The sequence below is a fragment of the Brachypodium distachyon genome, chromosome 3 (genome assembly GCF_000005505.3).
Source record: "Brachypodium distachyon strain Bd21 chromosome 3, Brachypodium_distachyon_v3.0, whole genome shotgun sequence".
Classification (NCBI taxonomy): Eukaryota; Viridiplantae; Streptophyta; class Magnoliopsida; order Poales; family Poaceae; genus Brachypodium; species Brachypodium distachyon.
In genome coordinates, this window is record NC_016133.3 from 41,998,560 (window position 1) to 42,059,507 (window position 60,948).

General features: G+C 47.7%; 10 protein-coding genes, 1 long non-coding RNA gene and 2 other non-coding genes across 17 annotated transcripts in view; 6 read left to right on the plus strand and 7 right to left on the minus strand.

Moving 5' to 3' along the window:
* Positions 1-1,698, minus strand: part of LOC100822045 (beta-glucosidase 28) — a 3,037-nt gene extending 1,339 nt beyond the window's left edge. The window contains exons 1-7 of the mRNA XM_003574702.4: positions 1,455-1,698; positions 1,249-1,306; positions 859-917; positions 648-723; positions 492-569; positions 305-392; positions 1-195 (exon numbers count right to left, since the gene is read on the minus strand). The exon at positions 1-195 is cut by the window's left edge and continues 430 nt beyond it. Coding sequence (XP_003574750.1) covers positions 1-195; positions 305-392; positions 492-569; positions 648-723; positions 859-917; positions 1,249-1,306; positions 1,455-1,613 — 713 coding nt within the window. The 5' untranslated portion in view covers positions 1,614-1,698. The remainder of the gene's footprint in view (positions 196-304; positions 393-491; positions 570-647; positions 724-858; positions 918-1,248; positions 1,307-1,454) is intronic.
* Positions 1,699-3,686: 1,988 nt separating this feature from the next.
* On the minus strand, positions 3,687-6,979 carry LOC100836659 (beta-glucosidase 28). Its single transcript, XM_003572320.4, has 10 exons — positions 6,553-6,979; positions 6,365-6,425; positions 5,798-5,856; positions 5,617-5,692; positions 5,453-5,530; positions 5,285-5,372; positions 4,555-5,176; positions 4,334-4,436; positions 4,137-4,245; positions 3,687-4,050 (listed from the first exon to the last, which is right to left on the minus strand). Exons 1-10 carry the CDS (start codon positions 6,718-6,720, stop codon positions 3,885-3,887), a joined length of 1,530 nt encoding a protein of 509 aa, XP_003572368.2. The 5' UTR covers positions 6,721-6,979; the 3' UTR covers positions 3,687-3,884.
* Positions 6,980-8,173: 1,194 nt separating this feature from the next.
* Positions 8,174-11,029, plus strand: LOC100822353 (G patch domain-containing protein 11). Of its 2 annotated transcripts, none has more exons than XM_024460654.1 (4): positions 8,174-8,933; positions 9,749-9,814; positions 10,088-10,184; positions 10,382-11,029. In XM_024460654.1, the coding sequence occupies exons 1-3, from the start codon at positions 8,295-8,297 to the stop codon at positions 10,145-10,147; spliced, it is 765 nt and encodes a 254-aa protein (XP_024316422.1). In that variant the 5' UTR covers positions 8,174-8,294; the 3' UTR covers positions 10,148-10,184; positions 10,382-11,029. The 2 variants fall into 2 exon arrangements, with proteins under 2 accessions (XP_024316422.1, XP_010235297.1); XM_010236995.3 differs by having other exon boundaries at positions 8,177-8,933; positions 10,298-11,029.
* A 350-nt stretch (positions 11,030-11,379) lies between these two features.
* On the minus strand, positions 11,380-15,259 carry LOC100836973 (squamosa promoter-binding-like protein 14). Of its 2 annotated transcripts, none has more exons than XM_010236994.3 (3): positions 14,331-15,259; positions 12,411-12,544; positions 11,380-12,300 (listed from the first exon to the last, which is right to left on the minus strand). In XM_010236994.3, exons 1-3 carry the CDS (start codon positions 14,708-14,710, stop codon positions 11,642-11,644), a joined length of 1,173 nt encoding a protein of 390 aa, XP_010235296.1. In that variant the 5' UTR covers positions 14,711-15,259; the 3' UTR covers positions 11,380-11,641. The 2 variants fall into 2 exon arrangements, with proteins under 2 accessions (XP_010235296.1, XP_014757049.1); XM_014901563.2 differs by having other exon boundaries at positions 11,380-12,303; positions 14,331-15,258.
* A 16,066-nt stretch (positions 15,260-31,325) lies between these two features.
* On the minus strand, positions 31,326-31,709 carry LOC104583731. Its single transcript, XM_014900554.1, has one exon. The coding sequence runs from the start codon at positions 31,707-31,709 to the stop codon at positions 31,326-31,328; it is 384 nt and encodes a 127-aa protein (XP_014756040.1).
* Positions 31,710-32,738: 1,029 nt separating this feature from the next.
* Positions 32,739-32,889, plus strand: LOC112272143. The gene has a single exon (XR_002965838.1). It is a non-coding gene; the product is annotated as a U4 spliceosomal RNA (small nuclear RNA).
* Positions 32,774-33,554, plus strand: LOC112271488. The gene is made up of 2 exons (XR_002964559.1): positions 32,774-32,916; positions 32,998-33,554. It is a non-coding gene; the product is annotated as an uncharacterized LOC112271488 (long non-coding RNA).
* Positions 33,555-33,961: 407 nt separating this feature from the next.
* Positions 33,962-38,468, plus strand: LOC100837279 (potassium transporter 26-like). Its single transcript, XM_024461452.1, has 8 exons — positions 33,962-34,168; positions 34,322-34,556; positions 35,572-35,844; positions 35,965-36,015; positions 36,133-36,393; positions 36,648-36,700; positions 36,792-37,161; positions 37,485-38,468. Exons 1-8 carry the CDS (start codon positions 33,962-33,964, stop codon positions 38,297-38,299), a joined length of 2,265 nt encoding a protein of 754 aa, XP_024317220.1. The 3' UTR covers positions 38,300-38,468.
* A 443-nt stretch (positions 38,469-38,911) lies between these two features.
* LOC100822976 (3-oxoacyl-[acyl-carrier-protein] reductase) lies at positions 38,912-40,302 on the minus strand. The gene is made up of 3 exons (XM_003574705.4): positions 39,919-40,302; positions 39,392-39,621; positions 38,912-39,314 (listed from the first exon to the last, which is right to left on the minus strand). Exons 1-3 carry the CDS (start codon positions 40,253-40,255, stop codon positions 39,036-39,038), a joined length of 846 nt encoding a protein of 281 aa, XP_003574753.1. The 5' UTR covers positions 40,256-40,302; the 3' UTR covers positions 38,912-39,035.
* A 2,733-nt stretch (positions 40,303-43,035) lies between these two features.
* On the plus strand, positions 43,036-43,108 carry TRNAF-GAA. The gene has a single exon. It is a non-coding gene; the product is annotated as a tRNA-Phe (tRNA).
* Positions 43,109-43,949: 841 nt separating this feature from the next.
* LOC100823285 (nuclear receptor corepressor 2) lies at positions 43,950-47,847 on the minus strand. The gene is made up of 3 exons (XM_003574706.4): positions 46,973-47,847; positions 46,337-46,802; positions 43,950-45,369 (listed from the first exon to the last, which is right to left on the minus strand). The coding sequence occupies exons 1-3, from the start codon at positions 47,338-47,340 to the stop codon at positions 44,332-44,334; spliced, it is 1,872 nt and encodes a 623-aa protein (XP_003574754.1). The 5' UTR covers positions 47,341-47,847; the 3' UTR covers positions 43,950-44,331.
* Positions 47,848-52,512: 4,665 nt separating this feature from the next.
* Positions 52,513-54,004, minus strand: LOC100823595. The gene has a single exon (XM_003574707.4). It carries the CDS (start codon positions 53,825-53,827, stop codon positions 52,742-52,744), a length of 1,086 nt encoding a protein of 361 aa, XP_003574755.1. The 5' UTR covers positions 53,828-54,004; the 3' UTR covers positions 52,513-52,741.
* A 168-nt stretch (positions 54,005-54,172) lies between these two features.
* LOC104583732 (putative pentatricopeptide repeat-containing protein At3g05240) lies at positions 54,173-60,006 on the plus strand. Of its 3 annotated transcripts, XM_014900352.2 has the most exons (5): positions 54,173-57,123; positions 57,697-57,861; positions 58,142-58,222; positions 58,337-58,446; positions 59,488-60,006. In XM_014900352.2, the coding sequence occupies exon 1, from the start codon at positions 55,256-55,258 to the stop codon at positions 56,786-56,788; it is 1,533 nt and encodes a 510-aa protein (XP_014755838.2). In that variant the 5' UTR covers positions 54,173-55,255; the 3' UTR covers positions 56,789-57,123; positions 57,697-57,861; positions 58,142-58,222; positions 58,337-58,446; positions 59,488-60,006. The 3 variants fall into 3 exon arrangements, with proteins under 3 accessions (XP_014755838.2, XP_010235299.3, XP_014755839.2); XM_010236997.3 differs by having other exon boundaries at positions 54,173-57,861; XM_014900353.2 differs by lacking the exon at positions 57,697-57,861.
* The last annotated feature ends 942 nt before the right edge of the window (positions 60,007-60,948 follow it).

Here is a 60,948-nt window from a genome sequence, read left to right on the forward strand (position 1 = left end):
GCGATGTAAGGCTCTGTAGCTGAGTTTCCGGCGCCGCAGGTCTTGGAGACGTATGGGGAGCAGCGGCCCGGGGCGGCGATGCCCGTGGCGTAGCCGCCCGAGCAGAAGATCATTGGCTCGTTGAAGGTGTTCCAGAGCTTGATTCGGTCCCCGAATAGCCCGAACACCAGGTCCGCGTACTCCACGTAGTCCTTGCTGCACATGCCAACCGATTAACGTGTTGCTACATGAGCTCTCTGTTCTGTTCTGATCTCCATTTTTTGCCGGGAACCGTGGAATTAAGGAAGAGCATTGGTGGCCTTACATGATCTTGTCGCTGAGGAAGCTCCCGTACTTGTCCTCCAGGGCCTGCGGGGTGTCGAAGTGGAAGATGGTCACGAACGGGACCAGCCCTGCAGCCAGGCAAGGATCAACATTTGTCAGAGACAGTAATTTCTAATTTTCCTCGCCTGACAAGTGCCATTAACTGGACTGAAAGCTTATCACAGCACCTCTGGAGAGAACTTCCTTGATGAGGCTGTTGTAGAAATCGACACCTTTCTGGTTTATACCTCCGGCAATGGTTCCAGCTGCAGCAAGCACCTCCCGGTCAGACAAAGAACTCAAACAGCGTAGTCTCCATGCGCTGCTGACACAAAAACACTTACTTGGAAGGATCCTGCTCCAGGCGATGGAGAACCGGAAGGTGTCCATGTTCATGTCGGTGATCAGCTGCAGATCTTCCTGCGCTCACACCACAAATCCACCGTGAGATCAATCAGTCCAAATTAGTAGCATATGATTGATTAACGGGCACACTGAATAATTAATTTGTTGTGACACCATGATGATTCAATCGACCAGGCAAAAGAGCCGCACCTTGTAGCGATGGTAGAAGTCGTTCGCTATATCTGTGGTGCCGTTGTCCGCGGTTTTACCTGCAGCCAGAATGTTTTTTTGATCCACCGTCAGTGAATTTCTTCATCGGTGGCCATTTCCCCCATCCAGGACAAGAAAAAGTTTTTTTTTTAAGAAAGAAAGAGATCTGACTGTTGTTCTTTGGGTGACGTCAACGGTGGACAAGATTTCATCCTGGCTGTTAAGATGTCACTGTTTCTAAGTTCTAGCTATTGCTACTTATGAGGCTTACCAACCTCTTTCCATGTACAGTATTTTAGCATCTAGAGATTGGTTCCTGACACAGAGATCCCTTTTTGTTTCTCAAACCATGGAGACAGAGAGCGAATTACTTAAAGAGACAGAGCTTACCTGGGGTGTGGCTGAAGGTGTCCCAAGTGGTCTTGCCCCGTTCGAAGGCTCCCTCATACTGCAATGCAGGTCAGAAATGCAGGATGCTAGTCAGATTCAAGTCTGAACTCGGTAATAGAATTATAGAAACCAGCATATACCAAATGGGTGTAGCTATCTATTTGCAGATAATGGAGCAATGCCATGCATGGTAGTACTAGTAGTACCTGGATGGCCGAGGAGCCGGTGCCGAAGATGAAGTCCTTGGGGAAGCTGTACCTGCTGAAGGTGGCGCCATGGATGCCGCCGCTGCAGGCTAGCAGCAGAGCGGCGAGCAGGAGGGCGGGGAGAAGAAGAACCCTGTCCATCCCAGCACTGACACTCATTCCCAGGTCGAGCCTGGATTGGATGGTTCTTCTCTCGAACCCCGGCTTGCTGTGACTCTGCTTTGCTCAGTGCTCACCCCTGCAGGTATTTTATACAGGCGAGCTAGGAGCAGAGGAGCAGCAGCTGACCAGATGCTGGGGCCTGGGAGTGATAGCTCCACGTTAGCGAATCCTGTCCTCTGAAAGACCATTATAATCACTAGTAAACTGGCCGGGATGACAGGGCTCTAAATAATCCCTTGTCTGCATGATTGGATGGTCGATGCAGAGTGAGAGACAAGATCCATACATATAACGAGAGAATGAATGGAGCAAAGTCAATTCGTCCGTCCCTGATTCAGGAATATCATACTGGAGCATGTGATACGCGCCCGCCGTTTCTTTATACGAGAAATGTACTTGATCGGCCGTTAGGAGGTTCAGGTTCCAGTACTTCCTTCCATACATTCCCGTTGCGTGTGCTGGGATTAGCGGCATGATCCAATGAACAATGATGCAACTGGAAATATGATACGTTCTGCAGTCTCTGCAACTGGAAATTGAAGAAAATGAAAATGAAATCCTTATTCGGAAACCAATGGGGACGTTCCCGTAGACATACGTAGAGATCTCAAGGTGGACCTAACACACTACGAGAGGGCCTATTCACCTATACCAACTACTTTGGTGTAGTTGATTAGTCCCTTTTTTATTTCTACTTACTTAGTGCAAACTTCCGGGCGGCAGAGCCACTCACGCTAAAGCAAGTCTTGAATCCGGGCGGCTATGCCACTCACGTTGAAACAAGACCGTTGTGATTCCGGGCGAATCCGCTCACGTTAAATCACAACTTATATGCACTAAGTACTTAGAAATAACAAGGCCTAACCGGGAGACTTATATGAACAAAGTAGTACTATATTGCTTTAGAAATATTAGTACAAGAGAAAACATACACACTTTACACTTGCTCACACCTTGTTCTCCACCTTCTTCACTTCCTTATTCTCTATTACTTAAGGTGTGAGGCAAGGGCCTCTATTTATAAGACTACATGGCCATTGAATCTTTGACATGTGTCAAGATTTTAGCCATTGATACAAAATATCTAAAACCTTCCACACACTTCTACACAAATATTTAGGTACTAGAAGGTTTCCTATTTATTTATTTTAAACTCCTATTCTAGAGTATTCAAAAACTTTTACATAATTCTTCATGCATATCTAAACACCAAAAAGTTTCTTTTTTTATTTATTTTATATTCTAGAGTATTCCATAGTAATGTTTTTTTTCTTGTAATATGAGAACTGTATTCTCCAACATATTTTGATGTGGACGTCTGGGAGGACCAGAAAGGTAGTAAGATCACGGCTGGGTTGTTCGCCGGTGACCATCAGTCGGGATTTCGAAACGGGTCTCATCGGTGTCTCATTATTCTCCAATTTCTGGGTCGATCGATCAGATCGTTAATTCCAACCTTTGACTGCATGGACCAGACCAGCGAGCATTGAACATCGGTGGTTTCCTCGTCATCCATCAAAGACAGTACGATGTGTTTTTAACCGATGCAGATGATGGGAGAGAGGTTTTGAAACTGAGCGTCAAGCTGCAGGCCACGTAGTCACGGATACTGTCGGGGATTTTTCTATGCGCCGCGTTATTCACAAGGGAACGCTAGCGCGCGTGCTTTTATTGCCAGCCCCAGGCTCATGTAGGAGTACTTTTTTTTTTGTTTCTGAAAGTGAGTGTCTGACTACAGTTATCATCCCGGCCACGTGCAATGTTGCCAAGATCTGGATTGTAGGCATGATGATTTCCGTGCCGGCAGGACGGGACGGTACAACAGGGGAAAATCGTACTGCATCAGGATGATCAATCAGGATCAGAATCGAAAATGAGTAAAGGGTTGATTTGGACATATATGCAGCTGGGGAACGATAAGACAGGGTCCACGGCGACATTCATGCATGGCAGCGACGTCGATCGAACAGCCTGGCTGTGGCCGGGCCTATACGCACGCACGCGCGTCCCGACGATGCCAGGGCCAGAGCAGGTGAATAATTCGGACAGGATATATTTTCCGTCCAAGAAGAAGAAAAAAAAGCTGTGAAAGCGACGACGACTGACATAATTAAGGCTCGTAATTACGTACACACATACATATTTGTCACACAAAACAAGCTAGACCCGCTCGATCGATCGAGCTTATTTCATTTGCTGCGACGACGACAGCTTATACGTACATGCATATATATGTATATACCGTACGTGGCTCGAGCAGAATTCTGGTCATTTCTTGAGGAAACCTTCGAGCCAGTAGCTGGACCTCTTGCGGTAGCGCTTGAGCGTGTCGCGGTCGACGTAGATGAGGCCGAAGCGGTCCTTGAACCCGTCCCCGAACTCGAAGCAGTCTTGGAACGTCCACGTGAAGTAGCCCTTCACGTTCACGCCCTCCCTGCATGCACCCAAAAGGAATTGGGGGTATTAAAATCGAACGAAGTAGATGCAGTAAATGTGCGCGTGCGCGTGCACGAGACGTACTGGATGGCCTTGTGCACGAACTTGAGGTGGTTGTAGTGGAACATGATCCGGGTCTCGTCCTTGAGCGCCTCCTCGATCGGGATCGTGCTGTTGTTCGCCTCGTCAGTCCCTGCCAAATAAAACCCCCAAATTTTGACATCCATGTGAATTGTGATGAAGTGAAAGAGCCTAAATGGAATCTGATGAGAGTTTATTACCGTTCTCGGTGATGTATATGGCGGGGTTGTTGTATCTCTTCTTGGCGTACAGCAGCAGCTCCCGCAGCCCCGGCGGGTAGTTGTAGAAGATCGGCGTGTACGCCTGACAACCAAACAAACATAACATTCACACACCGTATATATCCAGGTGCCATATCCACAACAGGAAACCTGAATCTCAACACACGAATTCGCCATCACAGGATAGAAGGAAGATGTACCGGTGGGCCGATGGGGACGCCGTCGCGGAAACCAGTCTGGTTAACCCGATTATCCGTCCCATAAGACGGCTTCTCAAGCTTATTAGGCGCCGGAGCAGCCTTGGCATAATTACTCGTGTAATAATTCAGCCCGATAAAATCAAAACTCCCCTTGAGCAACTCCTTCTGCTCCGTGGTGAACTCCGGCAGCCTCGCCCCGACCAGCCGCCGCATCGTGCCCGGGTACTCCCCGTACACGATGGGGTGCATGAACCACCCGAACATGAAGTCTAACGCGCGTTTCTGTGCGTGGAGATCGGCGTCTGAGCTCGGGTCGTAGGGCACGAACCAGTGGGAGACCTGGGTGATCCCGATCTGGCCCTGCTGGGATTGCTGGTACTTTGTTCGGTAGAGCTTCACGGCTTGAGCGTGGGCTAGGAGGAGAGTGTGTGCCGCCGTGTAAGGCTCTGTCCCGGAGTCTCCGGCGGCGCAGGAGGAGGCGTCGGAGCAGCGGCCTGGCGCCATGATGCCCGTGCCGTAGCCGTTCATGCAGAAGACGGTCGGCTCGTTGAACGTGTTCCAGAGCTTTACTCTGTCGCCGAATAGACTGAAGCACAGGTCCGCGTACTCCACGTAGTCCTTCCTGCATCCATGGACATATGTACGTGCTCCGTGTTATCGATCGATTTTACGGATTCATGATTCATCAGTGAGCATTTTTACGTGTGTTTCGATCGTATATGTTGTTTACACGAGGTTTTCGCTCAAGAAGCCTCCGTATTTGTCCTCCAGTGCCTGTGGGGTGTCGAAGTGGGAGATCGTCACGAACGGCGTCAGGCCTGCCACGGGGGTTGAACATATTTTTACCAGGGGAAAAACATGTCTTGATCTTGAATAATGGATACTAACATTTGTTTACCTCTGGCTACGACCTCGTCGATGAGGCTGTTGTAGAAAGCGACCCCTGTTTTGCTCACTCCTCCGCTGATGGTTCCATCTGCAGTAATTAAAAGCAGAGTGCACGTTTGGTTTTGCCATGCGTGTATATAAGTGTTTGAAATGTGTCCGGGCTCTTAAATTTACTTGGTAGGATCCTGCTCCACGCAAGGGAGAAACGGAAGGTGTCCATGTTCATCGCAGTTATGAAATTCAGATCCTCCTACCAATTGCAAATTTTTCACACGGCTCAATTAAACAGGTTAATAGGCAAGTTCATCATGCATAGTTTGGACCCAGTTAAAGGACGCCAGAACCGGAACTCCACCTTGTACCGATGATAGAAGTCATTTGCTACGTCCCCAGTGCCACCGTCTGCTGTTTTACCTGCGCGCAATTACCATTTTTATCGACGTGCTGTTCTCTCAAACAAACAAATTACGAAATGCAGATAAGGTTTGGAGACTTTATACTAAGCATTTACTGAGTACTGAGATTCAACAAAATGTCAGACTACAAGTCTACAACTCGACACATACGAGCAGTTGGATCTTGATCATAGATCATACGGTTAACAACAAAAGAACAAATATGAAATATCCCCAGACTAATTTGGTGGTTAAGTTCTGTCCACTGGGATCATCAGCCATGACAAAATCCATTCCGAAGTATCTTGGCGGGTGCATACATGCATGTAACATGTACAAAACTGAAAAGAAAAAAATAAATAAGCATGTCCGTTCAGAAGTCACCTTCAGGCGTCAGCCGATAATCCTCAGGCAGTAGTAGTCAAGTCAATTTGCTAGTTTAAGGCACCCCAAACAAAACATGCACGGGCCAACCGACCAGACCCCTCTTACAAAGAAAAATACAGTAGATCAGACAATGGATGGACCTGGAGTGTGGCTGAAGGTGTCCCAGATGTTCCGGCCTCGCTCATCGACCGCTCCTTCGTACTGCAAATGCAATGCAACTGAGCATTATGCACAAATGCAGCCCAGAAAAGATTTCAGGCAGGCAGGAAGGGACAGACAGCAATGAAATGAAATTAAGCAATACGTGTTATCTGTTTCAGCTGTAAACCTGGTATGCCGACGTGCCGGTGCCGAAGATGAACCCCTCGGGGAAGCTGGACCTGTTGAACGAGCTGCCGGCGCCGCGAGCGCCGCCGACGGCGAGAGCGGCGAGCAGGAGAGTGCAGAGAAGAGCCCTGCGACTGTGTTCCATCCTCGAAATCGAAGCAACACCCATTGCAATATTACTGCAAGCCGGATGATGGTGGCACCTGCTTTCAGTAAGTACTTATACTGCATGCATGGCCATTGTGTTAGTACATGGCACGATCCCATGCACCAGCAGCCAGCATCAGTCAGTGATCCGAGAGGATGGTATGGCTATGCTCTTGACAGTAACAGGGTAAAACTAATTATCAGCTGAGTGCAGCTTTCACGGATGCAGGTAAAAGCTGTTGTCGAGCGAGAAGCACCGTGATTAATCTGCCTGATTGAGAGGGGGACTGAAAGGGATCTTACTAATTAGCAGAGCGCGCGGGCGAAATGTGGGATATGATATTATTATACTCGAGCGCGACATCCACGCTAATGTGGCTTCTTCTGTACTGCTGCACTGCATTTTCTTCTTCTTGACGTGTATATCTTCAGATTTAAGCTAGAAACCAGTGTCTGCAGTGGGCGTTTTGCGTGGGCAGCAGAAGATTTGTGGGGATCAAGATCGATGCCGATCGAGATCAAGAAGATGAATGGATCACTCCATCGATCAAAGCGTCCGTCGACTTGTCCGGCCGGGGTCATATTCTTATCATCTTTGTATCATGCATGAATCATCACGGACACGGTCATCATCGACTTGGATGAGCACGCATACAGCATAATCTGCTGGAACGCGACGCGCCCGGATATGATATGCGAAATTGTGAAGTGAGGACTCGAGAATGTGCCACCTTGTCCCCTGGCTGGTTCCTCCACCAACCACAAATTTGATTTTGCTTAAAGTACTGCCTCCGACTAATATTACTTGTCTCAATTTTGCTCAAATATGGATGCATATATGTTTAAAAAGCATCTAGATACATGCAATATTTCGACAAGTAATATGAGTCGGAGGGAGTACTAAAATTTTGATTGGGTTTTGTGCAGATTTTGCGGAAATGCGCTATAATTTTACCGAGGCTTTTAGACCTTGTAACGCACGGGTTGTACTCGTTTCTTCTACTTTTCCACTTCTAAATCTCTTTTTGAGCGCAGAAATGGAAAAATAAAACAGTATTGATCTGTCATGATTTCCTAATTTTCACAGGGCACCAAAACATATGAACCTGAAAACATGATCATTTCCTTGATTTGTACTAAGAAATTTAAAAGAGAAGGTCCAGGAAGTAATCAGATGATTGCTTTAGGGGCGCACACACAAGTGGTGTCAATGTTTTGAATTTTGTAGGATCTACTAGTATTGCGTTGTGGGTCTGATTTTGCTTTTGTTTAGAGGATTTTTGCTCTAGTTTTTTGTTCTTTTGGAGTTGCAGGGGTACTCAACCTTAAAAAAGGCAATCAGCAATCAGCCTGGCCTAGCAACATAGCGAGCCCATTACGCAGGATGACGGCCCAGACCAAACATTCCGATTAGCCCAAACTCCAAAGGCCCAAACTCGTCTCTGAAAAAAAGTCGAAAGGCTTAACAGATAGACGCCAATTGATCCAGGTACCAAGCCCAATTCGGTGTCTCACACGTCACACCGACCCTCCCTGATCAATTGACACCACGCCGTTCTCCGGCCCGCCTCGCTTCGCTCCGACCACCGCAACACCATGGAACCGAAAGCCGCCGTCGAAGCCGACGCCGACGATGATTACATGGGGGACCTCTCCCACTTCCTCCCGCCGAGCCCATCCTCCCCATCCAGGAGCCTCGGGGTCCGGAAGCAGCCCCCCGCGCCGGCGGCTGCGCAGTCGAAGCGCGCCAAGGGGCTGCCGTGGAAGGAGCGGCGGCGGCAGGAGCGCCAGAGGATCCAGCAGGAGGAGGACGCGCGCACCTTGGCAGGGATGGCGGAGGCCATACCGGAGAGCAACGTCGGGTTCAAGCTTCTGAAGCAGATGGGGTACGACCCTGCAGCCGCCGGCGCTGATCCGGTCGGGATCGAGATCCGTCGCTCCCGGGCGGGCCTCGGGGCGGAGCCGCCTGTTTCGGTGGCGCCCCTGCCGCCGCCGCCGGCGAAGCCGAAGACGCAGGAGGAAGAGGAGAGGGAGAGGAAGCGGGAGGAGGACATGGTGGTGGAGCTGAGGGCGAGGAAGAGCACGCAGTGGAGAGGGCGGAGGGTGGTGTGGGACTACCGCAAGGCCGAGGCAGCGCTCGCGCAGCTGGAGAACCGGGAGGTGGAGCCACCGGCACCGGATGGGGAAGAGAAGGAGAACGGAGAAGAGGATGAGGAAGAGGTGATCACCGAAGAGGTAGTCATTTCTCTCTGCGTTTATGCTCTCACTTTTGCCACCATTGTTTGTTCTGCTATTCTGTTGGTTACTTTACGATTGCAAGTTCAGCATTACTGTTCTGACAGAATTGTTCAAAGACGTGCGAATTGCTGCCAGTTTTGCTTTATGAGATTTGTCATGCTGGAACCAAGTGAACTAGATCCCTGAATGTTCCCACCACATTAGGATTTTATGAGATTTGTCATGCTGCCAATGTGTTACTGGCAGATACAATTGATAAATTTGAAAGTGGGCTTTGACATAGAACACCATAGTCGTTTTAGGTCGTGTGGACTTGTCATAGCACATACTCCCTCCATTTCACAAAGGTTGGCGCATTTTGTTTTATTAAGACAAGTCTTTGACCAATGATAACTTTATTAATATGTGTTTTTACATACATGAAATTTATATCAATAGATTCGTCTTTAAAATTTCTTTCTAATAATCATGATTTTGTATCATATAGGTTACATATTAATTGTGTAATTCTTGGTCAAAACCTTGTCTTAATGAAACAAAATACATGAACCTTTGTGAAATGGACGGAGTAATACAGTGATATATCCAATATTAGGCCTGTTCATACATGTTGTCACAACTATCAATTGCCATGATCATTTTGTTGTGGCAAATGCAGCAGGGAGTGGCTCTGCTCTAAATTATGAGTTCCGAAGTGTTTACCATTATTTTCTTTTCCATGTGGGAACAATTATAGTTCCTTTTTATCCAAGATATCGTCTGTTCAGTGTTGCTGAAAGAACTGGATTGACATGTCGTTTTTATGTCTGCAGGGTTTACAAATCATATTGGATAAGCTACGGGATCAACACCTCTATTGCCTTTACTGTGGATGCAAGGTCAGTTTTGTTCTGCAGAAACCCAAGCCTGATTATATTACCATCTATTAATAGCATTGCTTCTTTGGAAAATCGAAGGAAAGCCAGTGTTTTACTATATCTCAGGTGTTGACGGTGCATTCCTCCACCCTTGTACTGCATCAATCAGAAATTGCAACTACTATATTTATTATATTTGTATTTTTATCATTATTATCCCTGCTTTTAGGAATAGTTTTTTTTTCTATAGCATTTTGCATGCTTTTAAAATTGGGCGTCTTCGCCCTTTTTCAGTATGAATCAAGAGAAGCACTTGCAAATGAATGCCCTGGGCCTAATGAAGAGGACCACTGATACACTCTGTCAATGATGACAAGGGTTCACGCTACAGGTAACATTCTATAAGCATTGCAATCATGTTCAGTAATGATCTGCATACCACATTTGAGTCCTGAACAAAACTAGATTATAAACTTACTAATTCGTTTTGTCCTTATCATGCAGATAGAATAAATGTGACATTTGGAATATGTTGATTAGTTGACTGCATATGGTTTTCTCTCACTAGTTGATAGCCATTTACTGTAGAAATTGAGCCCTTCAAGCTGGTGGAAGTCATATCTTCCAGATTTCTACGATGTGGATTATTTTTCCATATCAAATTTCTCAAGATGGAAATCCTTCTGTGTCAGTTTTGTATATGGTTTGAGCTGCTCCTCAAGCAGAGATTGAAAGAGCACAAGTTATGGCTTTAACATGTTCAAAGCCAGAAGACAATGAGTGTTCAGCGGTGGCGAAACAAGAGGAGTTCCGGTTTGCAAAAATGATAATCAGAGATTGCACTAAAAGTTCTCCATTTCTACTGTGTGGTCGAGGGCTGTATTCATCATTCATGAACTGAACTGTTGAAGTTTGGCATCTTGGGAAGGCTGCTGCTGTTATCTCTGGTTCTAGCACATAAATAATGCTACACCCAATGCCGGAATCTCTCCACAGTGCAATGCTACTTTCTTACAATGATGTCGATCTTGCATGCGAACTATCCATGATCACTGTTGGTTGATCGCAGCCTGACAGGCTAACATGTGGCCACAGCCCACAAGATTATGCATATGAGTTCAAATGTTATGCTATAATGGCTGATTCAGAGCTGATGCATGTGTCACCGAATTCCTTATTCTCCTTCCAAATGTGGGCTCCCTGACTCTGTTTGGGACCTGGAGGTCTCATCGCAAACATCAAAACTCCCGGTCTTTACGTTATAGCCAAATCAAGAGGACAAGAGGGTTTGAAACAGAATCCCAAAGGGAACACATTCTCCATGGCAGTATCTCTCACAAGAAAGCAAACGCTGACGTTCGGGGCAGGATATAGCCGGAGTTCTCACCACTGGTCTAATCTTTTGGACTGAAGAAGGTGTTGTATTGTAGTATTGGTTTCGGTATCTCACCAAGCCAACCCTTCAACAGGACATAACTGGTGCAGGGAGGATGCTGTAAAGCCACGCTGTGCGTGTGGTCTCACTTTTGCATGAACAAGAACTGATTCGTAAGTCATAGCAATGCTACAGTGGCAATACCAGGGAATAATATGCCGAGTAAAAGTCCTCGACAAGCATACTGAATTACTGATACTTGAAATTCATGGAGGTTTACATGGGCGCAAATAGTTAGGAGTTCATGGATGTTATGCATCACTGAGAAGATAAACCGCCAGCCACTTCAGAGTTTCCTTCAAATAGTACTGGACATGAGAAGGTAGCAAACAGTAGGCAATATCAGGCTCTTCTTCAGTTCCATGTCTCTTTGCGCGGACTACTACGGCAGAGGGTAGTAGTGGAAGTGATCCCTACTGAGACCAGTTCGTCGAGCTGCCAGGGTGGTCGAATGTGCTGCGGCCGGCGCCATAGCGTGGTCCAGGTGCTGCAGGCCTGTTACCCTGCAGAGCGAGCTCGAGCTCACCTGAGAAGTGGCCCTGCTGGCTAGAGCCTGCAGGGTGCACCTCATGGAGCGGGACGTCATGTGGCAGCTGAGGGTCAGGAGGTACGTTCCGCCCACCTTCATGGCCCCTGGAGCCACTCCAAGGGTTCGCCGGTGGCGGCAGGTAGTTACCCGCCATGACGGACGGGGCCACCGCCACAGGGTTGCCATCAAAACTCGCGGCAGCGGCAGACATGGCCGCGGACCGGTGGTCGTGGCTGGCACCGTGGGTGGTAGTATCCCATGGCTGAGTTGACAGAAGAGAGAGAGCACAGCTGGAGTCGGCAGCGACCCCTGCAAGACACCCGCCTGGAGGGAGCCCTGGGCTGGGGAAGCCATGGCTGCTGTATGCATGGCCGCCGTAACCCATGGCTGCACCTGACTGAGCACGAGGCTCTAAGTTCCCTTGCCACTGAACTTCGCTGGGCATCCGGTAACCTGGTCGGACAGCTGGCCACGCATCCCTCACACTGCTCGGAACACGTGGGTATGAGAAATCCAGCAGATAGCTCCTGAACCTGCCGGATTCTTCTGCACCAAGAATGTGAAGACTATAAATCACTAAATACAGTTTAATTGGTAGTGGTCAATGAACACAAAAGATTGCGATAAAACAGGAAAGGAGCGTTTGCTATCACCAAAGGATGCAGCAAGCCGGCCGTAGCGTGACGCAAGAGGGCCAGCGGGTGGCCTCCTGCGGCGCTCATTGTGGCCTGCGAGGCGTCTGCGGCAGCTGCGTTTTCCTTGATCAAATTCAGGCAACTGGTGGAACCTGCGATAATGCAAAACGGAGAATCAGTGGTGCGAGAGGCACACGGTGAGTGAATTTTAGACATAATAGAAGCTTATTACAGGATCTTCCAATCTTTTATTGTGTATGATCGTATAAATATGTTTTACATGAGTAGAAATGAAAAACAAGTAGGCAAAGTTCATGGAACAAAGTGCTCGTTGTTATAAAATGTTTTAGTAGAAGTTGAAGGAGCACATATTTCACAAAGATATAGTAAGCTTCTCAAGTACTACCTATTATATGTATATTGGTTTGCAACAAGCATAATTGGAAAACAACATGTCTGGTCAAAAGGCTATTGCAGGGCTTACAATGCCTCTCTTCTTAATATAGTACTCCATCCGTCCAACAATATGGGGCATATTAGAGTTCGGTTGATCAAGCCTTTAACCACAAATTACTTCATGAATATGTGACTAATGTGATCACAATCATAACCATAAACAAATATCCTAGAGTAGGAATATTACGAATATGAATTTATGTCATATAATTATATATTAATAGAATAATTTGTGGTCAAAACATTTGTCAAAGAAAAGCTGATACATCCCGTATTGTTGGACGGAGGTTGTACTACACATTCTATTAAATAACACTATCATACTGCCCTGCATAATTGCATCCATGCATGGAAAAACAAATCTCCAAAGAGAAAGGGACAAAGGAACCATGTGTAAAGAAGATTGTAATCATTCATACAGATGTGAGATGTCTGGCTTCTTAATATAATCAATAATGCACGTTCACCAAGGGGGTTATCCACCAAATGTGGAGGGAGATGTCCTTTTACCGTAGCTTTCTGATTATATATGCCACATTTCTGTGACACTGGAGAATTGGAGATTGGCGCAATTCAAACATAATTACTATTTTGACAGTTTCATGGATCTCTGTGGTTGGTGTAACCTTACAAGTAAAAGAAATGGCAAAAGATTCAAAATGACCCAAAAAGTAGATAACAACTGTCTGGCCAGAAACCTACAGCAATCTCACCCAGAGAATATATACAAGTTATTTTGCTCTACTTTCTTAAAAATCATTATCAATTTCAAATATCAAAAGTTTTGTAAGCACCCTTTCAATATTTCTTGAGAAAATCAACAAACTTTTATCAACTTCATAAAAGGCAAAGCAGCAGTACACACAGCACACATAAAACAGCTAGAAAGCCATCTCCGTGGTTCTTAATAGAACTGGTCAAAACAAGAAATAAATATCAAGTATGAAGCTACATGAAGCATATGTAGTGAGGCAACTGAGGGGAGGAGCTTGGACTGAAGATCATCAGGTGAGTACTGGCCCAGACTAGACAAAATTCAGACTAGTACCAACTTGTGATGAAGCAGATGCTAGTTCTTTCTTATTCAACCATGGGAAAATTAATTCATTATACAACAAATGAAATCTCTTTAAGACTACCACTAATCAACAACTGCTACTATTGACTATAGTATAGTGTGTATATATGCTAGCTAGAGGAATCTTATGCAAAGCAACAGGCAGGCAGAGTTGTCACATCACTGAAACATGAACCAATCAACCTACCAAACTCGAGAATTCTCATGACCGCCACTCAAATATAATACTCCAGTAGCATATCAAATCAAACTGAACCCAAGAACACATTTTAGCTTGACCAGAAAAAAACACACATGCATATGCAGAAAATGGCGAGAAATTGGTGACGGAGCAGAATGCAGCAAGAGAGAGGAGTAGGAGGAGCAATCAATGGGGTGGAGGCAATGACGGGTATGGGAGTGACCTGCTGCACTGCTGGCAGAAGCGCTGCTCGAGGCCGGCGACGACGACGCGGGGCGACTTGGCGTGCATGGAGCACACCTTGTGGCGGCAGTAGTAGCCCTTGGAGGCCGTGAGATCCACTTCGCACCCTTCCACCTGGCACCGCGGCGGCGCCGCCGAGCCCTTGCCCTTCTTCCCGCCGCCGCTTGCCGCCGGCTTCGAAGACGACGACGCCGCATTCGCACCGCCGCCGCCGCTGCTGCTCCCGCCACTGGAGGAGTCCTCGAAGTAGATCTTCTTGCCGAACTGGAGCCCGTGCCGGAGCTGGTCGTCCCCTCCGCCGCCGCCATCGCCACCTCCGGCAACGGCGCTCCCTCCGCCACCGCCGCTGCCAATCTCCATTGCCGGCCCTTCGTGAGCTACTACTAGCTAGCAAGCGATGTCTGCACAGGTGGTTTCTTGTTTCTTTCTTGGCCCCCTCTCTTCTCCTCTCTCTCCCTCGAGAGGGGAAAGAGAGAGCGGGAGGCGGCGACCGGGGAAACAAACACTCCTACACACGGGTAACCAAAAACCAGCCAGCCTTTAGCTTCGTCCTTGGAATAAACTCAAACCCCCCTTCTCTCCTGTGTCTTTGTCCTCAGCAGTACTGTGCTTGCGACAGCCTAGTGTGGGTCTCTCACTCACTCTTTCTCTCTTCCCCCAACTTGACATGCTATACTCTACACACTACAGTGGCTTAGCTAGCTACGGTTACCAGTAGCAGCAGCACCTTTTGCTTTGCTTTGCTAGCTAGCAGTAGCTGATCTTGATTGATGAGAAAGCCAAGGGGATGGAGATACGATACGATAGCAGAGGAGACTCCTCTTACCATGCTGGGTAATAAAACGGCTGCACGAGCACGAGCGCGCGTGGGAGTGCTATGTACGTAGCGCAGAACAGGAGAACCGGGGAAGTGCCCGTATGTACGAGTATATATGATGGGAAAGAAAAGGCTGCCGGTTCATGCCATCTTTGGGCTGCTCGCCTCCAGTTATCAAATCACGCAGAGCCGAGCCGAGACGGAAGAGCAGCAGCAGTGCCCTGCATCTGCGTCTGCAACAGAGCCATGAATGAACAGCACGGCTGCAGCAGCGCCAGGCCGCCGCAGTATTGGGGTTTTTGGCTTGGCGCCTCCACCACAGTGCATGTTTCCCTTGAGGGGCCAGCTGCTACAGCTGCTCTCATCCCTGCCATCTCTCCCTCCCTTTAACGCCGGCCTTGGGTGGCAGGGTTGGTAGTAGGGCATTGATGCCCCTGTTCATCTCCTTTTCGGGGTGGAGAGAGTTTAACCCACCTACTGGCCTGCTGGTGTGAGGAGTTACCTCAGGCTCAGCTCAGGGTGGTGGTAGCCTAGCTACTGCTGGGATGTTTTTCTTGCCTTTTTGTGGTAAAAAAAGGATCTCCCAGGGGGTTCTCGACTTTCCAGACAGCTTTTACCTTTGCATGAGCTACTTGAGCTCATCAGCTCGTAGCTTTCCATTCACTGTTTGCGGGGAAACTCAAAAGTGGTAGACCACTGTCTTTTTTGTGGATTCTTTTGTGAGGCTATCCCTGGGAAATAGGTAAACAAAAAATCCATCCAAGATTTTTTAGTAAATGAGGCCCATTCTTATACTGGTTATAGCCTATATTATTGTGATAGAAATGAAGATAAATTAATAAGGTTTAGGTAATGTAAAAGGATACGTGTTGTCATTTCCAAAATTCCAACTGCTTTATTCATTTGGAATTTGGAGACAAAAAAATGTCAAAACAAGTGACCTCATCAAAAAAAAACAAAGATGGCGTCCGTCTAGAAAAAATATTTTCCTCGGTTTTCCTGGGATATGAGACAACTCTCCAAAAAGTTCATCAAAACAGCCTTGGGAAAGAGGATGAATGCCTCGTGCACATAATATAGCTAGCTATGGTTTCTGCCACATCAAGATTTATACATTTTACATTTTATGTATGCGTATTTGTGTATGGGCTAATCAATTTTGGATACTGCTTGTTCGTTCCGCCACAACAATTTTTTCCACTACTTCGACCGCTGCTCGTGCAACTTCAGTTTCACCGTTGGACCAGCCTCCTCAAATGCAATCTATATTTTTCTCCTTTTCGTTTATGGCATTTTGTTATAGAGTACATATATATTTCCTAGAGAAATGTTATGATTCATATATGCTTTGTGGGTCGCTACTCTAGAAAACCCCTCCGATGGCGGTAAAAAAATGGGATTGATGACGGTGTTCACGTCCGCCACCAACTCTGCGTCACTGTAGATTTTAGCACCGGTGGCGGATAAAATACCCGCCACTGCTGCATCGAGATCACCAATCGCGGATAAAATACCCGCCACCGAAGACCTACAAACCGCCACTGTAAATCCCTCCGGCACCACCCGAAAAGTGCGTGGAGTACATCACTGGCAGGCAAAGGGCAAATTACCCGCCACTGGACATTTCCAGTGGCAGTCTTTTGCCACCGCCACTGAAAAAGGACCACGCTGGTGCTGTTTTTTCCCGAAAAAAATAAATGAATTATTTATAGAAATAAATATTCCTGTAGCACAGAAATAACAGAAATACAACACATAGCAGGAATACAGCAGCACAGTACATCACCAAAGAAACAGAATAGCAGCAAATATATTACGAAGTTCCACACGAGTTAAACATTCAAGTCACATGCATGTATACAAAGTGTTTGAAAGAATGAGCCACAAATAGAAGTGTTCCACACAATTTAGCCACTTTTGGCGACAATCCCGCCGCCGTAGTAATCCCCACTCGATTTGAGTACCTCCTTGTTGAGGATTTCGCCGATGTCCTTCTGGATCTCGTACACGAGAATTTCTGAGTTGTGCCCTAACTCGACGTTGGCCAGAAACCAATTTCTCACTTCTTCGAAGGTCTTCTTCCCCTTCGGCTTGAAGTCGTTGATCATCTGCTGAATAGTGTGCGCGCAGTAGTAACCACGGTAGACGGATCCTTGAGGCTGTTGCTCGCAGGGGAAGTTGAAAGTGTGCCTGAGGGGAGCGTCACGATTGCGGTTGAAGCTAGGCATCGCGTACCATTTCACCGCGTCGCGATAGGCTGCGTCGATGACATATTTGATCGGCTCAAAGTCGCGTTGTGGTTCATTCCCCTTGCGTCGCAGTGGATCAAAATATGTGACCCCTCCCATATCGAGGCTGATGGCGATTGTCACCCAATGGCCGCTGTTTCACAAAAAGACGCACATTGTATTAGCCAAAAAATATAACAAGCAAGTCTTCCGACGGAAAAAGATGTATGTATTCACGCGAATTGAAAACAACTTACTGTAGATGGTACAATATCAATACAAAACGGCGGTCTTGGTGCTTCAACATGAATTGAGGTATTCAATCGCCAACCTTCTACTTTCGGCCAACAATGGGTCTGGACCAAGCAAAGTGGCGTTGAAGAGAAGGGGGTCGGCGACGGCCATCCCATATTGCTTCACCCTATAGGCCTCCCTTGTGTAGTGTACACACCACAGTCTTAATATGGCGTTGTCGAGGCACTTGCAGTTGAAGAGGTGAAACGAGTCGAGGAAGTCAATGCCGAAGGTAACGTTGTTTTCCCTCTGGATTTACCCCGTATTGGAGTCGAAGAAGCCATAATGCTTTGGCACTCGAACCTAATTTTCAGATTTGTTAGGTCTGCGTCTGATGATGCCACATTCATGTATTTTTCATGGAGCTCTTGCATCTCCCGTAGCAGGCGATACAGGTCATCCTGAGACACCATCGGTTGTCCGGGGTGGAACAACAAAAATTGGGAGAATTGCCTGTCCATGAAATAAGATCCATCAGGCAATCTATCTCCAACACGGGGGTGGGTGGGCATCTTCAGAATGTCTGGTCGCTCTTCCCAAATCCCTTCTATCTGCGGCGCGGTCTTTGGTTGTCTTCCCGTAGAAGACGACTCTTTCCCCTCCTTGGAGGAGCCCTTGCTTGCCTTGCTGCCTGTCCCCCTCTTGTTTTTCTTGCGTCTCAGGAAATCGGAACTGTCCGGTTTATGGGGGACCTGCATCCCAGATAGGGCACTTGGACGGGGCTCCAACGGGGCCGATTGTGCCGCGGCTCTCCGAGGGACAGGTCTTGGTGCGGATGGCTTCGGAGCTTCGGGTTTGGGCGGCGACGGAGGATTTTGGCCTTCATTGTCGTCGCTGCACTCCGCCGCAGGTGAGAAGTCTCGTTTCGCGGGCTCGTAGTCCAAAGGACCGGGTTAGGCGCCAAGCGGCAACGGAGACGTCAGGCGCCGGGCGGGTGGAGACGGAGCGAGGCGGGGCGACGGAGATGGAGAAGGCTCCGTAGCGAGGACCACCAACCTCCTAGGCCAGATGAGGTAGGAGTTGACGCAATCTCTTAGGGTCGTCGCCTCTTCGTGCGGAGGATAAGGGACCGGTTCGTCCTCGAAGCCCTTGAGCACGGAGTCCACCTGCACCCTGACCATGTCGTCTCGCAAGGTCACGTGGTGCACCACGGACATACGCGGCATCAGCAACCCGCGCGCGCCCAGAGGATTCCCCACCGTCAGCATGTGTAGCCAGCATTTGACGCCCTTCTGCGCATGACAAACATAGCAACATCATTAATAGATTGGAGCATGATAGTGGTATTTCACTATTTTTGTAGCGCGGGAAGACGCTTACCGTGAGGTTCTCGTCGGGTGGCCCAAGCGGGTCAAGCTGGCACTCGGTGCCGGAGCATGAGGTGCTCTTATTGGGTAACGGGGACGGATCCGGTGTGGGTGGGGTTGGTTGGATGGGCGCCGGCAGAAAAACACCGTGATCAATGAAGTTGTCGACGTCACGCTGGGCCCTTGCATGCCGCATGAGCTTCCTGAGCTCCTCCCTCGCCAACACCCGGATCTTCTCATCTAATTCCCCTGAGCTATGTTCTTTGCAGAACGCTTTTCCGCATTTGCGGGAACCTTGCTCTTTCGCCATCTGCATGTGAAAGGGCCCGGAACCGACACCTCGCATATGGCCCCCGTGCTCATTTCGTTGCAGAGCGTAGCTGATGGCATCATCCCACTGTTGGTTGATAGACGAGTGGGAGCCATCCGACTCCCACTCTGCCATTGCACCCTGTATACAAAAAACAACATGCTCGGTGTTAATCTTATATGTGAGTATAAGAAGCCCAACCGATAAAAGAAAATGTCAGGACGAGGCCTTACGAGTGCAGCCTCTTGCTTCTCTGACATAGGCTCCAGGCCCGCCCACTGATTTGCGGTCATGGACAACCGCAGCCATTTGCTGGAGCGCTCACCGCGAAGCAAAATTGGGACCCTCGGCTGTATACCGGCTTGGTCCAATGCGGCGTCCTCCTTCGCCCACACCTTCTCCTTTCCGTGGCGTCCACGGCTGCCGAGGCGGTGGTCGAAGGGCCTTTTCTCACGAAGCTCATTGTACCATTTTTGGCTGGCCTTGAATTCATCTGACCTGACCCACACCTAGAACCTCTCTCAGTCCTCCTCCGAGATCCCCTTCCAGTGCTTGTTAACCACTGTCTTCCAGTCTTTGCCGATGAGCTTCCTGCAGTTATATTGCCACGTGCTCTGGCCTTCCTCATGACTTGGTGCATCCGCCACTCCAACCGTCTCCTGATCTCATCATTGGCAGGCATGAACCGCTTCCATGCCGCCTTGTAACAGTCCTGCTTCACATCTTCCGGGACATCGCTCCATCTTTGATAGATCCGAGCGCGTACCCGTACGATGGCGTTGCATGTGTTCGAGAATCTTTCTGCAGCCTCCACCAGTTCCTCCGGGTAGCTTTCTTTATTTAGCTTGGTGACGACCCACGACTCCATCGGCACCTTGTTCGCCCCCTGCTTGGACTTCGACTGAGTAGTCAACTCCGTAGCCTGAGACATCGCACCCTGGGCTTCTTCCTCGTTAGCTGCTTCTTCAAGGAGCAGCTGCTCCTCGGCTCCTTCAAGGAACAACTGCTCCTCGGCTCCTTCTTCGCCATGCTCGAAGCCATCGCTCATGGCAATTTCCGAGCCCGAGGAAGATGCCCCCGCTTCTTCTTCGACTTCTCCCTCCACACCCGGTGGTTGCTCAGGCACCTCTTCAACGTAAGCCTGAGGTTCCTATCCAACACTTATAAAAGTAATTTTAAAAAACAGATAAATTCGGCATGACCTATGCTGTAAAACAAGAAAATTTCGGCATGACTATTGCTGTAAAATAACAAATGAGTCTACCCGAATTTTATACCTGCATAAAAAAAACTCCCACCCATATATACCCCTCGGCATGATGGCCGGACCCTTCTCAACGACCCGGCACGATGGCCTGGCCCACAGTCCTCATATCAACCGACACGATGGTCAGGATCACATTCAATCATATTTCATCAAACAAATCCATAACTAGCATCAAATTAATCAAATTCAACCATAATTTGACACTAAACAACAGCAATTTGATCAAATTGAACCCATTTAGCAGCAAACTAATCAAATTGAACCATATTTTACCACTAAACATCAGCAAATTGATCTAATTGAACCAATTTAACACCAAATTCTTCAAACTGAACCATAATTTGACACTAAACAACAGCAAATTCATGAAATTGAACCCATTTAACAGAAAATTGAACCCTAACCCTTACCTGGGCAGGGGCGGTGACGGCAGCAGGGATGGCCGCGGTGGTGGTGTTGGCGGCGGGGACGACAGCCGTGGTGGTGGCGTCGGCGGTGGAGGCGGTCGCGGGGGTCGTGGGGGCCGTGGTGGTGGCGTCCGCGGCGGGCGCGGTGGGGGCGGGGTCGGCGGAGGCGGGGTCGGCGGCCCCATCCGTCACGGTGGGCGGCGAAGTTGCCGCCGAGCGGGTCCGACCGCGCCCCCTGGCGATGGGGGGCGCTCGGCGGTAACGCAGCGCCGCCGGATCCCGATCTAGCGGCCGTGGCGTCCAGCGGCTTCCCGCTCCGCGTCGTGCATCCGAAGCCGCCGGCGGAGCTACTAGAAGGGCGGCGGCTAGGGTTTGGGAGAAGGGAGGCGGCGGCGCGCGAAGGCCTAGCGGCATGAGGGGAAGGACAGCGGCCGGCGGCTCGGGCAGGGCTTCGCCTGCGTCGGGAGAGATGGTCGCTGCTGCTGGTCGGTTAGGACGCGCGGGACTGAAAATGCGAAATTTCACTAAGTCTCGCACGTCAAATATATACCCCAGGGGTCACCAGTGGCGGGTATATGCAAATCCCCGCCACTGGTGACCCCTCCTAGGGTTTCTTGTACATGAGACCACCGGTGGCGGGGATTTCCGGATACCTGCCATTGTTGACCCACCAGTGGCGGGTATATGAAAACCCGGCCACTGGTAATTGGAACGGGAGTGAGGGTTCACGGCATGAATTAATGTCTAAAACTTGTATTGGGAACAAACAATATTATTATACATCCAAAAGTACAACTGCTATATTTTTTTGGAACGCAGAGAATATAATAGGATTATAATAGTGCATTCTGAAATAATTACCACTGGCGGGTTTCATACAACTCACCGCCACTGGTGAGTTGGACAAGATTTGGGAAATCCCTAAGTCCTGTAGCATTCAACAGTGGCGGGTTTCAGGAAAATCACCGCCGCTGGTGCCAACTTCTGATGGCGGGTTTTCCTGTAATCACCGCCACTGGTGGCTTCTACGGGCTGCCGCGCGCTCCCACCTCGCTAGTTTACAAGCCTTTCGACCAGCATAAATAGCTTCCTCCCCCTCCCATTGTAGATTCCGAATAAAATCAAATGCTGCTCTCTCGTCCACTCCCGTTCGCTTGGCCTGTGGGCCCGGTACCCTATGTGTGCACTGGTGGGCTCGGATTATAGCCCTGTGGGCCCGTGCTCTTCTGGCCTAGTAGGTAGTACACAGCTCCCGGGTTCTCGCCTGGCTGGGCCCGAACCCGAAACAACCTAGTTGACCGGCCGGGCTAAAAAACCTTTTTTCCCTCCTTTTCTGGTAGCACGCACCAGTGGCGGGTTTCACGAAAATCACCGCCACTGGTGCCCGCTTATGGTGGCGGGTTTCCCTATAATCACCGCCACTGGTACCCCTTCCAGTCGCGGGTTTCAGGAAATCACCGCCATCGGTGGCCTTCTGCAGGCTGCCGCGTGAGGCGAGGTGGGAGTTTAGTCCCACCTCACTAGTTTACAAGCGATTCGACCAGCATATAAGGCTTTCCTCCCTTCTCCCATCAGATTCCGAATATTCCTCTCGCCTGTCTTCTGTGCTCCCCGCCTAGCCCGTGGCCCGGTACCTGTACTGTTCTTTGTGGGCTCGGATTACAGCCCCGTGAGCCCGGGTCCGCTCTCGCCTAGTAGGTAGTAGGCTGCTCCCGGGTTCGCCTAGCTGGGCTCGAACCCGAAACGCTCAGTTGACCCGGGCGGGCTTAAAAACTTTTTTTTCTCCTTTATAATGAAAATAACATGTAATAAGATTTACAAAAAATCCATATCTCTTAATTGTTTCCGAAATCGAAACAAGCAAACAAAATATGCATTCACACTAGAAAAATATTTCGAACAAATTTACGGCATTTGTTTTCAAATTTGAACAATTTAAAATTCGAACCTCGTTAGAATTCAAATTACATTGAAAATCATCAACGAGCATAATTGATCAAAATTACACAAATAGTGAACTATTGGACAATTTTGTCTTTTTTCTTTGTTGTCTTCTCTTTCCTCTTATACGTTTGGATCTCATCGTGGTTGCTTTTGGTGTAGGCCCCGTCTTGTGTGGTTAATTTTGACTTCTTTCTTGTCTGGATCGTCGGTCTTGCCACCTCTTCTTCTTGCCTGGTCGTGGGATCGGGGAGACCTTCATAGTCTTGTTGTGAAGTTACTCCGTCGACCCCAACAATGCTCCTTTTACCTCTCCTCACGACTACGCGGTTTTTCGCTATCGGGTCTTCTATGAAGAAGACTTGTTTGCATTTGGAAGCAAACTGCCATGGTTCAAGCAGTGCCGAGAGTCTTTTGACGTTCACCTGATGACGGGGAACCTCTTTTGGCAGAATCATTGTTGTGAACCTATGATCTTCATGCCTGACATCGCGTGCCCATCTGATGCGAAACATGGCGATGGTGGTGAAGGTGTAGTCAAGCTCCCAGATCTCTTCGATCACGCCGTAGTATGCTTCAGTCTAGCCTTTGCTGTCGGCCCCGTCTCAGCTACGAGCACTATACCGCTGTTTTGGTACGTACTCTTACGGTCTTGAGCCTTGGTGTAGTACGTATAGCCATTCATTGCGTACGACTGGTATGTCACGACGTTGCGGTCGGGATGCCGTGATAACTTCTGGACAATCTTCTCATGTTCATTCGCCGCAGCCCTCGGATACCAAAGATCCTTGAGCCACATGGCGAATGTAGAATTGTGTTTTCGCTGGATCCAATCATCATTCCTGTTAGGGTTGAGGTTTCGAAGTTCTTCGATGTGCATGTCGATGAACAGCTCGACCTCTGGCGTGAGTTGCAGCACCGTTGTGTGTGCTCTTATAAAGTCATCCATTTTTTGGCGAACATGCACATCAAGATCCTTCCGGCCAAGCCCATCTTCACCTTCTAGCTTCCCCTTATGTCGTGATTCGGGGACCCCTATGGGTTTGCGGTCCGCCAACCAATCAGTGCAGAACTCAACGCACTCTTCTGCATGATAGCCTTCCATGATGCTTCCTTCGGGACACCCTCTGTTACGAACATATCGCTTCAACACCCCGTTGTATCGTTCGGGCCCAAACATGTTGTGCAGGAACAATGCCCCTAACATCAATATCTCATTGGCGACGTGGACCATCAGATAGACCATAATGTGGAAGAACGTTGGGGGAAAGAACATCTCACATTCACACAATATCTGTATCATTGCGTCCCTCAGTTGCAAGCAAGGGTCCACCGTGATGGACTTTTGGCCGATCGTGTCGAAGAAGTCACAGAGCTTCATGACCGTCTCTCTCACCCGTGGCTCCATGCAGCCTTTTATTGCAACCGGAAGTAGCTGCGTGAGAATCACGTGGCAGTCATGAGACTTTATGCCAACCAGCTTATGGCTCTTCATGTCAACGGGTTTCTTGATGCTGGATGAGTAGTTCGATGGAACTTTTATGCCATGGAGACACTCGCACGTTCTATGCAGCTCGGCTTTGCTCAGATTGTAATACGCAGGTTTGCATCGCGTATACATCGTGCGTTCACCATCCTTGTTTTCCTGCGGCGCCTCTTCCTTTATCGGCCACAGCTTCTCCCTTATCCCCATCCACTGTAGGTCCTTTCATGCCTTTGGTCCATCTTTTGACTTGTCCGCGTGGTGCATCATCAAGCCTAACAGGCTGTCGCACACGTTCTTCTCGACATGCATGACGTCTATGGTGTGACGGCTCTGTAAGAACCTCCAGTAAGGTAGGTCCCAGAACACGGACATCCTCTTGTATGTAAGGCCGCCATCTGGACCAGCAGCCGGCTATGTTTTCCCGGCCACGATTTCGAGGTCCCTCACAATTTCGTATACTTCCTGTCCAGTCAGTTCCCTCGATCTGTGCCGCCTCTCTGCCCTCCCGTTGAAGTTTTTCTTATCATCCTTTCACTGGTCCTTCATCTCCAGCCACTTACGGTGTCCCATGTACACAATCTTTTTTGATTCTGGCAGGAACAACCCTTCTGTCTCGTCCCCGCACTTTGTGCACGCTTTGTACCCATGTGTTGACTGGCACAATGAGTTCCCGTTCGCCGGGTAGTCATGCACACATGTCAGGAGAGCTGCTCGAAGGGTGAACTCCTTCTTATGAGCGTCCCAAACCTTTCGACCCTTCTCCCAAAGCTCCTTGAGCTCATCCTTCAGCAGCTTCAGATACACGTTCAGATCAGCTCCAGGCTGCTTAGGGCCCTGTATGAGCATTGATAGGTGGATGTACTTCCTCTTCATGACAAGCCACGGGGGGAGGTTGTATATGAACAGGATCACCGGCCATGTGCTGTGTTTGCTGCTCAAGTTTCCGAACGGATTGATCCCGTCCGTACTCATCCCGAACCTGATGTTCCTGGGCTCTGCGCCGAACTCGGGGAATTCGTCGTCCAAAGTCCTCCATTGAGCCGCATCTGCGGGGTGTCTGAGGACTCCATCATCGTTGCGGTACACGCCCTCAGGATCGATATCCACCTGAGTCGCATCGTGGTAGATGAACCACCTGGCCTCCTTCTCGTTCTGGAACCAACGCTCCAGCCTGGTGCCACACGGGAGATACCAGACCGTCTTTGCCGCCGCACCACGCTTCAATTCTTCCTCCTTGCCACCGTCAGGATTGGGGTCTTTCTTCCTGTATCGGGATGTTTTGCATACTGGACAGCTGTGCATGTCTTTGTGGTCGCCCTTATATATGATGCAGTCCAGCGGACAAGCATGGTATCTGATGACCTCTAACCCGAGGGGGCATGTAACTTTCTTCGCCTCATACGTGCTCTTAGGCAACTTGTTGCCCGAAGGAAGTACCGTACGTAGGTAACTCAGGATCTCCGTGAATCCCGAGTCCACGATGGTGTATTTTGCCTTTATACGCAAAAGCTCGAGCGTTACTTCTAGCACACGGTTATCCACGTCGGCATTTTCATATAACGGTGTCTCGGTATCCTCCCTCAGCTTCTCGAACTTACGAGACACCCTCTCATCCTCGGGGTCATCCAACTGATTATGCAGATGCTGATCATCCAGCATTTCAACCATCCTACCGGTTGGAACGTCCTGTACTGGATCCTCGCCACGGTATGCTTCTTCACCAGGCTGGTCGTCAGACTCCATGTTTTCCATCTCGATGTCGTCATCGGCTTCAATGCCATCCTCCCCGTGAGAAGTCCACCTTGAATAACTAGACACAAATCCTCGCATGAGCAAGTGCATCTCGACATCCTCTGGCGGCTCGTACAGCTTGCTGTTCCGACATCTCACACAGGGACAACACATCTTATGACCCCCTTTTATGCATATCTTCCACGCCGACATCGACAAAAGTCTTCAGCCGCTCTATCCACTCAACACGTAACCTGTCCTCGTACATCCAAGCACGGCCCATCGAGCTACAACACAACTTTTTTAAAAAATAAACAAATCAGCTTGATCGACAAAAATGGAAAATTTCGGCATGACCTTTACTAAAAAAAATAGCATTTTGCATTAAGAAATTCGATGCTTGCATCAAAAACAAATTACCACCACCCACATCGGCACGACGGCCGGTATCACACCACATAAAAAATAGACGGCACGAAGGCCGGTGTCAACACACATTTAATATGCTTAACATGCACGTACACCGGTCCCGAGGTTAAGCTTAACCCTAGGGCTAACTCTCAGGTGCTAAGCTCCCCCATAAGCAGCTAGAGATAGAGCTGTAGAGAGAGAGAGCTAGAGAAAGAGAGAGAGAGCTAGAGAGAGAGGGAGCTCATCGGAGCAAAATTAAAGCGAGAAAGAGAGGGATCTGGGAGGGAGGGCCCTCACTAGGGTGGGGGGGAGCTCCAGAGACAGCGGGGCAGCCCGGGAGAGCCGCCGGAGAGAGATCGGGGCCAGATTTGCCACCACCGGCCACCGCGCCATTAATGGCTTTTTGGCCAAATTGAAGAAGAAGCGGAGGAAGAAGGGAGAGAAAGAAGGAGATGGGGGAGAGAGGTACCTTCGAGCCGCCGCCATCAATTTTGGCAGGGCTTCGCCGCCAGTGAGGAGCAGAGCCGCAGCTGGTCCAAGACATACGCGCGAGCTCGAACAGCTTCGGGCTCGCACAGTATTTATATATAGGAAGGTCGCCAGTGGCGGGTGTACGGTTAAACCGCCACTGGTGACCTCTAGCGGCGGGCGGAAAAATAAACCGCCACTGGAGGCCTCAGCAGTGGCGGGTAAGGTTACCCTCCACTGGTGCTCTCCCACCAGTTTTCCCTCTTTAGTCCCACCTCGCTAGTTTACATGAGTTCCGACCAGCATAAAAGGAATTCCGCCGCCCCACTTACCAGTGGTTACTACTCAGTGCTCAGTGCGTTCCACGTTCTGATTGAGTACTAAACGAATGATCGGGCGGTGCTTAAGGGGTTCAGGGAAGATCACTGAGACTGAGTAGTACCATCATGTATCGGGTGGCCTACTAGTGGCGGGTATTTTTTACGGCCGCCACTGGTGGTTGTTAGGGTTTCCATGGCCATTTCCAGTGGCGGTGACAAACACCGCCATTGGTGATGAACCACCAGTGGCGATGACTTGTTTCGGGACAATATTCACCGTCACTGGTGGCGCTCGTGGATGCCTCGAGAAGTCTCCAGTGGCGGTGTGTTTTTGGTCCGTTTTAACCGCCACTGGAGGGAATCACGGATGAAATTTTTTGTAACACTGTGTCGTTCTAAATTTTCATAGTCACGTCTATATTGCTCTCAGAGAAAATCCCCCGGTGACTAGCTAGTAGCAGAGAATATTTCTCTTTACACTGTAGGATTTTTTGTAAGAAATAGTTTCAACATTGTTTTTTTTTCCTGCACGACTCTCCTGGATATTCGGATTAGGCTAATATCAAGTTTGCGTGAATTTCATTTCAGTGACCTCAATTCCTCCATGAGAACTCTAAACTGAGCTCAAAGCGTTCGATTTATTACCGTTTTGAGAACTACAATACTCCTTTTCTCCATCACGTTGCTCTTTCTCCAAATTTCTCTGTATTACCGTGTTAAAAAATATTAGAGCCGTCGATTAAAGAAAGAAGAGGTACTCTGTTCTTCGTGCTTTTGAGTTCGACAAGATGGCACCTCACATATTTTAACCTCAGTCGAGCCTGTGTGGTCTATTTGCTGCCTCGATAGATTCGGGATTCCTATCGGTGGAGAATCTTTTGGACTGAACTTCTATTTCTTTCTGCTTTTCATCGGTCCATTTTCTGCTTTTGGGTGTTGGGTTTTGTGTGCTCTTATTATTTTACTCGCACTTCGTTTCCTCCGGTACTCAGCAGTTTGTCCGTTGGTGACTGGCCTGAAGCCTCTTTCTGAACAAACCAATAACCGGCCATGCTTGCGACAACAGCAGTGTGTTGAAGTCCCGAAGCAAACCTCTTTTTCCTCAGACCCAAGAAGACCGACCTGATTACCTGAATATAGCTTAGATTTACTAATCACATGTGATAATTAGCTTGTGGGAGGCTTATGTGTGTGTTGTTATGTCACGAAAGTGGTTATTTTCGTTACAAATATTACTACGCAGTACGGAGTAGGAGTAGATGAATTTTTGGCAATTTTGGCCCTTTTTTTGACACTTAAGATAAAGTTAGATCATCGTCTATTTACAAACGAACTTACTAGTTCATGTGATCAAACAAGTCATAAAAAATGGCAGATCTGTCCTCGGCGAGAGCAGATTTGCGCAGATATGCATATGCATCTTCCAAACAAAGCTCACGTGAACGTGCTTAACAACAACTATAACTACTGTAGTAAAAGATGAATGCGCTAGACCAGCAGCACGCACTGTCTGCAGTAAATTAAGCTAGCTAGCATGATTGCATGAATGCTTGCTAGCTCCTGTGGCCGCGTCCGTGCGTTTTAAATGCTTGGATCTTAGAAGGAAGTACATACTACACAGATAAAACACTTGTTTCCTCTTTGGAGAAAGAGTAGAACACATGCACACTCCGATAAACAAACATGCGTGCCAACATATATACTTCACCTAGGTTGCTAGATATATACGTGCAAGGGACCACGAAAAGATCCTATATAGTATATGCAAGCCGGCTCTGAGGCATACAATTATAAACCGCGTTATGTACGTACGTACGTGCCCGCGATCCATGCATCGAGCTAGGTAAGAAGGTATATATGCAGCCTGAAGCCCTGAAGCAGAAATCTCCTATTGCCGAAATTACTTGTTACTGATTTAATACAACTTTAAATTAAATCTGGCACGTACAAATAATATGAGTCGGAGGAAGTATGTATATATAGGAGCTGCACGGGTAAGTACAAAGGTACGATACGGATCGAGTAAGATGCTCGGATCAACGAGTAAGAAACCAAGATTGGATTTTATGATAGCTTACCGCGTAGGCCGGGTGGTGGCAGTAAGAAATCGAGATGTATATATATACGTACGTACCAAAAGAAATTGAAGTTTGCAACACGCCGGCCCGTTAAGAAACACACTGCATAACATAAAAGATCTGGCTCGGAGTTGTAGGCGGTACAGGAGTACGTAAGGAACAACATGGGGGCTGGTTAAACTGAAGCTACCAGCGATATATACGCTTAGCTTAGCATGCAATGGCAATGGACGATCGATCGACAGCAATAATCCCCTGCTTTCTGTGTGATGATCATCTCAAAATTCATCAAACCAAAAAAGAAAGGGTAAGCCGGGCCGACGCTGATGCGACGCCGACTATTCACGGAGAGATTGATGGGCGATTTCGGGGGGAGCCCGGGCCGGACAAAGGCAGCTTTTTTTTTCTTTCCCCTCTCGGGCCTGCCTAGCTAGCTAGAGCTAGGCAAGTAGCTAGAGCTAGGACACTGCGACAGTGGCTGCTCTTCGTGCATTGGCCACTGCCGCCGTGATCGGACGTCACGAGCACAAAAGGAGAGCTTTAGATTTTGTTCCCCGGTCGCTAGATATCGAGATTTCTTACGGAGTACTTCTTCTCCTGCCAGCGTCGGGTCGTCGCAGCGTACGTACCTACGTATTGTACGTGCGTGCCCTGCTGTCGACCGCCAGGCAAGGCGAGCTGTTCGATTGGAGTACTGTGGAAGAACAAGAAGATCGGATCGTTTTTTTTTTTTAGCGAAAGATCGAATCGGGTTGATCGAGGTCGTGGATGGTAGATGCACGTAAACGGGCTGGGCTTGGTTCGGGCAGCAAGGTCGGGTGTCTGTGGTCGTGCTAGAACCGGAGAAGAGGCCCAGTGTGACCAAGGCTGCAATGGGCCACAGGCAGGGGTGGAGTCAGAAAAATAATATAAGGTGGGCTTGAAAAACAAATACTGCTATTAGGGAGGGCCAATCCACAAAAATACATAGCTTACTTTATCGTTGTCATAAACAGATGCCCCCTCCCCCGCGCAGAAATCGAGATGATACGGTTTATTTCGGTGGAATATGATCAAAATAGAATTTTCATACAATGCGAATTTCCACGTATCTTGCTACTACTATTTAGCCTTCCGGTTTGGTCTAACCCGAAATCCATGATAAAACTTAAATGCCTAATACCCGTTACATATCACCTCTATGACCTCTTGTGATCTCACATTCTCATCGCTGGACCGATCGTCAACCAGCCTGCATCTCATCATGTGTGAAACAGCACTAGTGTTCTTCATCCGTTGCCTGTCCCTCCGCACTTCAACTTTTGTGATTAATTCTATCATATTAATCATTATGCCAAGTTTGATCAAATTAAAAGAAATACATGATCGGTGTCCGAATTTGGTCGAGCGAGTAGAAGTTAAAGCAGGTTGATAGGAATTAACATAGTTTAATGATTATGCGCCCGAGTTGTCCGTGTTTTTTGGCTTGTTTGTTTGGGAAAATGGGGCAATAGTTGCCATCGCTTCCTACCAAGAAACGTTGAAGTTTTCTTAACCAGATAAAAGTTTGGCACATATTAAGTAGTACTCACTCCTTTACATAATTCTTGTCTCAAATTTGATAAAAAAATGGATGTATTTATTTCTAAAAATTCTCTAGATACATGTAATATTTCGACAAGAATTATAGAACGGAGTGAGTGGTACGGAGTATGATGAATTTAATAAAACTAAGTAGGGGATTTGTAAAATTCTAAATTACTCTTGTAAAATCCGTCATAACATATTGTTCAAATTATTATTTTTTATAAATTTGATCAAAATTTAAGAAATTTAAACGTGTGGCAAAGCTTGAATATCTTATAAATAGAAACGGATTGTGTACCGAAAAAGTAAATAAAAATGGCACCCGTACCTGTAGCATACATGTTTCACTCAACACATTCCACCCCTGCCTCGGCTGCTCGCCGGGGAGTGCTCTTCCGTCGGCTTCCTGTTCGCCGGAATCCCTCCACTTTCACTCTTACACGATCGCCATCCTTTTCTTCGCCCTCAGCCAAGGCGGAGCTTCGCTTCACACGCCGCCGCCGTGGCCTCTTCGTTCCTCCTTTACTCTCAGTCTTAGCCGTGCTATTGGGATCGCCGTCCATGTCCTCCTCAACCTTGGCGATATCGTCCACTTCGCCGGCGTCATGCTCCCGAAGCCTTCCACTCCTCTCTTCGGTCGTCGGAGCCGGCTCCTCGCCGCCGCCATCGTCATCGTTGCTCAGGAATTCAGCAGCTGGTTTCTTGCCCTTCCCTCTAGGCCTACCCATGTGATCCGTCGCTAGAGCTGCAAGAAATCAAGTCAAGAGATCTCATCGAGATCAGCTGGGGAGGACACTGAAGCACAAAGATCATGAGGGACCTCAAGCAGAAGCAGGAACAAAGAGCAAGGCAACGAACAATCACACGCAAAAAAAAAACCCGATCAATCAAAGAGCACGAACAGGGGGACAGAAAGAACGAGAAGTACCTGTACAAAAACAAGATCACAAGAACATGAGCTGACCTCTCCAACCCCACTCGATCTCCTGATTAGAAACCGACTGGCCGGCCGGCCGAGAGGGGAATGCAAAGGCGACGGATGGATGGAGATGGTGCGCGTACGTGGTGAATCTTCAGGTTGGTGGGCGTTGATATATTGCCAGCACCAGCAGCAGCTGAGAGCTAGTGGCAATCACCAAGCGGCGGCAGCAGACAGAGGAGGGGAATGGGATTACGAGGCGTCGAGGCCACTGTTCTGCAGAGAGATCGAGACCAGAGTGAGAGAGGTCCTATGTCATCCATCGCAAAAGCTCCCTCCTCAGTCCCCAGCAACCTCACCGGACTTCCGACAACCACCTGTGCTGTGCAGCCAGTGTGGCAGTGTCCGATCGCTTCCAACACACGAAAAGGAAGGGACGCAGCTCGACCGTGCGCGCGTCATGGCTTCGCCATCACTCCATCGGCCACCAGCCGCCCAGCTGAACAACACATCTTTTGCGTAGACACTCACTCACTGATCAGTAGAAGAAAAGAAACTCTGTTCTATCCTCTGTCAAAAAGAAACGTAGTCGAGAAAAAAAAAACTCACTCGCACCGGCCCACGTGTGCCGGGCCTCTCGCGAAAGTAAGTTATGGGCCCATCCGGGGTGTGCGGCCCATGAGCCGTGGGAACTGCGTGACCGGTTTGATTTGATTTCTCGGGTCGGTTGTTCGCTTGAGTTGTTGCGTACGTGAGTTTTGTCCCACCTCGGCCAGGGGGAGAGGAGGGGCAGGAGGAGGCGGGTATAAAGAGGGGAGGCGGGCGCGACGGAGAAGTCATCTTTGCGCTTGGGGCAATGACGCAGCTAGTGAGGTTATACCGAGGCGCGTCAATTGCTGGTTGAAAACTATTTCCAAACCCCCTCTTTGGCCCTCCGGGGCCACTGAGAATTTCTGGAAGGGCTCCCTTTCTTCGGAGAGGGCAAGGCCCTACAAATCAAATTCAAACTCTTTTTGGTAACCACGCACCACTTTTTCATTACTACAGTATTTTCAACTAAGTTCAAAATAACGTTTTCTTAATTTTGTTGATTACAGGCATCATTAAACGAAATGTTAGCCTGATAGAACTGTAGGTTTTTGTATGAAATCGACTGCCTAAATTTTCCTAGCTCTGTCGTTGGTCAATCGCGATCCTCCAAGCTTCGGTTTGGTGTACTCTCCAAGTACCGGTATTGACCAGCGATGCTCCGTCGCTCCAAGCTTCGGTTTACCGGTCTTGAGTCCCAGAGTGAATTACTCAAGGTCTGACCTTCATTGCTGTACCTGGGTAAAAAGCCTTGATCTCGTCCTAGCGGTTGGATCTGGTTGCAACGACGATAACGACGATCAGACGTCGTTTCCCTTCATAGAAGGGTCACCTTTGAAGAACCTCTCTTGTTTTTTAGGGGATGCCTTAGGGGTGATTTTGGTGGTTGTTGTGTTTCGTCAACTCGTCATACTCTTTGGTCCTTATTTTTTTTGGTCATTTATTTTCTTTTCTTTTTTAATTTTTTGGACCTGTGCATCCTCATTGTCTGGCTTTTGCTCTTCTCAGTGTGTTGGTGCAAGAGGCTGGGTGCACTTGATATTAATATATTACTCTTTGTCGAAAAGAATATGCGAAACACGGCTAAGTTGTACCTGAGATTTCTAAAAGAAAAACATTTATGCATCATCACGGAGGCGCACGCACACCACCAATGTGGAGCAAACTAAAGACCCGGCCTAAACCCCTGCAACACATCTCCTGGCTGGCGGCTGCGTCGTCTAACAACCCGCGGCTTCGCAGCTGTTACGACTGAAAATATCACTAGACTACGCGGAATCAGCTAACTGACTAACCAATTAACCCTCCTAAAACCCCGTTGAGAATGTGAGATCCGCCCCCTCTGCACTGCGGAGCGTCCCCGGCTTTATTAAACCCCCCGGTGGAAGAACTAACTTAACAAACGAACTGCTCACCGATATTGTCGATACCATCGTGGCGGAGGCTGTGGCCGGCTCGTGGCTCGGCGCGATCATGGAGCAGGAGCACCAGCACCAGCACCAGCCGCCGGCAGCCGGCGACGACGTCGTGGTCCAGCTCAGCGCCTCGGCCGTCGCCGCCGTCGACGAGCGGAGCTCCACCGCCACCGGCAACGAAGACGACGACGACGACGCCAATGCCGCCGGCAAGTCGCGCCGCACCTTCAGCCAGTCCTACAAGATGGCGCACCGCAAGCCCCAGGTACGTAATTGAGACCGGAGACCAAGATCTTAAGGCCACTCTTGATTCCTGCATATATTCACAGATGAGACGATGAGAATGCCATTTACTTCCCCTGAGAGGCGCACGATCTGTTAATTGTTGATTGATTCGTGCGTGCGTGCGTGCGTGCAGGAGTTTACGTGGTTCCAGGCGCTGGGGCTGGCGTACCAGTCGCTGGGGATCGTGTACGGCGACCTCGGGACGTCGCCGCTCTACGTGTTCTCGACGGTGAAGCTGGAGGACCCCTCCAAGGACGACTTCCTCGGCCTTCTCAGCCTCATCCTCTGGACGCTCGTCTCGATCGCCTTCGTCAAGTACACCTTCATCGTGCTCCATGCAGACGACCATGGAGAAGGTGTTATTATTAGTCAATTAACTGCCTGCCTCAAATTAATCTTCCTTCTAATTTCTTTCCTAGTTGATCACCTTTTGGTTCATGAATTTACTACTGGGATTTTCTGTCTCCTTACCAATACTTTCTGGATCTTGGTATTTTCACCAGTTTCTGGTGCTAGATTGGTTAAAAAAACGAATCGTGCTTTTGTTAGAACATGGAAGAGAAATTATCGTTAAGATCAATGTGCATCTTTAGGCTACGGTCAAAATACTTATGAATGTAGGTTGCCATTTGATCTGTTTCATTTTAACCGTTAAACTGATCCTATTGTCAACCTAAAGGTAACACCGCATCATTGCAAAACCTGAAATGATATGATATATGTCTTAGATAAAAGCAGGTTTTCCAGTGAAACTTGCAGTTTTTTTTCATTCGCCTGTCATAATATCATAATATTTATCTAGTGCAACTTTGCAAGAGAATGGCCAGTATCAGAAGATCAGCAGAAACCTAGATGTAGAGAATATGGATGTAAGAAACTTATTCTAGAAGTCAAAAAGACCACAAATGATATACCGTTTCACTCGGTAACAAGTATTGAGGGGAGCAACATCACCAGCAACAAAACTAAATATGAAGGTCCAAATCTTTTACCACTAGCAACAGATCTGAAAGAGATAGCAAATCAGGAATACAGATAACGAGTGACAGTTCAGATGAAAATGAGACGACTAAAAAAATATCATTTACACACATGAACCTTACTCACCTCTACTTGTATGTACTACAAATCCTGATTTTCTTTCTTCCTCAGTAGCTATTAGTTAGGAAAAATTGAACTAGAATTAGAAAAAAAATAGGAAGAGAGGAAAAACAGAAATGAGTAATGTGCAATGGTAAATCCATTACCTGTCACCTGTGGCAAGTATCACAAGAAATAATAGCTTAGAAAATTCTTCCACCATCATTTAATTCTTTATCTACCATATGACCCAAGATTTACCTGTCAAAAACTATTGTAGTTTGTTGCACTTAGATTTTGGAGCGTACTTAATCCTCTTACTGTGTGAAGGTGGTACCTTTGCCCTGTACTCGCTCTTGCGTCAACATGTGAATTTCAAGGGAAACATGCCAGTGCCAGTCACACAGTTGGAATCTGATGTCAATCTGAAGTACCACAGTAAGAAGAGCAAGTTGCCATCTAAGATGCTGGAGTTCTTGGAAAGAAGCACGGCAGCCCAGGTAATCATCACCGGCATCGTTTTGTGTGCGACATCCATGGTGATGGGTGATGGTGCCCTCACTCCAGCCATCTCAGGTACATTTTCTGTCCAAATGTTTTGTTCTTATTAGCCACTTCAAGAGCCCTTGGTAATGTAATTTGAAATCTCATCTGATTGTCTATATGTTTCTTTTTGTATACAATATATATATTCAGTCCTGTCGGCTGTTCAAGGAATCCAATCAAGATCTTCTAACATAACACAAGGTAACAGCTGGTTATTTATTTTCTTATTTTATACCTGACATTTCTACTCGTAGTACCTTGCGCCATTGTACTGTACAAGGCAAGGCAAAACACTAACAACATGTTTGCTTGTTGCAGAGCATGTCGTCATTCTATCTGTGATTATCTTGATCATTCTTTTCTTTTTCGAAAAATATGGGACAAGCAAAGTCAGCTTCGCTTTCTCTCCTATTATGCTCTTGTGGTTTGCATCTGTTTCAGTCATTGGACTATACAATATTATCAAGTATTATCCACCAGTTCTGAAAGCAATATCACCACATTACATAATAACTTTCTTCATGAGGAACAAAAGAGCAGGCTGGGAGCAACTTGGAGCAGTTGTTCTATGCATAACAGGTGAAATTATAGCTTTGAAGATTGAATATAATATATAAAATAACATTTGACTTCCTGGTTTTACTTCACATTTAAATTTATCTACTCCCTCCGTCCCATATTAGCTGTCTCAAATTTGTCAAAATATGGATGTATCCATGCCTAAAAAACGTCTAGATACATGTAATATTTCGACAATTAATATTGGACGGAGGGAGTAGTTTCTTTTCAGTAACTTAACATCTCCTAATATGAATACTTGTGATTATAATCAGGTGCTGAAGCTATGTTTGCTGACTTGGGTCATTTCAACAAGTCATCAATTCAGGTAAATGATCTTTTTGGGTAAATGATCATTTTCTTTGACATAATAAATAAGTATAAGTACTAATTATCCCCCTCCCACCCCCCCGCGGCAGATGGCATTTTCAGCAGTAGTACTTCCATCAATGGTCCTTGCATATTCTGGCCAGGCGGCATTTTTGATCAAGAACCCTTCTATGCTCAGCACCACATTTTACAGTAGCACTCCAGAGCCCATATTTTGGCCCATGTTTATCGTAGCTACTTTGGCTGCTATTGTTGCAAGCCAGGCATTAATATCAGCCAGTTTCTCCATCATTCGACAATCAATTGCTTTAGGTTGTTTTCCAAGGGTTACCATGAAGCATACCTCGGAGAAGTATGAAGGCCAAGTTTACTCTCCAGAGATCAACATCTTCTTGGCGATCTTAAGCGTCCTGGTTACTGTTGGCTTTCGAGGGGGGCCAGAGATTGGGCAAGCCTTTGGTGAGAATCTAGTGCTAGCTCATGTTATTTCTTATTTTCATATTTCCTCATCATATGTGAGGTTTCTATTCATATGAGGAGTTATGACTAAGTTGGATCAAAGCACATCAATAACATTAGCAATATTACCATTACGATGTACCTGATTGTCGTTTGGTACTTTGGTTCTTAAAACACAATTGGGTAATTGCACACAAAAAGTAGCCTTGCTAGAAACTAGAAGGGCAACATTTCTCCATTTGAATAGATGTAATACCAATAATGCACACAATTGACATGCATTATTTGCCAACTGATTGGAAGTTCTTTCTTTCTGTTTTCAGGGACGGCAGTGATATGGGTTATGCTTTTTACAACAACCCTGATGACAATTGTCATGGTTATAGTCTGGCAAACTGACATTCTAGTAGTTTGTCTATTTTTCACGGTCTTCTTTTCCATAGAAGGCATTTACATGACCTCCCTCCTAAACAAGATCATACAAGGTGGATGGTTTCCATTTGCAATTGCTATATTCTTCCTTACAATTACACTTTCTTGGACATATGGAAGAAAGAAGAAGAATGAATATGAAGCAGCCAACTCAATGGATACGCCGGAATTCACTAAAAGAGTAACAGTTAGAAGCCGCGTACCTGGAATATGCATCTTCTGCACAGACTTGATGAATGGCATCCCACCAATTGTGCGCCATTATGTTCAACATGTGGTTTCCGTCCGTGAAGTGATGGTGTTTGTTACTGTGAGGATTCTTCCAGTGAGATCTGTCCTCCCTGAAGAGCGCTTCCTTGTAGACAAACTAGACCATGTCGGTGTTTACAGGTGCATACTCCAATATGGCTATATGGACAACCACAACATTGATGATGATAACTTTGTTGTATTAGTTGTGGCATCCCTCAAGAAAATAGCTGAGAACGATCATGAGATTGCACTGCTTGATTCAGCTTTCACAAATGAAACAACCTTTGTGCTTGGAAGGACTATTCTAAAGATGAGCGCCAAGCATAATTGCTTCAAGCGCTTCGTTGTCAATGAACTTTACAGGTTCCTGCAAAAGAACTTCAGGTCCAACATGTCCAGTCTGAAGATAGCTCATGGTAAAGCCTTACAGGTTGGGATGCTATATGAGATCTGAGGAAGGCAACTTGCAGGTTGAAATGGTCCATTATATTTTAGGAATGCATTTGCACAGAATCTGGATGTGTTTTCAATATGTAACATTAGCAGAATTGTCATTTTGATATTTTCTAAAAGCTATCTGGGTCAAACTATAAACTCTACCCAAGTTTATGAGTTTCTATTTATTTCGCTGGTTTTCTAGGGAGGTCTTCAATCAACCATGTGATATTAGTTGTTTGAAATATTGTGAACTCCCATTCAATTGTCAAATGTTAGTCGGATTGCTAAACTGCCAGGCAATGAATTCTTCTGCATTAGTGTTATTATTTTCGAACATGCAAAACCATTTATAAGCATTCTAGATAGCCCATTGTCCTTTAGTTTTAGTATTGTAACTGCCTGTGTAGTCCACAGTTCCCTAGCCTGCAGAACATGTGCATTCTTGGGCCGCCATAATGACTTGCATAGCACTAAAAATAACTGATGTTCCAAGGAAAATGTTTTTACAGCTAACAATGTTGTGCCATTAATAGTTAGAAGTAGCTATGAGAGTATACTGTTTTCGCCAGATCAATAGTGGTGATGCTCCAAATAAACATCCTGGTGGCAGGGTACGTCTGAAAATCACTAACGGAAAAGAAATAACTGGTCACGATTATTAGAAGCAAATTGTACAGGACGATCACATCCTCATTGAATTTCAATTGTTCGTTGCAATCATATACACCTTAGCCCTAGTAATATAATGAAGATTACAAAGAGGAGAATATTGGAACACCAGGTAGGGTGACACCTGAATCTACAATGAAGATGTTGCCAGTTACATATGATGATGTTTCATGGATCAGAAAACGAACCAGCGATGTCAATGCTGGATCAGTAGTGCCATGTGTCTTAAGTGGCACGATCTTTGAAACAACAGTCTTCAGCCATTTCTTTTGCAACAGAGGGGCGGTTATCTCCGACTGGAAGATTCCAGGTGCGATTGAGTTCACTCTAATGCCATATGCTCCTAACTCCAAAGCCAATAGCTGCAGAAACACACCAAATATAGCTTGTTACAAACACAAGCATGAAACACATATATCATGAGGAATGAGCACCCTACCTTTGTGGCATAATGCACAGCGGACTTGGAAGATGTATATCCAATGGAGCCAGGCAGATGGCCACGGTTAAGACCAGCAACCGAGGAAATGTTAATTACCGAACCCTTTATCTTGGATTCATGCATGCGTCTACATATGTGCTTGGCGACGAGCCATAATCCGGTAAGGTTCGTCTTCATGAGTTTATCCCATTCGTCCTCAGGCCAATCAAGTGCGGAATAGACACCTCCTGCAGTATTCAGAGACGCTCTTACATGCCATTTTTGCCCACATGTACTAGGTTAGGGAACACGGTATTTTCCCCATTCTGAGACATATAAACACTTTCTGCTAAGATCACGCTAGTAATTTTGCTATGGGCCAAAATAAGTGCACATTTGAGCTTAACTGGGCAACTATTTTCATTTGGGGATAAAATTCGATCCCGGAAACATGAAATCAACAGATCAAGGTTGAGCTTTAATTCATGAAATCAATAGATTAAGGTTGACGCGATGAATCACGCCCCATCGAGCAAATTAGTTACCTCGGATACCAGCGTTGTTGATCAAGACGTCGATGCGGCCGAAGGCGTCCCAGGCCCTCTGCACCGCCGCCTCGGCCGCCGACCCTCCGGCGGCGACGTCGATCTCGACGGCCACCGCACGGGTCCCGTGGGCGTCCGCCGCCGCGTTGATCTCGTCGCAGAGCGAGCGGAGGCGGTCGGCGCGGCGCGCGGCGGCGACGACCCGGCAGCCGGCGCGCGCCAGGTCGAGGCAGAACTCGCGGCCGAGGCCGGAGGAGGCGCCCGTCACCAGAACCACCTGCCCCTCAAGTCTGCTCCACGGCGCTCCGACCGCCGTCTCCGGCCGCGACGACGCCATCGCTGGGGAATGGGGAAAGTGTAGTGAGTTGGGCTTGCCACAGCGTCGGTTAAAACACTCTGCTCTAGCGGTGGGGAGTGGACAACGGGTTGAATTCACCTGTTGACTTCGAAATTTTAGAGTTAAAATTTCCGTTTTGCAGTACCTCCGTTTCAATGTACAAGGACTACACATTATCTGTAGATCGCTAATTTAACAAATACTTCCTCCGATCCTAAATTGTTATAGAAATATGACATGTATGTAGACACTTTTTAAGAATAGATACATCCATGTTTGGACAAATTTGAGTCAAGAATTTAGAATCAGAGAGAATATAATATAATTTCTTTTTGAAGGAACTATAATATAAATTATATATTGCAAAAATCATACCATTAAAAAAATAGAACATTTGATATTTCTAAATATATAATTTTTGTGATATAAAACTCAGATTACATTGGTTAGACTTAGAGATGTATATAAACCTTGTATATTGAAACATAGGTGGCAGATATCTACGAGTCTTTGAAAATTTAATTTGACATTTTAAATGACATTAATCCCGGCAAGGCGAACCCATATCCCATATCAATACTAAGTGACATATGAGATATTTGATCCATGTCGGAAGTGGAGTCAAAAGGGGAAGAGTGGCATTCTGACATGGTCAAGGCGGTTTAACCCGACCTACTACGGTGCTCGTCTACTTTTCCATTTGTGAACTTAGGCTAGGGTTTGGGTGATAGCGGTGACCGCCGAAACACGCTACTCCTGCGGTGGGGATAAGAATTCTTAAGTAGACGTCTAAAAAAGAGAATACAAGCTAGTGCTTACCTAAGTGTCACATTTTACAGTGTAAACTATCATTCAAGAGCGTTTATACAATTTAAAAACATTAATAGTTTATTTTAGCGTCGAACTCTAAGTTAAGCATCAACATCAGCTCTTGGGTCGAGAATAAATCCTAGACAAGCTAAGCAAGTGGGATTCTGACCCTAACGCGCACTTTAAGAGCCCCACGGAGATGACCTAAATCTAAGCTAAATTTGTTAATTCTGTTTTGCACTAGGTATTTATGAATGTCAGCTGTCACCATATTTCATGATAATAACTACACTCGACTTAGATATTACAATCTGATTTGACACTTCAAACTACATTTTGAATATGCCCCTGATCCCGGCAAGGTGAACCCGTGTTAGAACTATGCACACGTTGTTCCTGCACATTTGATCCATATTAGAGTGAGCTAGAAAGGAGATAGGGAGTGTTCGACGTGGCTCGAGCGGGTTAGCACGAACCGCTGCGAGTGCTTATCTGGAGAAGTTATGGTGAAAGTGATGAATACCCATCACGAGACTGGTAAGCGCGGGATGTGTAAAAAGAAATGTAACATTGCTATCGAAAGCGGTTCCTCTAACGTAGCTCTAGCAAGCCAGGGCGCTACAGTTGATCTGATCCTTTTAGGGTTTAGGGTAAGTTTCGTGTCTTGTCCACATTTGGTGAGATGTAGAAAGAAATAATTTGTTGATCAAAGTGATCACTTTACGTCGAAGGTGGCTTATAGTTGTAAAAACATGAAAACATTCCTCGTCGATCGGTGGCAGGACAAAAACTTAATAGTAGCAAAGCAAAATACATAGTAGCCACTTGTTTTGAATTGGATCGCCATCTATACTTGCTATATAAAGTATGATATTGGTGAATCAATGACCTTCACCATCCATGTAATCAAATTGATGCCTCAAAGGTTTAGTCGAATCACTGCAAATTACTAACAATTGCATCACTAGTTAGTCCCAAATTAATTAATCATCTTTTTTATTTTTCCTATGCCATGTTTAGTTCATATCACCTCTAAAAAATGTTCAATGTCGATGACCAAGGAAACAGTTTTCAAATATTTCACAGCATAGGTTTCATGAAGTACTTCTGAACAAAATATGCATTAAACGTAGTTGTTTACCAACATACATAAACACTAATATAGGTTGTGGTCCTTATTTCATGTGAATAAAATTAAATACACGATGGACAAGCAGGAGTCGCGAGCTCATCACAACCGATGTAGAAAAGGCAAGGATAATTAAAGGGAGGCCCGGGCCAATGCCACCAAAAAAAATGGAAGTAAGTAGTGGGAGAATAAGAAAGAAAATTGGGACAACATTTTATCGTCATCGGTTCCAAATTACATCTAACATGAAAGCTGACGAGTGCCCATTTCAAACTTGAAGGCGAGTAATAGACTTGACGAAAGGAAGAAAAAAAATTCTTTTCAAACTACCCTTTTGAGTCGTGACGACTCGCGTAGGTCATGATTTTGGATCCAATCGTACAAGTTGGAGAAACGTAGTTCCCAAAGGAAGGAACCTAGGTTGTGAACCTTGGAAGATGTTTGAGGAGGCAGATGTTGTGAGTAGGGAGGCATTTGAGCCCTCCATCGCGTAATGGGCACAAACTTCTTCCCAAACAACTTAATTTTCACCGACCACCACTTATATGCTCCCCCTATCCAAAATAAATCACAATAGTGTTGTATAATTATTGAATCATTCCAATGGCTGGGAAGCATGATTGACCGATCATAGCATATATATGTGGGCGTCGTCTGAAATGCTAAGATCTCATGCCAATGTTTTTTTGCCAACTAGGGCTCAATTCTATTATCCATACTTATCAATTCATGGGCAACTAAAACCTTGTCCCAACACCAAATATACCCTGGTTATTGTATATCTGTTTTGGCAGAGTAAAAATTGATAATGATAAGCTGTTTTTGGTATACATCACAAGTTGCGGGGATAGCTCAGTTGGGAGAGCGTCAGACTGAAGATCTGAAGGTCGCGTGTTCGATCCACGCTCACCGCACAGACAATTTTGTATTTTTTTTCTGCAAGCACTGCTCAAGATATGTACTGTAGCCGCATCTGACAACAGGTCAATGTCAGTGCTAACAGGGAGTAACCAAGTCCCAGATGCTGCATTGTTTCACAGGTCAACGTCAATGCTAATCAACTAATGTTTCCGTCATTCCATGTCCCAGGTGTTTGCTTTGTTTCGAGATTGTGCACACGACATGAAAAGTACAAGTGACTAGCCTACAATCTTTCGCTCATTTCTGCTTCTGGTATAGAAGTTTCTAGGTCAAGTCCAGAATATTATATCGCCTCTTTGATTTCAAGATCTAGTCCAAAAAATATTATATGGTCTCTTTGATTCCCAAGATTGTGAAGATGAACAAAAAAAAAGCGTTACAAGGTCATGGCAATTCGAATCCTACGAGACTATATTTGCACCAAAAGCTAACTGTTTGCGAGGCTAGCTGGGTCTCTCGTTCGGGTAATGTTTTAGCCTACAGTGTCGCACATTTTGATAGGGAAGTTGGGTCTATTGGTGTTCTGGCTGATTCAATCCCGCGACCTATGCAGGACAGGATCGACAAACTCTGTACTTAGGGAAACTATTACAGCCAATAGAATCCTTTTCCCATCAAATTTTTTTTTTGGCACCGAAGCTTGTTTGATTGAACCACAAGAAAATCATAAGAATTTTTGCAAGAGATTGGAGTGAACGTTAACTTTCCCATGAAATATGGCACAATGAAATCCTTAGGGAAAAAATCATGTCAATCCTACAAATCACACAAACAACTAGGAATCTTTTTCTAAGGATCGAAATCCTTCATAATTCACATGAAAATCATTTTGAATCACCCAAATCATTTTTGCTTCTAGTATGAAAGTTTCAGGATGCAATCCAGTCGTCCAGATTCCAGAACATTAAACCACAACAGCGACTGCTCTATCAATATCTCATATTTTGTTCATTCCTGCTTCTAAGTATATAAAAGTTCCCAGATCTAGCCCAAAACATTACATCACACAACAGTTTTCCAAGGGAACACAGTTCTTCCTTCCCCAGCCCAGATTCTCCCACCAGACGAGAGACGCACGCTCCCCCGTCGCCAAAAAAGAACAAGAATGATTCCGGATATCCCCTACAACACTGGAGAATCCCAAGCTCCAGGCACCCTTCTTCCTACTGCCCTACATGTACACACAGCTGACCTCCTGATGCCTCCCATTCGCCGGTCACTTCCTCCCGCGCCTCCTTGTCGCCGGCCGGTCCTCAGCCTTGGCCCTCTTGGGCGGCGGCGGAGACGGAGGTGCGGCAGCTCTTTTTGGGGGGCGGCCCACGTTCCTCCTCCCTCTTGACGGCGGCGTTTCAGCTGCAGCGGACCTCCTGGAGCTGGAGGAGCTGCCATTGTCCTTCCCTCTGCCGGCCTTCTTCTCCTCCGTCTGCTCCGTCGCCGAGAGCTTCAGCGTCTCCAGCAGTGACACCCTCTCCGTCGACTGTGACGAGCTCTGCTTCATCCGGTTGAGGAAGTCCACCGCGTTCCGCTTCTTGACGACGCCACCTTCCCCCGCCGCCTCCGCCTTGCCGCGGCCGCCACTCTTCTTGTCAGGCTTCTTGCTCGCTTCGGCAGCGGCAGCCGCAGCGCTCCCCTTGGATCTCGTCCTCCTCCCAACCGGAGACCCGTTCATGGCAGGTTCCCGGGTCTTGCTCGACCTCAGCGTCCTGCCACTGGCGCTTCCCCTCTTCTTCTTCTTGTCTTCCTCTTCCTCCTCGTCTTGCTCCTCCTCTTCATCAGTGTCGTCCGCCTTCTCCACTTTCTCCTCCTTGCCAGCATTCGCCGCGGCCTTCGCAATGGAGCTCCTCTTCCGGCTCACCATGATCGGCGTCGACTTCTCCATGAGCGACCCCTCGGCCTCCGCCTCCGGCTTAGGCTTCTTCCCGCCATCCGCCGAGCCGCCGCCGCCCGCCGCGGCAGCAGCAGCAGCAGCAGAAGCCTTCCCGGCAGCCCCACCGGGGAGAGAGCCCGAGATGCGCTTGGAGACGAGCGCGCGGGTCCTGGCGGCGGCGGCTTGCTCCATCGAGCCGCGCGGGAAGAAGACGAGCGCGTTGGCGCAGAGCAGCAGCAGGTCGCGGTAGAACTCGGAGGCCGATGTGTAGTAGCACGGGCTGCCGCCTTTCCCGGTAGTAGCCGTGGGCCCGCCTGATTCCAGCTTGGATCTTATCATCTCCAGGTCCACGTGGCACCTGATGGTGCTCCTGTACTTGCCGCACTCCTGCGAAATCGTTTCGGTCGGTCGATAAGTAGAAAGCCACAAGCCCACAAACGACCACGAATATAAATAGAACAAACAATAATGAAAGAATCGATTCCAAATACAAGTACAGTATACCAGTAGAAAAAATAGACATAACACAGCGCGCATGTGAGACCACGATTTGTTCCGCTTCTGTTTCTTTCGGAGAAAAAAAAATACGGAGCAGAAGCAGTCAATACGGAAGAGAAGGGTAGATTGTATGTATCCTGCAGCAGGTGGCAGGTAGGGCTAAGTCGCCGACAAACCGGGCCCGCTATTCACTTGGAAGAGAGACACTGCACGCCGGTCCCCACCAGCAGGAACGCGAAACGCGCCCGTTGTCAGGACGCCGCCCCACCTCCCTTGTCTCGAGTTGTGCAACACGGTGACCATTAGGTATCCATTGATCTCATTAGTACAAACAATTGAACTAGTTTTCAAAAAGTTGAGTTATTTTAAAATCTTAGTTCATTTGGTTAAACTAAAGAGGATCAAAGGGGATCCTGAGGGTCACGATTCTGCAGCTCTAATTGGACGGCCCAGATCGATCGGATCCGTGGCAGGATCACCGACCGAGACAAGAGTACGAGACCGTGCGAAGAACAACAAGATTCCAAGTCTCGTTTTCGCGAGCCGAGAATGGGACGCGAGCGTTCCAGTTTGGGGGCAGAGCAACCGTGTGCTACCCGAAGTTTATTCTTCCACTTGATCAAAAATAGTTTAACACGTCGTCGCGTGCTTCGCCAGAATTGTTGCTAAGCGCCCAAATGGGATCTCATCATGATACGGGCGTGTCCAAGCATTTGTTACTTAACTTATTAATCAAGGTGATTAAGCATTTACTGGGCGTACGGTAAGGAAAATGTGGATAGGGTGGTAAATGTAAAATGGCAGATGGTCTTTCCGAGAGAGGGTAAAGAAAGGAGAATGGGTTTTTGTCTTTTACCTGGCTCTCGAGCCGCCGCTCGAACACAGAGCCGGACTTGCTGGCCCGGACCGACTCCAGGAAGGCGAGAAGCGGCTCGGCCTCCGCGGCGGGGAGCGGCGCGGACGCAGACGAGGAAAGCGCCTCGCCGCCGACCTTCCGCAGGCGCCGCTTGGATGGGCTGGCGGAGCTCTGCACGTCGCTGCTCTCCTTCTCCTCCGCGTCGGCTTCCTTGGGTGCGGCCACCGACTCGCCGGAGGCGTTCTCCTCCTCCTCCTTCACGGCGCCCGCGTCGGGCTCGTCCTCATCCTCCACCGCGGCGTGCCCATCGGCGCCAGAAACCCCGTTCTCCCCGCCAGCCTCCTCGGGTGACTCGTTCATGGCCTCCTCCTGCTCCTCCTCGGACGCCGGCGTTGTCTCGCCGGAGACGGCGGAGAGGCTCTTCTCCCTCTCTTCCTTGAGGCGTTTCACCTTTGATTCCAACGCCCTGACCATGCCAAAATAAAATGTAAAAAATAAGCAATATTCTACAGAAAAAACAGCCACCGACCGATCAGCATCTGACGGGCCGCGAGAGCACACCACGGACTGAACGAACCGGGCAAAGCTGAGAAGCGTTTTGAAGTATCTGAACATTTTCCGGCCGTGAATATTTACCCGATCGAGAGATCATGTCGCTCGACCTCGCGGCGGAGCTCGGCGACCCGCAGCTTTCGAAGTTCCTCCATACACGACGCGGCGGCGGCGACGAGTTCTTCCCCGTCGGCCTCGGCGTCGCCGGCGGCGAACCTGCGGCGGATGAGGCGGAAGCGGAGGCGGCAACTCTCGGGCGTGAACCGCGCGACGGCCGCGGCGGCGGCGGGGACGCGCGCCCGCAACTCCTCTGCCACCTTTTCCCAGCAAGCGCCGCCGTGCCGGTTCACGAGGCACGCCAGGAGGAGCTCCTCCAGCGTGCCCCAGATCTCGCCGCCGGCCGCCGGCGAGTCGGGCGCGGCGTCGTCGGGATCGTTCGATCCGTCCGCCATCCCCCTCGTCCTCCTCCCCGCCCAATCGTTCCGACCCGGTTAGGGCAAGGTAGGGCTGCCGCCCTACCTTGATTTTCGCCTCAGTTACGAATTGGAGAAAATTGGTTCATGGGGCGATGCGGGGAGAAACGGTCGGGAGCGAGAGAGACGAAGGGGAGACCAACCGGCGGTGTGGACGCTAGCGCGAGGAGGAAGACGAACGAGGGGCCTGTGGCGGCGGTCGGCAGCGGACGAGCCGGAAGGAGGGAGGGGTGGCGGCGCTCGCGCGAGGATGAAGACGAGCGAGGGGAGGGGCCTAGGGCGCTCGCTCGGCAGCGAGATGGGCCAGAACAGAGGGAAGGAGGGGTGCGGCACAGGAAGGCAAAAAATAAATAAAACCCTAAATAAAAGGGGGGAATACAGATGGGCTACGGTCCGGGGGAGAAAAATAAGTGAGGGCACAGACCGGCCGGTATTTGAAGGAATAATCCGTCTTTGGTCCTTAGATTTTGTTTATTTTTTATTCTTTTACCACGGCTATCCTACTCTCTACGATGCTCAACACAGTTTCAGTCGACACACTTGAGGGTTGGTCCTTTTATGTTAATGCTGTCGAGCAGATCTATTTTTATGCTAATGAACAATGTTTTGTTTGTGCAAAAAAACTATAACGTACTTACCATCCATACCCTAATTTGTCACAGAAGCGGGTCGAAATCCAATTAGTTATGTTCTAACTCCAATTGTCGTGTAGTTGTCCGAACATAGTTCTATTTATGCAGTATGTACCAAATGGCAGTTAGTGCAGTTAATGGGGTATGCTCAGAAAGGCCGTTACGTCATACTAATTTGAATGGTACGCCACATCACCCAACCAACACATGACAGGTGTTTCCATTGAGTCGTCTTCACATATGTTAACTCATCATCTCTTTAAATTGGGACATATTGTAGTTAATATTGAACGATGAAACGACAAAGTGACTGGATTCTAGTCATGTCATAGCTACGGACAAGAAGAATGTTATATGCCAGTTATATTTAGAATTTGCGTCTAAGGTTATATGCAGGGCGGAGCTAGAGTGACATCAACGGGAGTTTACTAGAATGTTTGGACTTTTTCGTATGTTGTATTTTGGTACACCATAGCTTTACCTACATTTGGGTGGTGCCCAAACTCATTATTTTAAGAATAAATATCACAAAACACCTGGTTCTGACGAACTGTATCATAGAAGTACATCTTTTCGTTTTCTTTTCACTTAACCTGTATTCTTGGACTAAACCGTATCGCATAACCCGTAAATTCGCTGACAACGCTGCTAACAAGGAAACTGCCATGGGGCCCACCTGTCGGCCTCTGAAACAAGATCTAGCTTAGCTTCGTAAGACGGAGCTACTTCTGTTCGTAAGACATGCCCTGCCCCCCCGTTGCCCTTATCCAAGCACCGCCGCGCTGCCATTTTCACCGGCGAGCGCTCCCGCCCCCGCCTGCTGCTCTCCAGCCCCGCACGCGCCACCCCCGTCCCCGCGCCCGCATGGCATGGAAGCCGCACGAGCCCCAAGCCCCCTCCCGCGGGTCTTCTTCCCCAAGACCGGCAAAGCGCCGCCCGCGCCAATCCACTCGCTCATGACCTCCCGCACGAAGGCGACGACAGCAAGGCCAGCACGACGTCCAAGATCCTTCTGGCGCCCTCGCCCTCGTCCCCGACTGCCCCGAGCGCCCCCGCACCGAGCTCCTCCTCCGCCGACCACGCCTCGCCGTTGACTCTCATCATCCGGCTTCCTCTTCCTTGACCGACCCCACCTACGAGTTCGTGGTGAGCTTCTCCATCTTTCCCCCTATTTCCCCCTCGGATCCACCCCCGTAGAGCCTTGCCATTTTGGTCACCGCCGGCAAGTTTCTCCCAAGAGCGTTCTGCTCTCCTGCGCCGTCCATGGTGGGAGCGTCCCAGCCCAAGTGAGGCCCGCAGACTAGCCGCACCTGCTGCCCCACAACCCTGCTGCCCAGCTGCGCCGCCCGCTCGTCGTCCCGGTCGGAGGAGGCCGCCACTGTGTGTCAGTTTCCCTATTAGCGGCGTAGATAGCGAGATTTAGGGTTTTGCGATACGGTTTAGTCCAAGAATACGGGTTAAGTGAAAAGAAAACGAAAAGGTGTAGTTTTGCGATACGTTTCTTCTGAAACCAGGGTTTTTGTGATATTTACTCTTATTTTAACCTAATTACTAAGGGTGGAAAAAACTTTACCGCACCGCTAAGTCCTTGCGCATTAACCGCGGTGGGCATAGGCAGAGGCAAGACAGGTGTAGGCAAGCATGAAAGTTTACATTGTAATCCAGTGTCATTGCTGGGGATGGTCGGGATGGTTATTATTGGAATAAAGTGAGGTGAGATCGATAGTCATGAGTGGCAAGTCGATGGTGGTGACATTGTTTGTGACCGTGATCGATAACACTATGCAGAGAGTGAGACGAGATGGCGGGGGATGACTTCTTCAGATTCATATGGAATGATGTCATAAAACTACATTGTTTACTGTAAATGACATTGTTCGTTGTAAATGATTTACCTTTGCCTTCTTTTGTGTTGACATTTTAACTCTAGTCTTTATGATTATACGATATGGACATTGTAAATAAAATAATGAGCATAAATCAGGTTAAACTTAGGCTTTTAATGAACCGTCTCGACCAAGCTAAGGATTTTGCTCACTAAAATTAACGAGCTTGACAAGTTTGGAAGAAACTATAGTGTAATTACTATCCATATGTCTCAAGAGTTTGTCACAAAAGCGTTATAATTTCGAGTAGTTATATTTGCAGCTTCAGTTGTGTTGTAGTTGTCTGAAGATCGTTATATATTTACGTGGTATGTACCAATTAGTAGTTAGTGCAATTAAGGGGATATACTCGGAAAGGTCGTTACTCCGTGCTAATTTGTATGTCCTGCCAAGTCACCTCCAGTTGAAGTCCAACCGAGGTTCCCAATGAGTCTTCACATATGTTAACTCATCATATTTTTGCAATTGGGATATATGTAGTAAATAATCAATAATGAGACTAGGTGTATATACCAATTATAATTAGAATTCTAATCTAGGGTTATACACATGGGCGAACCTAGAGCGACATCAACTGGGTTCTGAAGGTCTAAACTTATTTGGATGTTATATGTTGGTTCATCGGATTCAAATTACGGGTGTTAGGGTGGTGCACAAACTGATTATTTTGAACTAATTACTAAGGAGAAATTCTACGGGTTTCCTTGGAACCGTAAGTCATAGTGCAGCTCCACCCCTGGTTATATGAACAAGGATTCATTAACCGCGGTGGGCAAAGTCAAAGAAAAAAAATGGTGTAGTCAAGCCTGAAAGTTATCATCATAATCCACAAAGTGTCATGTGTTGTGATGATCACCGTGGTTATTGTTGGAATAAGTAAGGAGATCGGAGAGTGATAGTTGTGAGTGGAAAGTTGATGTTGATGGCATTGTTTATGATAGTTATCAACGACACTATGCATAGAGTGAGAGACGAGGTGGTTGGTGGGGTGAAACTTGAGATTCATACGGTATGATGCCACATAATTATAACAACTTGCTATTTCTTCAACACCTTAATCAGAAGAAACAAATAACCTTGTTAATGTTTGAATCTTTAACATGCTTGTGATTTTTGTGTCAAAAATAAACCCTTCGTGTTCTAAGTGAAATAATTCCAATACTCTAGTTGTACTAAATTTGTTCCTCGCTCGCAAACTACTCAACTCCTTACAAACCTTGGCTCGACTCAATAATGTAAGGAGAGGGTAGTAGTCGTGAGTGGCAAGTCGATGCTAATGGCATGGCAACTTGAGATTCATATGGTATGATGTCACAAAACTAAAATAACCTCTTGTTCCTACAACACCAACATTGTAAGGAACTTAAGCTGACGTATGTTTGTGTGTTTAGTTTCTAAAAAATAAACACTTGCATCTTGAGTAAAAGTAAATAATTTTAGTGTTGTAACTTTATGAGTTAAATTGGCTCTTATTACATATATAGGATACCAACCAGGGGTGTCAAAAATCTCGAAACTCACAGTCCACTCGACTCGTTAAAAACTTGGCTCGAACTTGTTTCCTTAAGAAGTCCCTGCATCAATATGCCCTAATCAAAGTGTTTACCATATCATACCCTAGCTCTCTGAGCATCTGATACATCCATAGCAAGGACCACACATCCACATCAAAAAAATCATACGAATCAACGCTGGTATGTAGATAAGTTCTCTTACAACCGATTCCACAAAAGAAGCCACCACAGTGTAGCTCCACGCTAAAGCTGTCAACGGAATCACCTAAGATGGAATGAGAAAAAATGCAGCTCCTTGTTGGACTTCAACACACGTTATAGGAATTTCCAATATTGAATCCCTCGATAGTCATGCGAGCGAGATGCGCAATAGATACGGGCCTAAGAACAACAAATTGTGCAAAAACTAGTAACAAACTACGCTAATGCAAGTTAGGCCATACGTAAACCAACATCGAGATACATGACCATATTGTAATCTCGGGTGTCGTTGTCCGGATCTATACATTACGGTTCCATCGCCGAGATGGTGGTCCACATGGATCTCACACTGCAACCGCGGACAAGCTTACGACAATGGTTCCACCCTCAATCGGCTCTGAGGTCGCCCTTCCGCCTCCTAACTCGATCTTGGTAACGATGTTGCTCGGGCAAGGATAGTAAGGGCAGAAGAAGCTGTATGTGACAACAAAAAAAGCGATCCCAGGTGGCCTCATCAGCTTCGTTAATGGGCCATGGTCCTCTTTGAGTCGAATAATTTCCATAGGAATTTCGGTGGGTTTGCATCTTTAGGATTTTACCCTATATGGTTGTATATGGTTGTTTGATTTGTATGATTGAATAAACATGGGAAATGTTCTTAATAATTTATTGTTACTAAAAATTTCCATACACTAAAACCTCCTGTTAATATTACTTTGTTTTTAATTTCTTTGTTCACAAAGTTTGGTGCAACCACATTTTCATAGGCTTCAAATGGGCATGATGATATTGCAATCCGAGGAGCTGTTCCTGGTTCCAGCCGATCGTTTTGACACAAGAATTCACAGCCATCGTAGGGGACATACAAGCTGATATGCTATCTTTTCCCCAAATTTTCACGTTTAGAAAGCACAGTACTCCTACAAAATTACTGGTTCTTTTATTCGGGAGCCTCTTCTCGTTGCGTGGTCTGACTAAATTACAGTATATAGATTCAGAACTGTTGTTCACAAATGGTAGCAGTGGAGTACTGATTTCCCTTTCGAGGGACAAATGCTAGAGAACAAAATTCAGTTCCACCGATCCCCAGAATCAAACGCAAGCAGCAGTCAAACAATGAGATCAGCTTTTGAAACTTGAGCGGCGCTCATCTCAGGCGCGCCTCCAACGCCCTCTTCAGCTCCCCGCCCACCTCATCCGACGCAGGAATCGCCGCTTTCTCCGCCGCTGTCAGCTCCTTCCCACTGCCCCGGCGATCCGACTTCACGGAGAGCGCGTGATGCGGCTGCGCCGCCCTCCTGGCCTCGCCCCCGGCCCTGCCGCGCCCAACCTCGGCGCGCAGGTCCTCCACGGCGCGGCGGAGCATCCCGCTCTCCGCGCTCATCGCCTCCAGCTGCCGCCTCATCAGCGAGAACCCCTCGCCGTCGCCCTCCGACGCGTCCGTGGCGGCGGGAGGCGAGGCCTCTGCTCTGCTACTCTTCTTCTTGTCTTCCTTGCCCGTGTCGGTGTCGGTCCGTGGCGACTGCTCGATGCAGATCTTGTTGATGACCAGCAGCGGCATCCTGCTGACGGGCGAGCGGGCGTCCTTGGAGCGGCCGTCGACCGCGAGAAGCCCCGGCGGCGCGCGGATGCCCCAGCTGAACCGCATGGCCGCCCTGCCCCAGAGCGGGAGCGCGCTGCTCGTGGCCAGCCGCATCCCGGACAGCAGCCCGCCGGCGCCGCTCCTCCCCGCCGCCGCGACATCCGCCGCGAACCCGTTCCCGCTCGACGAGAACGCCTTGTACTCCAGCGCGGCCCGTGGCCCTAGCCCATCGCTGTCGGAGGCCTCCCCGACAGTGCGGGGAGGAGGGATTGAGCTTGAGCGGAGGGTGTGGGAGAGCGAGAAGTCGCCGAGACGGGGCTTGAGGAGGAGGAAGAAGGCGGGGGATCCGGAGCTGCTGGCCGAGAGGAGGTTGAATTCCGCGGCGAGGGAGAAGGGCGCGCGGGCGGGGGAGCCGAGGGCGCCGACGCCGGCGCGGACGGAGAGCGCGAAGGGGACGGCAGGGTCGTTGGGGCGGTACGAGAGGCGGAGTGCCGGGCCGGATGAGAAGGCGGTGGAGAGGTCGAAGCGGAGCTCCCGCGGGTCGCCGCCGGCGGAGAGGCCGGTCTGGAAGGGCAGCCCGAGCACGCCGATGGGCACCTTGGCCCGCATGAGCGGCAGGTCGTCGTCGCGGAACTTGATCGACGCCTTCATGGGGTTCGATGGCTGGTCAAGAGGTCGGTTGGGGGCTGGGGGCACGATTTTGCGGCGGAGATCACGGGGCGGCGGCGGCGGCGAGATGTGTGGGAACTGGGGAGTAGGAGGAGGTGGGGCGTGGGAGCAGCGAGTGGATGATGGATTCCGGGGAAATGGATGGAAGCGGGTGAGCCGCTCTTCTTCCTTCTTCTCGATTTTTATTGCTCACGCAATTTGCCGTGCGGCTACAGCGACAGTTCTGCACTTTACTAGACTGCGTCTTAAAAAGAAATGGGGCGAGTGAAATTTGAAATTTGCAAGGCTTCAATATGTTTTGAATTTATAGGCAACTCTAACCTTTGTTTTTTTTGGCGCAAAAATTCTAACCTTTGTTTTTTTTTGGCGCAAAAACTCTAACCTTTGTTACAAGCCTGATGCACGTATACGTACATAAACGACTAGGATCATTTGACATGCGTTAGGCTGACGTGAGGTGATTCCAAACTAGTTTCTAAACTTGAAGAGAAAATTGACACTGTTGTTTTTGATGGATTCGTTCTTCTCACATAGACAGACATGCAAAGACGGTGTTTTTGACATGCAAATTTTTTATCACCGCTTTTGAACATGTTAGCAACACATAAATGTTTTGTATTTTTATGTGATGAGAGGTATTTGGAGTAGTCAACTGTAGAAGTTTGATCGTACGCTATGTTTTCTTGAACTTTGTGTATCTACAAGCAAGGCCAACAAAGGTAGTAAAGTTATAGAGATTACAATTCACAGACGCTCTTTTTGTTCATCCAACTTCTGATAATGATATGATTGGAAAAACATACGACTGCACAGGTGCACAGTCATGTCTTCCTGGATTTTATGGAACTGCATGCAGATTTATTTATTTTGCGGGGAGGAACTGTATGTAGATTAGAATGAAGGAACAATAAGAATATGTCTTAGTCCCAATAGAAACTTTTCTGTGAAATACTTCTGGAGTACTATACTACTTATGTGGATTACAATCCTAGAAATCATCTTCAGTTTATCATAGATTATTACTACGTAGAAACCATTTGACCTACAGGAACGCAAAACTTGACCTATTTGAACTTCCACAAGAAGTTTTACTTATCGAATGTTGTTCAAATGGACGCAAAGTTATTATCAAAATCACTATTTCTAATTTGAGAACATTTAGGAAATACTCTCTCCATTTCTACATACTTGTTGCTGTTTTTAGTATTTAGAAACGAAATAGAAAATAAAAACGTGCCGTCAGGGGCGGCCGGACTGGGGCCTTCTTTCTTCCTCGCAGTCCGAAATTGGGCCAGAGGGAACATGGGCCAGGCTTCCAATTAGCTTGTCTGAAATTTGGTTGCGCGGCTGCGCCCCCAGACTCCCAGAGTAGAATTTTGGGGCGGTAGTTCGGAGACCACGCTGCTGCCCATGGCGAACCGCGCCACCACCTGGTCCACAGCATCCCCGGCCCACCTCTGCAACGCTCTCATCCGCCGCGCCGCCGACCACCGCAGTCTCCTGCTCGCCTTCCGCGCCATGTTGCGCGCGGGGGTCGCGCCGGACCACTTCACCTTCCCGTTCGCACTCAAGGCGCTCGCCCAGGCACAACCCCGTGGCGCGGCGACCCCGCGCGCAAGGGCCGCCGCCCTTTGGTGCCTCCACGCGCAGCTCGCCAAGTCCGGCCACGGCGCCGACGTCTACGTCGCCTCCTCGCTCGTCCACGCCTACGCGGCCGCCGCCGACGCCGCCTCCGCGCGGGCGGTGTTCGACGCCGCGCGCCACCGCAACGTAGTCACCTGGACGGCGATGATCGCGGGGCACGCCGCGGCCGGGGAGGCGAGGGAGGCAGTCGCGCTGTTCAGGGAGGCCGTGGCCAGCGGGCGGGAGGTCAATGCCGTCACGGTCGCGCAGGTTATGGCCGCGTGCGCCCAGTGCGGTGACATGGAGAGCGGGAGGTGGGTGCACGACACGCTCCGGCGCTGGGGCGTCGAGCCCGTCATGCTCGATGTTGCTCTTGCCACGGCGGTGCTCGACATGTATGCAAGATGTGGTGGTCTCGATGTTGCATTCGAGGTGTTTGACGCAATGCCTCATAGAAACGAGGTGTCCTGGAATGCAATGGTTGAGGTCTACAGTCGTCATGGAAGGACGGATAAGGTTCTAGAAGTGTTTGCAGGTATGCATTCTGCTGGGATGAAGCCTGATAAGGTGACATGGCTGAGCATACTGCGTGCTTGTACATCCAAGGGAGATACGTCCTTGGGCCAAGGGGTTCACGCATACATGGAAAAGACTAATTGCTGTCGACACGTTGCAGTATGCACATCTCTCATGGATATGTATTCAAAAACAGGAAGTGCACAGAGCGCGCTCCAGGTATTTCGTTGTCTCAAAGGAAAGGATTTGATGGCATGGACAAGCATGATCACCGGCTTGGCGAAGCATGGCCATGGCAGTGACGCAGTGCAGCTCTTCAATCAGATGGAGAGTGGTGGTGTTGTTCCAGACCATGTCGCATTTGTAGGCGTACTAACTGCTTGCAATCATGCAGGAATGGTGGATGAGGGCAGAAAGTATTTCGACTCCATGTTCAACATTTACGGCATCAGCCCAAGGATCAAACACTATGGCTGCATGATTGATCTCTTGAGCCGTGCAGGTCACTTGTGTGAGGTTGAGGGGATGATGCAGCTGATGCCTATTCAGCCCAGTGTTACAATGTGGGGAAGTATGATGAACGGCTGCAAGATACATGGTAGGGCTGATGTAGCTGAGAGGATAGGAAAGGAGGTTGCTGAACTTAATCCTCAGTTAAGTGCTGCATATGTGGTCATGTCCAACATATATGCAGAGTTTGGTAGGTGGCATGCGGTCGAGCAAACTAGGAGGTTGATGTGGAAGACGGGATTGAAGAAAAATATAGGCTCAAGTGGCACGGAAGTGCACATGTTATGCTCCTGAAATCAATTGATGTCTTGAAGCGAGAGGCAAAGGATATTGTGAAATTTGCAGTGTGTTGTGGAGATGGGACTACCATCAAAGGCATGGCCATTCCATCAGACAGTGGTCCTTGGCGCATTCTTCACTATGTTCTCTTTGCAGCAATAAAAGGTTATGCATTATCATACTTATCATCTTGTGCTGGAAGGATATGGTTCTTACTTGGTACCCAGGCATGGTTGCTCTTGACCTAGATATGATATTGAAGGGCCTGTTCCAGCAAGTTCTCCATTGCCTGGAGAACATTCCGAACCTCGGGGGAATGTCCTTGCTATTACTTGTGACTTAAACTAACTGTAAGTGTTTCCCTAAAGACTATTTCGTTAATAACGCAGCTTGAGCACATGGTCTAACTGTCTGACATTCCTAATACTTTTATAATCGATGGGCAATTGGGCATATGCACATTCACATGGAGACATGCACTTGCACACAATTTTATGTTACAGCTAAGTCATTTTATGTTACTTGTGTTCTTGTACACTTGCAGTCACACAGCAAATAAGCAACTCCCCCTTTTTCTATGTGTTGATGTTTTCATAATTTTTAATCATGTTTTCATGAGCTGTCTGAGTATATCCTGATCCTTGGAATTACAATACACAGTGAAAGTAAACACCATTATTCACCACCTGCTGGGATTTGCACATGCATCAAATGAAGTATGCAAGAAAAATCATGACCTTTGCTTATCTTGGTTCCTTTGGTGCACGGTCTCACAATTCATAACATTGAACATTCAAGACTGCAGTAGCAGACGGAAATATTAGTAGTTCTGTTTTTGACAAGGAAAACAGTGCACTAACTGCAATACTGCATAAATGCATATGCTAAATATTAGAGTTTACTTTGAATATTTCTTAAACCAGTCAATCTGATGGTGGAGGATTTGCGCAAAAGCACTGGCTATCCATTTTGATGATTGTCACTTCTTCATGATCTTCTATTGGTACGAGGCACTTGGGGAAGGCTACCATGTCTACTGGGAAGGAGGGCCTGGTCTCAGAGGGCAATGCTGCGTACAGTCGGTCTAGGTGATCGAAAGTTACCAATTTGAATTGAAAAGTTCAATATCTTGACGTAGATTTAGACATTTTTTTCTTAGCTTTTAACTCTGTGTCATTACACATACATTAATAATCAGGGAGGTAATTACGATCCGCAGAATTTTTCCTAACATGCACATGCAACCTTCATATTGCTCTGTACTAATATTTTAGGAGTAAATTTGTTAGTTGCTTGAAAAGAAAAGAGATCCTGTGATATAAATTCATCTAGAACCGTCTATCTCACTAGAGTGAACTTATTTCACAGATGTGTGGATGAACTTGAGTGCCGACTTTCCAAACATGGAAGTCTTAAAAACTGTACTTTTATCACCTGCATCTCACAACTGTAAGTATGCGTTGTTCATATTTGCTATGCTATTCTTATTTTAAAATTTTCTTTTCTTTCAACTAACTTTACTTTTTTACTTTTAACAAGTTGAATTTTGTTGGAATCTTGCAGGTCTTCTGAGACACAATGTTGGTCCAGAAGGTCGTCCACAACATTGTTGCGCATGGCTTGGAGCAGCTTGCAGTTTTCCAAAATGTGCTTCTGTAATTATTCCCGAAGAGGTGTGTTTCAACACTATGACATTCAATTTGTGCATTGACGTTTACAGAAACCTAAAGATGCTCTTTTGTTTACATGTCAGTTATGAAAAATACTGAGTAGGGCACCAGCTTTGATCTTTGCTTGAACATATGAGCCTTTAATAATGCTTTAGTCGTAGATACAAAGCAGAGGAAATAACAGCTCCCAATCACTACTAACTAAAACTCTTATCTAATTTATTCCCTCCGATCCTAACTTGTTGTCGAAATATTACATGTATCTAGACGTTTTTTAAGAATAGATACATCCATATTTGGGCAAATTTGAGTCAAGAATTTAGGATCAGAGGAGTAGGTACTTATTGTTCATTAGACCTGGTATACTTCCCCCAGCCATCTCCATTTCTTTGAGCTCATGAGTATTAATAATGGCATTAAATAGATCTGTCTTCTTATTTTTCCTCAAGGTTTTAATCTTCTAGAAGCAAATCTCAGAATGTTAAAGTCACCCTTCAATCGTGAAAGAATTAGATTGATCAGCACAAACCTCAGCCAGTTCTCCCAGGAAATCTCTATCCTCCTGAACTGCCCCATAAACTATCACCAAGTGCATCAACTGCTGTCACTTCTTATCACGCACCTGAATCTTAGTATAGTATTGCCCCAAGAGTGCCACTAGATTTACCAACAGAAAGTATCCAATACCCGAGAATTTATTCAAAGGACCAATTCCCCTAAGAAAAGGCATCAGAATAGGATTGCTTCATTGTCTCCTGAATTCCTATGAAGTCGAAGTGATGCTCCCTCATCAATTCCTGCAAATAGATCTTGAGACCCCTCTCTTTCTGACCCTGGAAGCAGGCACAGATGGTGAAGTGGAGGCTAGGCCTGTCTTGCATGGGCCAAATCTCATTGCATCTTTTTGTGATTATGTCGTGTATATCCAAAACTTTATACTCCGTATTTTGGTTTCACCGTCTGGCGTCTGTACACTTTAAAGTGGAACGAGTTTGAAGGCTTGTATGCACGGAGTGATGGCTCTTTTTTTTTCTTTTTCTTCAGGTAATCCGTGCCGTCCATTATTTCCAGCCTGCACCCTTTTTTACAGACCTCGATGTCACACATACCCACAGCGACGAGTCGAAGCTGCTACAGTTACAGTTCAGTCTCGAACAGTGGACGACACTGCCCGCCGGATCAGAACGTTTACCCGTGCACACGGCTGCTAGCTAGAGTCAGATGGGGACGAACAGCAGCAAGCTGCAGCGACAGGTCGATATGGATCGACGGACGGCCGGACGGCCGACCGGAGCCGATGGACGGTTCCTTCTGTTCCTAACTAGAGATCGTTTGTCCGGACGGATCAGGAGACGACAGCAATTTGACAACAATGCCAAGCCAAGGTAGCGTCGAGTCGTCGTCCACGATTGCATTCAATGTTCTTCCCTATTGCCGGCCTCCCCTATCCACCGGCCACCACTGTGAGTACCTACGAACTACAGCAAAAATACTATTCCACACGTACGTAGCGGGACCTCTTTGGTCCGACTACTCTAATTTGCTGTAGCGCACGCGTATATACATGCTGCGTACGTATATACCTCCTCCCTCGTACGATCAATAAGCAGTTCCCAGCTCGCCGGCCGTCTTTCTTCCGGCGAGGTGGCGACGGAGTTTACGGTACCGATTTCTGACCGACTCCAACCTATATAATCTCTCCGTTACATATTAAGTGACTTTTTATTGTATCTAGACGTTTTTAGAAATAAATACGTCTATATTTGATAAATTTGAGTCGTAAGACATGGGAGACTGGGAGACTGATTACTTTGCCTATTGTTTTTTACACCGGCGATTAGTGAACTTTAGGCATGCAGCTCGCAGGCATGCATTGCAGAAGCAGCAGCAGCATACACAGTTGTGGCAGCTTGACTTTCGTGGCAAAGCGCTGCGAACGGCGCTTCGCAGCGGCCAGCTGCCTCCCTCCGACCTTGTTGTCACGTCGAGCCATCCCATCGGCCTCCGCTCTCTCTATCTCTCTGCTCCCAAATTAAGAGCACCATTGCACGTCATGATAATATAAGCAAAGCGCACAGCAAACACGTACGTGCCGATCCATGGAGATCGATCGATCTGTACCGCAAATCCCCATCTCCTTCGTTCCACGCATTATTGATCACTGCAACTGCACTGTCTGTAAGCCCGTCAAATCGTGAAGGCCCACCGTCCGCGTACGTACCCGGGGCCCCGGCCGGAGCTAGCGGCGATGCTTACTTCCTTGTTCGTCTGCATGTATACTTTAACTTCTCTGACCCAAATCACATCCATCCGTCTGCTGCTGCTTTTTTCTTCTTTTGCTCGTCTTAAATTGTGTGGTACTACAGGGTGAGGTATCTTCAAAACTGTATGTGTGCATGCATGTGATGGATGGATGGATTGATCTTCGTGTCAGCTGTGAGCGAAATCCACTACGCAGCAAATTTACACGTATCATTTCTCACCACCCCGAAAATAATAATATAG

Coding starts and splice junctions, on each gene's coding strand:
- LOC100836659 (XM_003572320.4), bottom strand. CDS start 6,720: ATGGGTGTTGCTTCGATTTCGAGGATGGAACACAGTCGCAGGGCTCTT. Junction 4,437..4,554: donor GCGTCCCCATCGGCCCACCG/GTACATCTTCCT, acceptor TTTGGTTGTCAG/GCGTACACGCCGATCTTCTA. Junction 4,051..4,136: donor TTCGTGCACAAGGCCATCCA/GTACGTCTCGTG, acceptor GGGTGCATGCAG/GGAGGGCGTGAACGTGAAGG.
- LOC100822353 (XM_024460654.1), top strand. CDS start 8,295: ATGGAACCGAAAGCCGCCGTCGAAGCCGACGCCGACGATGATTACATG. Junction 8,934..9,748: donor AAGAGGTGATCACCGAAGAG/GTAGTCATTTCT, acceptor TTATGTCTGCAG/GGTTTACAAATCATATTGGA. Junction 9,815..10,087: donor GCCTTTACTGTGGATGCAAG/GTCAGTTTTGTT, acceptor GCCCTTTTTCAG/TATGAATCAAGAGAAGCACT.
- LOC100836973 (XM_014901563.2), bottom strand. CDS start 14,710: ATGGAGATTGGCAGCGGCGGTGGCGGAGGGAGCGCCGTTGCCGGAGGT. Junction 12,545..14,330: donor TTCTGCCAGCAGTGCAGCAG/GTCACTCCCATA, acceptor GCATTATCGCAG/GTTCCACCAGTTGCCTGAAT. Junction 12,304..12,410: donor CCGGCTTGCTGCATCCTTTG/GTGATAGCAAAC, acceptor TTCTTGGTGCAG/AAGAATCCGGCAGGTTCAGG.
- LOC104583731 (XM_014900554.1), bottom strand. CDS start 31,709: ATGGGTAGGCCTAGAGGGAAGGGCAAGAAACCAGCTGCTGAATTCCTG.
- LOC100837279 (XM_024461452.1), top strand. CDS start 33,962: ATGGAGCAGGAGCACCAGCACCAGCACCAGCCGCCGGCAGCCGGCGAC. Junction 34,557..35,571: donor TGGAGAAGGTGTTATTATTA/GTCAATTAACTG, acceptor TAGATTTTGGAG/CGTACTTAATCCTCTTACTG. Junction 36,701..36,791: donor TCAACAAGTCATCAATTCAG/GTAAATGATCTT, acceptor CCCCCGCGGCAG/ATGGCATTTTCAGCAGTAGT.
- LOC100822976 (XM_003574705.4), bottom strand. CDS start 40,255: ATGGCGTCGTCGCGGCCGGAGACGGCGGTCGGAGCGCCGTGGAGCAGA. Junction 39,622..39,918: donor CAACAACGCTGGTATCCGAG/GTAACTAATTTG, acceptor TGAATACTGCAG/GAGGTGTCTATTCCGCACTT. Junction 39,315..39,391: donor CTGTGCATTATGCCACAAAG/GTAGGGTGCTCA, acceptor GTGTTTCTGCAG/CTATTGGCTTTGGAGTTAGG.
- LOC100823285 (XM_003574706.4), bottom strand. CDS start 47,340: ATGGCGGACGGATCGAACGATCCCGACGACGCCGCGCCCGACTCGCCG. Junction 46,803..46,972: donor CGACATGATCTCTCGATCGG/GTAAATATTCAC, acceptor TGGCATGGTCAG/GGCGTTGGAATCAAAGGTGA. Junction 45,370..46,336: donor AGCGGCGGCTCGAGAGCCAG/GTAAAAGACAAA, acceptor ACGATTTCGCAG/GAGTGCGGCAAGTACAGGAG.
- LOC100823595 (XM_003574707.4), bottom strand. CDS start 53,827: ATGAAGGCGTCGATCAAGTTCCGCGACGACGACCTGCCGCTCATGCGG.
- LOC104583732 (XM_010236997.3), top strand. CDS start 55,256: ATGGCGAACCGCGCCACCACCTGGTCCACAGCATCCCCGGCCCACCTC.